Genomic DNA, 72,089 nt, shown 5'->3' with positions numbered 1-72,089 from the left:
TTATCACACACTACCATCCCTGGACGGAGGTCCAATGGCTCAAGCCACTCATCTGTCTGCTCAGTTATTGCTTTCAAAAGCTCAGGTGCCGTTTGAGATTTGTCACCGATACAGATGAGCTTCAGTAGAACGTGTTGCCGCTTAGCCGAGGCAGTGCTGCAGAGATCCCTGCTGGGGAATGATGTTGACGGTTGGACACCGGCAGATGTTGAGGAGGATGCACAGGAGTCAGATGAAGAGTAGGAGAAGGAGAGAATTGTTGCTGTGTAGCAGGCTACTGAAACTGTGATTGAAATGGGGCCTACTATTCTGGGTGTGGGAACTATATTGGATGTTGCCGGCTCAGACTCTGTACCAACCACCACCAGGTTCACCCAGTGTGCCATCAGTGAGATGATGTAGCGACCCTGTCCACTTCCGCTTGTCCACGTGTCTGTGGCTAAGTGGACCTTCCCTGTTATGGCGTTGGTGAGAGCCCGTTTGATGTTTACAGACACGTGATTGTGGATTGTGGGGACGGCACAACGAGAAAAAAGTGGCGGTTAGGCACAGAGTACCGATGTTCTAACATCGCCAAAAGGTCACGGAAAGCCTCTGTTCCCACAAGCCGATTTGGCAACATCTCAAGGGCTATCAATCGTGCAATGTGTGCAGTTATGGTTTCTGCCCTTGTGTGCGTAACGGGGTATTTTCGCTTCTTTTCAAAAGTCTGTGATATGGACAACTGAATGGAATGCTGGGACACCAAAGCGTCACTGATGATTGAGTTTGGCCAACATCAGGCTAGGAGAAGGAGGCATCAGCGCCCCCTTTTTGCACACCAGTTTGGGAAGCAGGCAGCCCAGGGGAAGTGGCAGAGTTTTGAGTCTAGAAATCGTGTTTTTCACCTAGAGCTGTCAACCATCTAGTGGTGTGCTTGGCTAACATATGGTTTCTCATGCTGGAGGTGCCCAAGATGGAAGTATTTCTGCCTCTGCTAAGCTTGGTCTGACAGATTTGACAAATGGCAACCTTTTGGTCCGAAGTCTTGGAAAAAAAACTCCCACAAAATCGCACCACGGACCCTTGGACTCTGAGATGGCTGAGGTGGTGCACGGACCCTTGGACTCTGAGATGGCACAGGTGGTGCACAGACCCTTGGACTCTGAGATGCCACAGGTGTTGGTGTCATGTGCACAGTTGATTGACTTCTGGCAGTGATCGAAACCCTATGTCTTACAGCCTATTTGAGGACTATGGGCACATGCTCCTCTGCACTGCTGCTCTCGCAATCCATGCCACCCGTCCATGTTGGATCAGTCACCTCATCATTGACCATGTCGCCTTCAAATTCCTGAAGGTCAACATCTTCGGGAATGGAGGTTTCAGGCAGACCTGAGGGCAACTGTGTCTCATCATCCTCCAACACTTCCACCTGATTGCCCAGCATGTGATGACCAACAACATGGCTTTCTTCTGGCCTTGGGTGCTCAAAGATCTGTGCATGACTGCACACCATGCCCTCACCTGCGTTGGTCTGTTGTGCGGTGAGAGGCAAGAAAGGTCAAAGGGTTCCGTAAACAGTTCCTCAAAGTAACCTGCTTTGGTGTCATATGTTTCCTTAGAATACTGATGTTGTGAGAAAGGTGGACCAGGCTGAGGATTTGATGGGCCAGCCTCTGGGCTACTCAAGTCTGTCTGTGTGGACCCTTGGGATTTGCTACTCGACAACTAACTGGAGGCATTTTCTGCTAGCCAACTCGTTACCTGTTCACACTGTTTAGGGCGCAAGAGTGCTTTCCCACGTGGACAAGAAAATTGGGATAGGAAGGCAGAGGTAGATAAAGCAGGAACCTTTTTCGTTGGCTCGATCACACTGCTTAGGCGACCACCACTGTCACTACCACCTCGTCCACGGCCCTTACCCCCTATTTTTCACCTTTTTTTTGGTTTGATTATTTGAAGGTGAATACTGTAACATGACCTTTTCTACAGGCAGTGGAACAACACTTATGCCGGGTTGTTAAACTTGTGTTAATAGTTTCTCACGATAGCTGTTTCTGTAAGTCTAAAAAACAAAAGGTACTTTTATTAGACAAACTACAACTTGGAGGAGTCGACAAAGATGTTGTGAATGTCTTTCAGCCCCAGAAGAAAACAGGGTTTGACAACATTTTTATTTTAGTGTTGGATTTTGGCACTCAGACTGTGTTTTAGTAAGAGCAAGCCACTATGTAGGTTCTGTAAGATATGAAGTTCCCAAAATTACACTAGGTTGCTGATAGGAAGGTACTAGCCTTGAGGCACAAGTAGTGCCACTGACACCAAGTATTAATAAAAATTGGGTAACACTTAAGCGGGCTTTACATGCTACGATATTGCTAGCAATTGCTTGCGATATCGTACGCAAAAGCACCCGCCCCCGTCGTGCATGCAATTTCGTGTGATCGCTGCCGCAGCGAACATTATCGCTATGGCAGCGTCACACGCACTTACCTGGTCGGCGGCGTCGCTGTGACTGCCGAACAATCCCTCCCTCAAGGGGGAGGGACGTTCGGCATCACAGCAATGTCACCGCGACGTCACTAAGCGGCCGGCCAATCAAAGCGGAGGGGCGGAGATGAGCGGGCTGTAACATCCCGCCCACCTCCTTCCTTCCGCATCGGCCGGCGGTAGGTAAGGAGACGTTCCTCGCTCTTGCGGTGTCACACATAGCAATGTGTGCTGCCGCAGGAGCAACAAACCACATCGATAATCAACCATTACTGATTTTTGGTTTTGGGACGACCTCTCCATGGTGAACGATTTTCACCATTTTTGAGGTCGCTTAAGGTCGCTGGTAAGTATCACACGCTGCAATATCGTTAATGACGCCGGATGTGCGTCACTAACAATGTGACCCCGACGATAAAACATTAACGATATCGTAGCGTGTAAAGCCCCCTTTAGACTGTGTTTTAGTATGAGCAAGCCACTATCTAAGTTATGTAAGATATGAAGCCCCCAAAATTATGCTAGTTTACTGATAGGAAGGTACTGGCCTTGAGGCACAAGTAGTGCCACTGACACCAAGTATTAATAAAAATTGGGTAACACTTAGACTGTGTTGTAGTATGAGCAAGCCACTATGTAGGTTCTGTAAGATAGGAAGATGCCACCAACAGGATGCTAGTTTGGTGCTATGAAGGTATTTTGCTTTAGGCACAAGTTGTGCCACTGACGCCTAATATTAATAAAAAATTTGGTAACACTCAGACTGTGAATTGAGATGGTGGCTGACAGGCACTACACTACACCTGAACCCGTTGTTTTTACAATTTTGGGACCTTTTTTTTTGCAAGTTGTAATACCTATTGCTAGTATAACAGACACAAGGGATGTAGCAGTGCTGAGATTGTTGATTATTAGTAGCAGATGTCAGGACAGCTTTAAATCTGTCCCTGCCTGTGAATAAGCTCTCCCTATATCACACACTGCAGTAACAAACCTTATGCACCACTAATAAGAGGATTTTTTTTTTGCCCGGTTTAAAACAGGAACGGCTGTCACCTAACTAAGCAATGCACTAACACTGTTCCTATACCTTGTTCTATGATTTACACAACGGCTAGCACATAATGGACACTGTGTTCAGCCCTTGCAAGGACTATTTTGGATTGTGCAGCAAGAACACTATCTCATAGAAACCACTGCACTGTCCCTATACCTGTTTCTATGATTTACACAGCTGCTAGCAGCTAATGCTAAATATCTTCAGCCCTTAGAAGGACTAGTATTAGTTGGCTGGAGAAACGCTATCCCACACACAGTACAGTCTAGCTAAACCGGCAGCTCCAGAATTAATGCGTGTTCACAAAATGGTGGCAGCCTTATATAGCCGCTATCCGTGTGAAAAAGACCTTGCCTCACCTCACGTAGGTGCTCTGGAGAAAACAGTCAATAATAAAGTGGGGTAACTCCGGCACACTACTATTTCCCATAAAGATCATGGAGACATAGAAAATTGAAGAAAAATCTTTTTTCTTTATTTTTGCTCGTGAAAAAGGTGAAAAGGTGAAACAGTGCTATACAAAGGTCCGCCGCTGGACAAAGAAACTGCAAAACCGTGAGTCTGCCCGTTTATTGTGCTCGTGTCCTGCACTCCCCCCATAAACTAACACACTGCCCCGGGGAAAAGGCTCTACCCGTGGGGAGCAGTCCCATCTCAAGCTGCCTTCCATCGCCCCCGGAGGTTCTGCAGCAGCGGTGGTCATCTCTGATCACATTCCACGGGTGGCGTCACGAACATAACCCCCCTTTTTATTGTGGAACCAGGGAGCACAGACCGGGTCACGACACCGTGATCCCCTTTCCAGAAGCGACCCCTTGGCCCGGTTCTGGGTATCCCCTTAACCCCTGGCGACACAACTTTGGCGTCACGAACAGGATGCAGACTGGACCCGGCTGCAACCCGGGTGACGTGTGCCTGTAAACACTTATTGCATCGCATAAAAGACTTGCACTGTGAATTATTGCAACAAAGAACGTACTTTAAACTTTGCAAAGATACCTGGAAAAAAAATCCCAAAACATCATTGGTAAAATTTTCCAGGCGCCATCTTTAATCGCGCCATTAGCTGCTACACGCGGGAAAACATCATACCTAAACTAAGACTCCGCCCACCGCTTGCAGAAGAGGTGCGCTCGGTGCTGTGACCCGAACGAAAACGCAGAAAAGTGTCCCAGACTTGCTGTCAAGAAGGCTGGTAAAATTAACTAAGGGGGCGCAAAGATGTCGCAGCAGGGAGACGCTGTTGTACCCAGCGGTGCAGCGGCACCTATCATGCCGTTCCTGATGCCGTACACCCCGGGTGCAGTGTGGCTGCCGCAGTACTCAGGTGAGCCCAACACACTTAATGACTTTATCGGAAAGCTAAAAATCTACTACAGCATGTACCCCTTGACAGAAGCCCAGCGTGTTGGTATGCTTATGGGACAGTTACCTGGCAATGCCCAGCGGGAGGCTACATCCTGGCCGGACGATGCAAAGGACACTGTAGAGCATATAATAGCTGGACTAAAAGCAGCTTTTGAATCCACTGCTGGCAGCCGGGCTAAAATGAGGTTCTTTGGATGCAAGCAAAAACCTAGAGAGAGCGCAAGAGACTTTGCCTTAAACTTGCAGGAGGCGCTCAGAGCACTTAAATTAGCAGAACCTGCCTTAGCCCCGGGAGCAGATAAGCTGCTGATAGACCAATTCCTGGAAGGACTCTCATCCCCTTCCCACCGGGGACAACTGAGCATGATGGTGATCCAGGATCCAGGACTAACATTTGCCCAGCTAAAGGATAGAGCCATCCGCCTCCAGCAGGTGGAGGAGCCGCAGGATATAGACTCTGTTCAACACCTTACAGTGGCACCCCAGCAGCCAGTAGTGCCGGTGACATCGGCCATGTCAGCGGCTGCTGCTAACCACCTGGAGCCGATCACTAATGAGGCTCTCCATCAAAGGCTTGATGCCCTGACAGACACTGTTGCTTCCATGGCTAGAATCGTCCAGGAACTGCGTGGATCCAAGTCTGCACCCAAGATTGAGCTGGCGACCAGCAAGGAGGATGTCCCGTGGATGAGGCCTAGGATATACCCAGCGACGAGAGGACGACCCAGCGACTGCTACCAGCCGGATGGACAGCCCATTTGCCGTCGTTGCAAGGAGCCAGGTCACTTTGCCCGTGAATGTGCTTTAAAGGGGGATCCCCTGGGGAGGCGGGCCGCTCCTCAGGAATGAACTCTCAAGGTCCTTCACCCTGGCACGACAAGTATGTGGGGGGACGTCCTGTCATCCCCATCATGCTGGATGGCATTCCGCTCAACGCCTTGCTGGACACTGGTTCCCAAATAACATCAATTCCGCATGTCCTTTATAAGAGGTACAGGGCTGATTCAGACATTAGCAGTGGTCCATCTAATGTTGCATTGAATATATGGGCTAGCAATGGTGAATTAGTACCACAGATTGGTTTCAGAGAGATGACCATTAAGATTGGGAGAGTAGAATTGCAGAATCAGGGTATTATCATTGTTGATGTAGACCGGCGAGAACGTGAACCAACTATGCTGCTAGGAATGAATGTAATTGAAAATTGTTTTGCAGAGGTAATTACTGTCTTGCAGCAGATCGCCGAGACTGCCAAACCTGGGCAACAGAGACTCCTGCAGAAGGAAATTAAAGCCTTGATGCTGAAGCAGCAGGTAGAAATGTCAGGAGGTGAAATTGGCAGTGCAAGGGTAAGTGACCCAATACCTATTGTAATTCCTCCCAAAACAGAAATACTGGTCTGGTGTAGAGCCGCAATAGGCATCAGAGGGCGAGACTATCAGGCCCTGGTAGAACCCGTGTACTCAGACAGTAGGCCCACTGTACTGACGGCCAGAGGAATAGTTGAGGTACATCGGGGAAGAGTGCCAATACGCCTTCTGAATTGTGGGGAAGATAAGGTTACCCTACCAAAGTATGCTACCATGGCTAAGCTATATACGGTTGATAACAACGCCATCACCACCGTGGAGCCCTTGAAGCCGTCAAGTCAGGCGGAGGACAATGGCTCAGAGGGAAAGCTGGAGGATTGGTGCCAAAAGCTACATGTAGGTACCGATTCTACACCCTCCCATCAAAAGCATGGAGTATACCGAGTAGTGAAAGAATATGAACAAATATTCAGCAAACACCCATTAGACTTTGGGCAGATCAAAGGGGTAGAGCACACTATACCCACAGGTAACCATCCACCCATAAAGGAGAGGTATAGACCAGTACCACCGGCTCACTACCAATGCGCCAAAGACATGCTCAAAGAAATGAAAGAAGCAGGGGTAATAAGAGACAGTTGTAGCCCCTGGGCAGCCCCACTAGTGCTAGTTAAGAAAAAAGATGGGACCATGAGGATGTGCGTAGACTACAGACGGATCAACCGCATTACACACAAGGATGCATACCCATTACCTAGGATAGAAGAGTCATTGGCTGCATTAAAATCCGCTACTTACTTTTCCACCCTAGATCTGACTAGTGGGTATTGGCAAGTTCCTGTGGCAGAGGCTGACAAGGAGAAGACAGCATTCACCACGCCGATGGGCCTCTGTGAGTTCAATTGTATGCCGTTTGGACTCTGCAACGCGCCTGGTACCTTCCAGCGACTGATGGAGTGCTGCCTAGGACATAAGAACTTTGAAACTGTCCTCCAGTACCTGGATGACATCATAGTCTACTCCAAGACCTATGAACAGCATCTACAAGACCTGGCAGAAGTGTTTGAAGCCTTATCCGGCTATGGCATGAAAATCAAGCCATCCAAGTGTCACCTTCTAAAGCCAAGGGTACAGTACCTGGGACATGTCGTGAGCTCAGAAGGGGTAGCACCAGATCCTGAAAAAGTTACCGTGATAAGAGATTGGCCGAGACCCACCAGCGTGAAAGAGGTGAGGCAATTCCTGGGACTGGTGGGCTACTATAGAAGATTTATAAAAGGGTTCACGAAGCTAGCAGCTCCCCTACAAGACATCCTGGTAGGACAGTCAAAGAAGTCTGCAGCCCGAAATCCTCCTTTCCAGTGGAGTGATGAGAGAGAAGAGTCCTTTAAGAAGTTGAAGTGGGCACTGACAGGAGAAGAGATCCTGGCATATCCAGATTACCATCAACTCTTCATTTTGTACACGGATGCCAGCAACGTAGGACTTGGAGCAGTATTGTCTCAAAAGCAGGAAGGCAAGGAGAAAGTTATTGCCTTTGCAAGCAGGAAGCTCCGGCCTACAGAAAGAAACCCAGAGAATTACAGCTCCTTCAAGTTAGAACTACTGGCAGTAGTTTGGGCTGTAACAGAGCGTTTCAAACACTACCTGGCAGCTGCAGAATTTACTATCTTTACTGACAACAATCCGTTGACCCACCTGGACTCTGCAAAATTAGGTGCGCTGGAACAGCGATGGATAGCCCGACTGTCAAACTACAACTTTGTCATCAAGTACAGGGCAGGCCACAAGAACGGGAATGCAGATGCCTTATCCCGGATGCCACACTCGGGGAACGTGGAAGAGGAACCGGAGGGAGTGGAAGAAATTGAGCTGCCGGCCTTTCACCGTCCTAAGGTGGGACAGTATCAACCGAGTGTCTACCAAAAACAACAGCAGGCAACTCTCAACCCATTAGCACACCACGGATGGGCTGACACACAAGACAGCGATCCAGCTGTGAAGCTAGTGAAAGAACTGCTTACACAACAAGGTGCATACCCTAATCAGAATGCCCCAGCTGAGACACAACATCTCTGGATAGAGAGAGGTAAATTGTTCCTGTACCAAGGGAAGCTCTGTAGAAGGCACACCAATCCAAAAACACATGAGTTGGTCTGGCAGATCATCGTGCCCAAGAGAGACGTCAAGATGGTTCTGGAAGCTTACCACGACGGTGCAGGTCATTTTGGTTGGAAAAAGTTGGAAGTGCTCCTAAGAGAAAGATTCTACTGGGTTGGCATGAGAAAATCAATTGAAGATTGGTGTAGAAAATGCGGCCCGTGCAACCTCAGAAGAAAGGATCAACAGAACCAGAGAGCTCCACTCCAGTCCATAGTAACCAAGCAACCACTCGAGTTAGTCGCATTAGACCACGTCAAGTTGTCACCAAGCCGGTCCGGCTATGTCTATGCCTTAACCATTGTGGACCATTACTCACGCTTCTTAGTGGTGGTACCCGTGAAAGACCTTACAGCTAAAACAGCAGCTAAAGCATTCCAGACGTACTTTTGAAGACCTCATGGTTACCCAGACCAAGTACTTGCAGATCAAGGTCCAGCTTTTGAATCACAGATTTTCCAAGAATTCTGCAACATGTATGGCTGTAAAAAGATCCGCACAACAGCATACCATCCCCAAACAAATGGCTTATGTGAGAAGATGAACCATATTGTAATTGACCTGTTGAAGACCTTACCAGAGTCAGAAAGAAATCAATGGCCAGAGAAATTGCCAGACTTGGTGGACTTGTACAATCATGTCCCGGTGAGTTCTACAAACTGCACCCCCGCTTACCTTATGCGTGCAAAGCCCGGTAAACTGACAATTGATTTAGATATGGGAATTCTGAAGCCAGATGCAGAAATTCAAGAATCCAATTGGGATACCCTACGTCAGCAGCAGTATTGCCAAGTACAAGAGTGCGTAGAGAAAAGTCTCCAACAAGCTAGGGGAAGATAGGAGAGAAACTTCAACCAGCATGCTCTAGCAACCCCATTGCAACCTGGTGACCAAGTTCTCAAGAGGAAGCGACGCACAAACAAATTGGATAATCAGTGGGAAAGCACCCCATATACAGTCTTACCATCCAGTATGGATAATCCCAAAGTGTGTCTCATCAGTAAGGATGAAGGAAGGACATCAGCTGTCGTGTCAAGAGATCAACTCAAACCGTGTCCTGAAACCCTGAAGACACCAGAAGTCACCTTACCCGTACAGGTACAACCTGTCAAGAAGGAAGAAGATGTATTCCATACAGTCTTAGGAGATTTCCCAAAAATATGGCCAAATTACTATGGAGCAGTAGTAGTGCCAATGATCGCCTTTCCTCAAGTGGTGGAACCAACATCAGAATCCATACCACAAGAAGTCCCAAGACATGAAGAACTGGAAGTTGAACCCGTAGAGGAAGAACAGATTCCTGGTCCCAGTGAGCTTGCCAGTCCTACAGTCAGCCCCCCATCCTCACAAGTACCAGAAACACCAATTAGGTACACTTCCACCCACACCATTATGCTAAGTACGCCCAGTACACCAGCAGTACGCAGATCACAGCGTAGTACTCAGGGTCAGATACCAGCAAGATATAAAGACTAATGTGAAATTGCATATAAAATGTACATATGTTATAATGTTTATATGAAAAACCGTAACAGTTTAGTGTACAGAAAAGGTGAGAGAAGAGTGGTGTAAGGTGGCAGCACGGAGAGTTGCAACTTAATCACATGTTGGTGGCCCGAGGGCCGTGAGGCCTACTGCACTTACGACCAGAGTAGAGACACCTTTAAGAAGCGTTTGGTTATTGAAATGTTTTATATAATTGCAACGTTAAGACCAATAAGCCCAGTACCTACAGAGACTATCCTGTATGAACACTTACATATTTCTGAACATTTTGGACTCTTTTTGAGCTTTAAGGTTTTTGTATTTTTTCCTTTTGAGACTCTGTATATATATAATTGTTGTGATAACTTGTTTGTTTGTTTCACAGTCCCGGAGTACTGTTCTTCACTAAGGGGGAATGTGGCACCCCAGGGTTGCCACAGTAACAACACAAAGGGTTAACTCCCCACACACAACACCAAGACCTCCTGGCCAGAAGGGGGAGACCAAGCTGCTTCCCTGTATATTCTGGTGGGAAGTGGAAATGGTCAGTAGTTTCAGTTTGTTTGTTGTGCAGAGAGTGCAGTTCAGTGGAGCTGCAGCTCTGTTCAGTGCAGAGCACTGAGGAGAAAGGATCTGTAGGTTGGAAGCTGGCTCAAGCTCACCTCAGGATCCACTGACCAATTCCAGGCCTAAGCCGAGGGTCTGAGGAAAGGAGACAGAGTACAAAGAGGAACATTCCTGAGAGACAGAGCATTGCAGAGCTCACCCCAGTGGAGCACACAGAACGGATGCTGGATCCGAGACTGCAGGTTACATACTGTACAGTTACCACCAGAGAAGTGAAGATTCCAGATCTTTCACCTGTACCACAGACACAGCAACAAACGCAGAGTTCAGGAACATATTAGGAAGGACTCGAGTTGCCTGTCAGGTCGGTACCTAGGAGCAGAGCAGAGCCGGCTGCATAGTTCACACAGCAGCAGGGCCACAGACACACAGTGCAGGCAAGGAAACCAACACGGCCCGGCTGGGTGGGAGAAACCCTGAACCCCTCACAGACTCCGTGGACAGTACTCTGCTGAATACCATCATCAGTAAAGGACAAAGAAACTGCAAAACCGTGAGTCTGCCCGTTTATTGTCCTCGTGTCCTGCACTCCCCCCATAAACTAACACACTGCCCCGGGGAAAAGGCTCTACCCGTGGGAAGCCGTCCCATCTCAAGCTGCCTTCCATCGCCCCCGGAGGTTCTGCAGCAGCGGTGGTCATCTCTGATCACATTCCACGGGTGGCGTCACGAACATAACCCCCCTTTTTATTGTGGAACCAGGGAGCACAGACCGGGTCACGACACCGTGATCCCCTTTCCAGAAGCGACCCCTTGGCCCGGTTCTGGGTATCCCCTTAACCCCTGGCGACACAGTAACACCACAACAAAGATGGCTGCGGCGTTACTGTGAGGGCAAGCAACGTCAGATGTGTTCATTGGCTGGAAAAAGGCACCAGGAAGTCCAGAAATGAAAATTAAAGTATCGGAGCGAATACCATATTAGCCGCCGGATACCGAATACCTCGAATACCCCATTATCCCCCGGATACCGAATAGTGGCGAATATATCCGCTCATCCCTATTCTTTAACAGTCACATGGAGTCTGGCTCCAAACTCGCTGAGTGTCAGGACTACTTCTGATCCTGTTCATACTGCAGAGTCAGATACTCCACAAAATACTGCCTTTGAGTTGCACAGTCAGTGTCAGGTGTCGATCATCTGAACTCTTGTTAGTAATTGGTCTTGCAGGAGTTAATTTGTTTTAGCCTATGGATTACTGCTTGAGCCACATGTGCACAGGATCTATCACAGTCGCCTCTGCCCTTTCTAAGATGGTGGAGCCTGGTCTCCTTGTGCTTTGATATTTGTTGCTGGTGAACTTTTGTGCGCTGTTTGGTGTGTTGTGGAAATACTCTTGTTGTCTAATTATTTCCTCCCTTCCATTAGTTTCCTCCTGATCAGGTGTGGCACCCCTGAGGCTCCAGTCGCCACAGAGTATGGCATCTTACTTAAGGTGTGATATTCGCCTCAAGTAAGGAGGGGGTTAATCACCGGTGTTCCACATTCACACTTTACATATAGCTTAGGAGCCTTCTCACAGGGGGGGTTGGCTCAGGGTAGGTAGGGGTGTGGCCATCATGAGGCACGGGACTTTCCTGGTCACTGAAGCCACCCACCTGGGGGGCGGGTTCCACTTGGGGAAGAAGTAGGAGCAAACTCACACAATCTTCAGTCAGTCTACCCGGATTCTAGTTTTGGGACACGATACCTCCTCTTTCTTCTCTTCTCTTCACGGGGCCTGCGGCTTGGAGCGGAGCACTCAGCCAAGTTCCCCATGGCTCGAAGGGCAACTCTGACAAAGGACTTTATTCTTCCAAACACCGGTGACTGCTTCTAACTTATTCGAGGTTGACAGGGCACATCACAGTGAGTGACCAGTACTACCCAGGCGAGCGGCACAAAGAGTGAGTAAAGACACCTGGAACTGCAGCATCTGACTCAGACTCTTATTACAGGTGCTGCTGACCCGCGCCTTGGCGCTAAAGGCCATCGTCATCACTACTCCCCTCATCATCCTCTACAGGGCCTTTTCCACCTGTGGGGAGCAACACCATCTCTGCAGCTACTACCATCCACCCCGGAGGATAGCGACAGCAGCGATGGCTAATCTCTGACCGCGTACCACAGGTGGCGTCACGACAACTTATCCTACTACTACCCCCATCATCTTCCCTCCTTATTGGTGTACACCTCGGGGCATCAAGCCGGGGAGGCCACCTCGACATGTCAGATCATCACACCAGCCCGGTGACGAGTAACTCAGGTACGAGGTCCCATGCCTGATTCCCCCTGCTCCTGGGCGTCTATACCTCTGTGAGTGATTGCTGTGAGTTTGAGTTTTGGATTTTCCCCATCTGTTTATTTGTGTGGGATTTATCACTCCTGTTCCTGCCCTCTGCTGGATGGAGGGAGGGGGGCCACTAGACCAGGGTTCTTCAGGAGCTAGGGTAAGGAAGGCAGCCCAAACATTGATTCCTTGAGGTGTCTCTTTGGGATCAGGTTCAGCCAGGGTTCCCCTAGCTTGAGGGCCAATTTAGGCTCCACTGTCTCTAGAGAGTCTATCACACCCAGTGTCATTAACAATGGTAAGGTTGTTACCAGAAAACATAAGATTTATCTCTCCATACTGCTCCCACTTCTCCATACAGTTGCCCTACTTCTACATACTGTCTCCTATGCTCCCACTTCTCCATATAGTTCCCCTACTTCTACATACTGTTCCCCTATGTTCCCACTTATCCATACTGCCCCCTCTGCTCCCACTTATCCATATTATCCTCTTCTGCTCCCACTTATCCATACTGTCCCCCTCCGCTCCCACTTATTCATAATGTTCCTCCTCTGCTTCTGTAGCGCCCCACGGTGTAGGTGGTTAACCTACTCATTGCCGGGCTGTTGTGGGTCAGGTCAGGCGATGTCATGGGTTGCCTTGCCCAGTTCCGTTGCCCCGAGGCATAGAGAAAAAGGAGGGAAAGCAGGGTAATTGGGAGAGTTTGTCATGACGCTACCTGTGGTATGCAGCCAGAGAGTAGCCACCGCTGCAGAATAAATCGCCAGGGCAGGTGTTATGGCAGCCTGGATGGTGTCACTCCCCACAGGCCCCGGGTGAGTAACGGGAGGTTGGCAGTCCCTTGGGAGCGCCGGAGCCCATGGTGACAGGCGTCGCTAATCAGAGTCTGATTAAGAACTGCAGTTCCAGGTTCCTTTTACAAATGGATTTCAAGCTGCACCCAGGTGCTGGTCTCTGCTATCGTGGGCTCCGGTCAATCCCAGGCAAGTAAGGGGGCCACCACCGGTGTTAGAAGAGAGAAGGAGAGAGAGAGTGTCCTATTCCTAGGATGTCCCCCTCAGCAGTTAGGTACCCTGGCTGAGCTCCCCCTCCAAACCACGGGCCTAGTAAAGTCCAAGAGTTCCTGAGGTGTCTTGTCAGAACTATGGTCCTGACGGATCTGTTATTGATGTGAGTGTGTTGCGCCTATTTCTACCCCCAGTGTAACCCCGCCCCCCAGGTGGCTGGCTTCAGTGACCGGGGAAGTCCCATGATGGTGATGGCCACCCCCTTGCCTACCCTGAGCCATCCCACCCTGTGTGAAGGCTCCTAAGCTGTATGTAGAGTGTGAATGTGGAACACCGGTGATTAACCCCCTTTACCTGAGATTGATACTGCACATTAATTGAGGTGCAGTACCCTGTGGCAACCAGAGCCTCAGGGGCACCACACTTCCACTTATCCTTACTGTCCCCCTCCACGCCCACTTATTCATACTGGCCCCCCTCCACTCCCTCGTATCCATACTTTCCCCCCTACTCTCCCATTTGTCCATACTTTCCCCCTATGGTAATGTGACGCCCTGGCGCTGCTAGGTGGTCAGTGAACACTACACCCCACACAACACCATCCCACACCAGGTTCCATCAGCCACAAAATCCTAGCCACCCCCCTCAGGGTAGGAAGGACACACCAGTGGGCAGGACCAGGTGGATTGGGAGATCCAACCTAGGGGTCTTGAGGATCCGGGGGAGGGAACCAAGTAGTTCAAGTTGGAGCTGAAGTGAGAGTAGTCAGTGACAGTGACAGACTGTGGCAGAGAGTTTGAGTCTGTGCCTCTTGCAGGTAGCCAGGGTAGTGGCCCTGGTCTACTGGCTAGGTGGCAAGCAGTGCACCGTGTCCAAAGGCAACAGGAGTCCGATCACGGGAAATCCAGAGTGGACCGCGATGGGGTTGGAGCTCGCCGGTACCGACAGCGGAGATCCGGTACGGAAACCGTGCACAGTCGGGGTACCTGGACCCTAGTTAGAAGACGGTTGCAAGCCCCTTCTCTAATTAACCAGGCTGGAAGCAAGGTTTCAGACGTTGTTCCAAAGTGTTACCCCAGATAGAGCGAAACGGCAGCCCACCACGGGAGATAGGGTATCCGCAAACACCTACTGAGATCCCAAGGGTCAATTTTCACGGGCACGTCTCCCAATCAAAACCAAACCGGAAGTGGACTTCCCTCTTCCATACGAGGTCGTCTCAAATAGAAGGAAAATACAAAGTGCCGGAGGAAGGGACATTGATACACCAGCCGAGTGTGGGAACCGTATACACCCTGAAGCGGCAGCCGGCCACTGATACCTTGGTTTACCAGCAGACTCGTGTGCATTTATTCAACCGTGAGTACACCAACCCCCTCCGGTTCGGCCCGGTGCATCACCACCAACAGCCATCACCTCCCGTGTTTTGGACAATGAGCCCCGGGGCATCCACCCCTACCCACGTAGTGGTTAACATCCAGTTGCCATTCCATTGCCCCCAGGTGCTCCCCAATAGCAGCGGTGGTACTCCACCTTACCACACACCGTGGGTGACATCACGATGTATCTACAACAAATCCCCTGCACACATTACGCCCCTTTTCCCCGGGTCCGGAGACCCCTCGAGCCACTGCGGATCCGGATCCGAACAGCTTGGCTGCTGGCACGGGGGCGGCACACTATACTGTCCCCCTATACTCTCACTTATCATTACTCTCTCCCTATGCTCCCATTTATCCATACTGTACCCATACAATCCCATTTATCCGTACTGTCCCCCCTATGCTCCCACTTATTCATACTGTCCTCCGTATGCTCCCACTTATCCATAATGTTCCCAGTATGCTCCCAGTTATCCATACTGTCGCCCCAATTTCATAACTCTCTATACTGTTCCCCCACTTCTTCATACTGTGCCTTCACTTATAAATACTGTGCCCACCATTTTCCATATGGTAAAACCACCCCACGCTGCTCTCTCTCACACTGCCCCATAATGTGCACTCATAGTAATTTTATTCAGTGACTCCGACTGACTCCAGCATATAATAGTCTCCCGCTGTGTCATTGCTGCCTCTCACAGCATGAAGCATGACGGCTTACATGCAGCCTCTAATAGGCCAGCGGCCATTAGACATCACTGCTACTCACTGCATGCTGACGACAGCGCGCAGTGCTTAACAGTAATGTTCGATGGACCAAACTAATATTCTAACAATAGCATGACGCATCTATAAGGGATAAGCAGGTTATCCTGTAAAACACACCCCCCGTACCATATCTACCTAAATGAAGACGAGAACCACGACTTTATTGCAGGAATGGCCACAGTTTTATTTTACCGTATATATGTATACCAAACTTGTGGCCCAACATGCCACTCAATTGTTAAACTTAACCTTATACATATATATACCCGTATAACCAGAAACACCGATAGATCCGTCCGAGAGGCAAACCATCATTCCTAACCCCCCGGCCGTAACCTCCAAACCGGCCCAGAGGACCACCTCGGCCGTGACCACCCGGCCCGAGGTGAGGGGTAACAACGTTCCATCGTTAATTACCCCTACCCAGAACCTGCGGGACCTCCGCCCACAAGTTCCCATCCACTCCGAAGCCACTCCCCTTGAGCGACTTCGTACCAACAAGCCGACTGTCGGTACTCCCAACCTCTCAGACGGACCTATCACCCCGCCACAGGCCGGCCAAGTGACACCCTTACTTGGCCCGGGCCCCCCACACCCCCAGTGCTTGCTCTAGGCCATCCCTCAAACCCAACATCCATAAATCCAGACCCACATCAGTCAGGTGAACCCCATCTCTCCTTAGATACTGCTCCGTGGACTCCTCCAATTCTCTATGCCGCACCACCAACCCACCATTTCTCGCCACAAACCTGCCAATAGCCCGGTTCAGCTTGCTCCGAGCCCTATTAATACGGTCCACCGACCTCCCAAAACGCCACTGCGTCCGAGCTATAATGTCCGACCAAACGATAACTATGCCCGGGAACGCCCTCCACAAATGTAACAGGTCCAGCTTTATATCCCTTTTCAATTCCCTCGCCGACCTTACTCCCAAATCGTTCCCTCCCACATGCAAAATTAACACATCAGGGACACGATCCATACGGCTATAATAAGCCACCTCAGGGCGCACCCTACCCCAGGTCATGCCCCGAATTCCGAGCCACTTTACTCGAGCTTCCGACACCGACACTCCGAGCTGCCGACCGTCACGCCGCACATCCGCCCGCAACGCTCCCCAATACACATAGGAGTGCCCGAGGATCCACACAAGGCATGGACCTATAAAATACAAAGACCACGAATAAAAACAGCAACAGCACAAGAAATTGCCCACAAACCGGCATCTAACACCAACCTTGAATCCCCCACCCCTGACCATCACCTGACCAAGTGAGGCCTAATGTACAAACGGAACCTGGAAGACTCCCACCTCCCAATCCGCCGGATACAATCCTCACTCAAGCCCCACCTGGCGGCCTCCGTTGCCGCCCCAATCCGGAAGGAGTGAGACCCGTACTCACGTGGCTCCTCCCCCACCCTTGCTAGAGCCATCTTCAGCACCGCATTGAATTGATACCGCGACAAAGCCAATCCGTCCGTATGTCTAAGAAAAACACCAGGGTAACCGCCGCGCACCTTTAAAAACTCTGACACATGTAACACTGGGCACAACTGGTGCCCCGGTAAAGCGTACAACACTACTAAGCGCCCCCGGCCCCTCTGATCCGTCTTAGAAAAACGAAGCCGACATTCCACTCTATCCTCCCCCAGCATCACATCACCCAACAGCAAACCACCCATCGCTTGCTTAGTCGGGCTGACCAATTCGCCAATACGAAAGGCCCCAAAAAACGCCAGTACAAAAGCTACCGAGAACAACACCCGCTCATAAGGAGACGAACACAACTCCCCTAAACACCCCACCAAACGCACCAACAATGGCAATGACCCCGGCCGCCTACAGTCACGCGACTGAGCCCCTTTTCGAAAACCCTTCATCGCCTGTCGCACCAGAAAATCCTTAGTCGCGTCCCGAACCCCTTGCATCTGGAACAAAAAGGCCAACGCCGCCAACTTGCAACCAATCACCGAAACAGACCTGCCTTCCGAAAAATCCCCACTTATTAACATCAGTACCCCCAACACTCGACCCTGGTAACCCGACTCCATGAACTCCCTACTTTCCAACTTTGCCCATTCCTGCCACACCGCCTGATATCGGCACCAAGTAGCCTCAGACACCGATCTCCGAATTCCCTCAAAAGCTACACCGATGCCAGGTCCCACAGCCAGTTCGGGCAAGGTTCCCCCTCCGCGTCCGCTTCCGGCACCAGCTTCCTGAACCTGCAAAACTGAAACCGTGATAGCGCATCAGCCACCTCGTTGCGAATCCCAGGCACATGCCGAGCCACCACGCAAATGTTTAACTCCAAACAACGCAACACTAGATGCCTTAAATACCCCACAACCGGCGGGGATTTTGCCGACAGTGCGTTGATGGAATGCACCACCGCCATGTTGTCACAATGCATGCAAACCCTTCTTCCAGCAAAAACAGGGCCCCACAACTCCACCGCCACAATAATGGGAAACAATTCCAACAGCGCCAAATTCCTCACCAAACCTGCTTCCACCCACCGCCGCGGCCACTTTCCCACGCACCAGCGCGTTTGAAAAATTGCTCCAAAACCTGTCGCCCCAGCCGCATCCGTGTACAATTCCAGCTGGCTATTGGACACCGCCTCGCTCATCCAAAGGGTCCGACCGTTGTACCGGTCCAAGAACTCCTCCCACACCAACAAATCCCCTTTCATCATTTTTGTCACTCTGACAAAGTGATTTGGAGCTTTTACCCCTGCGGTTGCGCTCGCCAGTCTCCTATTAAATATCCGCCCCATCGGCATAATGCGACAAGCGAAATTCAATTTTCCGAGCACTGACTGCAACTCGCGCAACCGCACCTTCTTGGCCTGAGACAAAAACCGCACCGACGCCTTCAAATCCAACAGCTTTCCCTCCGGCAACCGGCATTCCATTGCCAGTGTATCAATTTCGATACCTAAGAAACATAATACCGTCACCGGCCCTTCTGTTTTGTCTTTTGCCAACGGAATACCCAGGCTCCGCGCGATCCGCTCTAACGTAAACAACAACAAGGAGCAAACCGAAGAGCCCGCCGGACCCACGCAAAAGAAGTCATCCAAATAGTGAATCACCGAATGGACTCCTGCCACCTCCTTGACTACCCATTCCACAAACGTACTAAATGCCTCAAAATAAGCACACGAAATGGAACAGCCCATCGGCAGGCAACGATCCACATAGTATTCACCATCCCACATACACCCTAAGAGATGAAAGCTCTCTGGATGCACCGGGAGTAAACGAAAAGCTGCTTCCACATCCGCCTTTGCCATCAGGGCCCCCCGCCCCGCTACCCTTACCAGCTCCAAGGCCCTATCGAACGATACATAACATACCGCCGACAATTCCGGTGATATCCCATCATTCACCGACAATCCCGCCGGATAAGATAAATGATGAATGAGCCGAAATTTGTTCGGCTCCTTCTTAGGTACCACCCCAAGGGGGGAAATCCGTAAATTAGAGAATGGCGGGTCCTGGAATGGGCCCGCCATCCTCCCCAACTCCACCTCCTTCTGCAGCTTTTCCTTCACCACCGCCGGATGTTCTTTTGCGGACCGCAAGTTTCCCGGGCGAAACACCGGCGCCTCAGATTCAAACGGAATCCGAAAGCCCTCTGTAAAACCACGTTCCAACAACTCCGCCGCCCGCACATCCGGGTATCTACTTAAATAGGGAAGCATCGCCTCTACCCTCACTGGCGTCCTCCCTTTTTCCAGACCCCTCCCCCGCCTTTCCTTTGCCTTTCTTGAAGCACCTGGCCAGAGGGTGGGACCCTCCACATCCGGAACACTCGTGTCTGAACCGACAAGAGGCCCCGAACTAACACTGTCCCTCGTTATACTGCCAACAAGCTCCCTTTTTCTGTCCAGCCGAGGACCCGCCACTCGCACCCGGGTTCCCGGCACCCCCTCGAAAGGGCTGAGCCGGCGCCGTCATTAACCGCATCCACAAAGAAATATCCTTGTGGCCCCACTGGACTCCCGGCCGCAGAGCCTTCCGCTGCCGGAACTGCTCATCATATCTCAACCACCCCAAACCGCCGTATACTCTATACGCTTCCCCTATCGCGTCCATATATCCAAATAGGGCGGAACAATGCTCCGGCTCCTTTTCCCCGATCACACTGGCTAAGATAGCAAAGGCCTGCAACCAATTGGTAAACGTCCTCGGGATCAACCTATATCGCCGTTTTTCCTCATCCTCCTTCTCCTTTTTTGTATCACTAGGTTTCACCTTATCCAAATTAAACTTTTCCAAGGGAAGCAGGGAAAAAATTTCCACATACTCCCCCTTCCAAATCTTTTCCCTCACCTCCTTTTTCAAATGAACCCCTAACTGCCCTTCAAAGCACACATAAATTTCACTCCGTGCCCTATCATCCAAACGCACTACCTCATCCTCCTTTTCTTTTTCCTTTTCCGCCTCCTTACTCGCACCCACGGAAGCCGCCCCACCAGCCTCCTGTCCCGTACCTGCCGCCGAGGTCGTGTCCCCCGCAGCAACATCGCGCACTGGCGCTTCTGTCCGCACCACCTCCGTGGGGCCCACCCACGCCCCCACCGGAGCCCCAGGCCCAGTCCGACTAACCCGTTCCGCAGACAACCCCTGCAACACCCCCAAAAGCTGCCCCCAAAACTCCGGACCCGGTAAACCAGACTGCCCGACCGCACTCGCCCCCAGCGCAACGCGTCCCGCGACGGAACCCCCGCCCTCGCCCGCGCTACCCACAGCATGTAACATTTCTGTTGTCTGCTCACCAGGCTGCCGTTGAGCCGACGCCGGAACAGCCGTGCCCCGATCTTCCAGCTGCCGCTCCGTCCGACCTGCCGCTGCTCCTTCTTCCTCGCTGGAGTCTGATGCGCTGCCGAAATCCTCAGGGGGGACCAGCGAGGGGACAGCCCGCACCTGGCGGCCGTCGACCCCCACGGTCACCGCACCCCGCTCGTCCGGGCGACTCCTGCTTGACCTCTTCCTTTTCTCCCGCCGTGGCGCCCTGCCGCCGTCTCTTCCCGCTGTAATCGTGATATCCTGCTGCGCCGCCCCTTCTCCTGTCGTCCTCAGTGGGCTCCCTCCCTGCCGACTGCCGGAAGGCCGTGCCGAGCTTGCTCCTCGCCGGGACCCACCCCCAGCACGCTCCTCGCCGGGGGGGACCGTGACTACCGATCTCCTCTGTGCCTGCGGGCCACCGTACCCCTCCTCCGATCTCCTGACCTCGCCGCTCACATCCGCTCCCATCCCCCGTCCTGTTGCTCTCCCCTGCGGCCTGCAGGGAGTCTCCTCCGGCAATCCGGCACGCCGAGCGCCACCCCCAGCCGGCCCATCACTGGGGGCTGCCGTCATCCATGCTCCGGTCTGGTGCTGCGCAGGCCGCGGACCGGAAGTGGGCCTCGCAGAGGCTCCGCCCACCCCCGACCCACGGGATCTCCGTCGCGGATTCCTCCCGGTGGCCGGCTGCTCCCCTAGGTTAGTTGGAGGGCTCCGCCGCTGCTCCGGAGGGTCCCCGCAGGGGCTCCTTGATCTGATTCTCCCCCTCCAGCTGGGGGAGTAGCGCTCCGGCGGTCGCGCCCGCCGAGCACGTAGCCACGGCCCGGGCGCTGGAACAGCAGGCGGCGCCGCTCCAGCCCCACAGACCGCTGCCAGCTGCTGCCTCAGGGCATCCACTCCCATGACCATCTCCAGGAGTTCAGCAAGGGCAGCCATGGCAGGAAGCAGCAGCAGCACTACGTCCTGGGACACAAAGATCAATCGATGAAAGGGGAGGTAAACAGCACACCCCCCTCTCTTATACCTCTCCCAACACCCCACCCCTTCCTTGCTCCCCCCCAATCCCCTTACAGCTCCCTACTACCAATCCTGTACTCCCACACATCCCCCATCCCATGCAAACCTATTAACCCTTTCCTAACCTTGCACCCTCCCGATCGTCATGGGGTCCATTCACCCCTATGGGGCTCACTGCCCTTCTGATACCGCTCTACATCCAGCCCACCGAGAACCTAGGGCCCACCGGGGGATCCCCTGCTATCCTCTCTGGCCAGTCTGACCCTGCTTATAAATGTGTCCCTGCTATGTACTGTGTAATTAGTGTGTCTGACTGTGCAGAAACATGGTCTGATCATACCACATCTACTGGACAGAGGAGGAAATTAAAAAGTATAAAGACATTACAATATGGGATTGCAAATAATTTTTTCTTTGAGGTAAAACATATTTTAAAAACAGGCAGGGAAATGCTTTACTTCACAAAAAGAATCAGCTGTGATCCCGTACTGTCTGTCTATCTGTATACTCTCTTTTGCATGCTCCCCACATCCAGCAGATGTGGATATAATCAGACCATGTTCCTGTACAGTCAGACACAGCCATTACACAGTACATAGCAGGAACACATATATAAGATTATCTCAGCACAGGAACATTTTTTAAAGCACATCCAATTGTGGAAATTATTATTTTTTACAAGGTCTATTGATTAAAATCAACTTTAAAATGAAGTTAGTTCGTGGGAAAACGCCTTAAAGTATATGTAAAATGAGTTTGTTCTTTACAAAATGTTATACTTTTGTACTTTGTAATTAATGTTTAGGGGATGCTGTTTTATGAAGTTATAGATGGCTGCCACTTTGGGTGGAATCTAAAGACAGGTTAGGAGGGAAATTCAACTCCTCCAGCATATGTTGCATTTGCTGTATTATAAGTGTGTATATTCTGATAAGTAGACATGGGTGTGTTTTAATTGGGCATCTTCCAAGTGACCTGCTTCTAATATATAGAAAATGGAGGGAAATTACACTAAACACCACTAATAGAAGTCAGTATTGGAGGCCACGTGAGTGATTGACCTAGACAGAAACTTGTGCTGGAGACATACAGTACAGACCAAAAGTTTGGACACACCTTCTCATTTCTAGAACAATTATTAAGAGGAGACTTTGTGCAGCAGGCCTACATGGTAAAATAGCTGCTAGGAAAACACTGCTAAGGACAGGCAACAAGCAGAAGAGACTTGTTTGGGCTAAAGAACACAAGGAATGGACATTAGACTAGTGGAAATCTGTGCTTTGGTCTGATGAGTCCAAATTTGAGATCTTTGGATCCAACCACCGTGTCTTTGCAGAAAAGGTGAACGGATGGACTGTATATGCCTGGTTCCCACCGTGAAGCATGGAGGAGGAGGTGTGATGGTGTGGGGGTGCTTTGCTGGTGACACTGGTGGGGATTTATTTAAAACTTAAGGCATACTAAATCAGAATGGCTACCACAGCATCTTGCAGCGGCATGCCATTCCATCCAGTTTGCGTTTAGTTGGACCATCATTTATTTTTCAAGAGGACAATGACCCCAAACACTCCTCCAGGCTGTGTAAGGGCTATTTGACTAAGAAGGAGAGTGTGTTGGGGTGCTACACCAGATGACCTGGCCTTCACAGTCACAAGACCTGAACCCAATTGAGATGGTTTGGGGTGAGCTGGACCGCAGAGTGAAGGCAAAAGGGTCAACAAGTGCTAAGAATTTCTGGGAACTCCTTCAAGACTGTTGGAAAACCATTTCCGGTGACTACCTCTTGAAGCTCATCAAGAGAATGCCAAAAGTGTGCAAAGCAGTAATCAAAGCAAAAGGTGGCTACTTTGAAGAACCTAAAATATAAGACACTTTTTTTTTTTAAGTATTTCATTCCACATGTTTTCATTCATAGTTTTGATGTCTTCAATATGAATCTACAATTTTTAGAGTCATGAAAATAAAGAAAACTCTTTGAGTGAAAAGGTGTGTCCAAACCTTTGATCTGTACTGTAAGTTCAGGAGGGCTTGCTTTCCAGTGAATAAAATCATTAATGACCTGGAAGTACAGCTAAGCTTAGGTAAATAGGCCAAATCCTAAATTAACACAATATTGATAAAACTGTTCCTGAATGTTAAATGGATTGTTTGGGACTTTAACATTGATGGACTATCCTTAGTATAGGTCATGAATGTCTGATTGGATGGGTGCAACACCCAATACAATGGTGGCTGCAGCCAGGTACTGCACATCCACCCCCAACTGATTCAAATTAGGGGGCGGATATGCAATATCCACATGCGGCCAGTATAGAGTTGATGGAGCTGTGCAGTTCTGGAACTGAACAGATTTGGCCACAGTGGCACCCAGAACAGCTGATCGTGGGGGTGTCAAGTGTCACATCCCCACCGATCAGATATTGACCACCTACTGTAAGGATAGGACATTAATTTTAAGTCCCAGACAACCTCTTTAAAAGTTAAGAGTATGTCCCCTATTGATATGTGTAAGAAAAGGAAGATTATTGAACAAAGTTTAAGGAAAACAATGTACAAATAATCTGAATAAAAAAGAGTTCCAGCACTTTGTTGCTTATAATATATATATTTATTTGAGTAGCAATTATTTAGTATATGAATAGTTATGCAGATTATTGTCATGTCACTGCACAGTTACTCTTTTGCTTCTATAAAGCAAAATTTTAATTTGTATTATTTTGTTAGTATTTTGTAAATCTCCTTTGGCTTTCAACATTGCCAGAATCCTTCTGGGCAATCTCTTGATTAGACTGAAGCACATCTCAACCGAAATCTGATCCCAGGTCTCTTCTACACAGGCCCAATGTTGGTGCATATGGGTTGACACGCTTGGGTATGTGTTAGGGCCAGGTGGACGGGCAGACCCCGGAGGTGGATCCACTGGGCCGAACACCTTAATGAAGGCAAGGGGTCCGGTAGCCGGAGCACTACGGGTAGCAGGACAGTCCGTGCAAAAGAGTGGAATGGAGAAGTCCCTGGGACCACGGAGTCACTGATGGTAGTCCGGGTGACGGAGCTCAGGTTCGGAGGCCGAGATGTTGTCAGGCAGAGTCCGGAACTGATGGAGCGAGAGGACGGGTTACCACAGGGATCAGAGATGGTACGGACTGACGGGATGGCAGATAGTCAGCGTTCGGGGTTCGGGAATCGGCAGGACCGGATGGCGAGGCAGGAGCGGCTCTAGAAGAGAGATATGTAAGTATATCACAGAGACACAAGGAGACCTGACTCCTAGCTTAGGAAACACGAAGAACAGGCCCCGCCCACTTGGACATTAAACCCCTTTATACCCTGTACCTGTGTGTTCAATTTCCTGTCAGTGGACGCTGGCCCTTTAAGAGAGGGTCAATGACCGCGCGCGCGCCCTAATGCGCATGCGCGAGGCCCAGGTGCCAGAAGCCAGGGCAGGGAGCGGTGTATAGGAAGCAGGGGAGCCGGCCTGGAGCAGGGCTGCCGACGGGCGCCGGGAGCGGGGACCGGGCCGCCTGGGGACCGCAGGTGATGGAGGCTGGAGACCGTGGAGCGGGGGACGCCTGACAGAGGAGCTGGGGAGCGAAGCAGGGAAGCCGGGGAGCGTGGCAGGTGAGCCGGGGAGCAGAGCAGGGGACCCGGAGAGCATGACAGTACCCCCCCCCACGCCCCCCTCCCCGCAACCGGGACAGGAAGGCACGTATCAGGGGAATACCCACATTCTCCCGGGGTTCCCAGGACCTATCCTCAGGATCATACCCTGCCCAGTCCACCAGGAAGAACTGTCGGCCCCGTACAGTTTTCATGGCCACAATATCCCTTACCGCATAGATGTCATCATCAGCGATAGGAGGAGGAGCCGAACTGGCAGCAGCGGAGAAGGGACCAAGGACAACCGGCTTGAGCAGGGAGACGTGGAAGGAGTTGGGTATCCTCATCGTGACCGGGAGCTGCAGCTTGTAGGAGACCTCATTTATTCTGCAGAGGACTTTAAACGGCCCGATGTAGTGAGGACCCAGCTTGTATGATGGTAGCTTCAATCGGACGTACTTGGAAGCAAGCCAGACGAGATCTCCTGGAGAGAAACACGGAGGATCCAAACGCCTCTTGTCTGCGTGTTTCTTCATCCGCAGGGAAGCACGTCCAAGGGACGCCTTGACAGAGTCCCAAATTGTTGCAAAGTCACGGGCTACGGCATCAGCAGCAGGAACATCCGAGGAAGAGGATACAGGTAATGGGACGGAAGGCTGAAGACCGTAAACGACATGGAAGGGAGAGCTGGAGGAGGACTCACTGACGTGGTGGTTATGGGAGAATTCAGCCCAAGGAAGAAGCGTGGACCAGTCGTCGTGATGGGCGTTAACGTAGTGACGTAAGAAGGAGGTCAAGATCTGATTGACTCGTTCCACTTGGCCATTCGACTGAGGATGGTAGGCTGAAGAAAAGTCCAGAGTCACTCCCAGATGTTTGCAGAGAGCCCTCCAGAAGCGGGAGGTGAACTGAGTTCCTCTGTCGGACACAATGTGTGATGGAAAGCCATGCAACCGGAAGATGTGCTGTATGTAGGCGTCAGCGAGTTCCTGGGCAGAGGGCAGTCCAGCCATAGGGACGAAATGAGCCATTTTGGAGAACCGATCCACCACGACCCATATGACTGTGTGTCCGGAGGACAGGGGCAAGTCCGTAATGAAGTCCATTGCAATGTGTTGCCACGGAACTGAGGGTATAGGCAGAGGCAGAAGACGGCCATAAGGCAGATGTTTGGGCGTCTTGTTCCTGGCACAAGAGGAGCAGGCTGAGACAAAAGAAGTGACGTCCGTACGAAGGGATGGCCACCAGTAATGACGTAAAATCGTACTCCATGTTCTCTTCTGACCAGCATGGCCGGCTGTTTTCGAGGCATGGCCCCAGTGCAACACTTTTTGCCTGTCAGTCTCAGAGACATAGGTCTTCCCGGGCGGTATCTGGGCAAGGGTGACAGGAGCCACCGGAATGATTTTACTAGGGCAGATGATGGGCTGGGATGTCTCCTCCTCCTGCTCCATGGGCATGAATCTCAGAAACATATATAAAGCTCCGGCACTCCTTAGAAGAAATAGCAAAAAAGTCTCGGGTGGTGCTGAATACGTTTTTTATTAAATCAAGAATGAAGTCTGTCCCATATAACGTTTCGGTCTACATCAGACCTTTATCAAGGGATCTATCAGACTGACAAGGTAAACATGAAACAAAAGGCACTCTACAACACGTGATCACCTGCTCACCACTGATAGAAAGTTATAAAGGACACCTCTTCCCAGTTGTCACTGGTGTATAGCACGTCTGCATGATTGTCATTTGCTTCTTTGTTTAAGTGCTGATGCTCACTAGCGCTGTAATACCACCTGCCACCTATGCTCTTGTTTTCCCATGCGCCCCTCCTAATCAGGAAGTGGTGTCACCTGACTCCACTCTCCTGATTCACGGTCTCTATAACAGGCCCGGCCCCTCCAGAGTTTCACTGAGTATCCGGTTTACCCACATCCACCAGGACACAGGTCTGTAACAACTCCCCCCACCTCAGCTCTGCACTATAGCACTTTGTGAACCTTTACTTTACTTTTATAACCATAGGCACGGTCCAATGCCGGCTACATGTCCACTATCCCTCACCGGACGGTATGTGTTACCATTCCATTCTTTGGGTATAACTACTGATCTGTCTTATTATTTTCCATCTGTCTCTTTATGAGTAATATAACAGATTATGCTCTCACCATCCCTTATACAGAATCTCCACGGTTTTTTAACCTGTTTAAGCCTGCAGCTGGCACGGTTGCCTAGTACCTAGAACATATGGTAATCCACTACAATGATATCCTATCTCCTTCCCCCTCTCCCCTTCCCCTCCCCCTCTCTCTCCCCCTTTTTCCCCCCCCTCCTTCCACAGCTCCTGCTCTTTTTATTGATACACACATGTAATCTTCATTCCCTCTATTAGATTCTTCATCTGATATTATTGAAGACTTGCCACTGTGCCTTTCCACAGTATAATAAGTTCATACATTCGATATGACAGGTACATTATTTATAGCCTTTGTTTAAGCATGTGTACGGCGGACATATTTAGAGGATACACAAACACACCAATATTTCCCTGGTACGTGTTAGTTCCTTCTCTAGTCAGATTAACCCCTTGTGGGGTCATTACCTCATTATAATTTGTTTTCCCCTTTTTTTGCGTGCCTTGCCATTAGCCATATAATATCCCTTATTGCTCGATTGGGAACATATGGGATTTACCCCTGACCAAGAACGACTGTGATTGTGACTTCAACCCTGATTATTCAGGTACCTTAGCTCTTTATCTCACTTTTAACGTATAGTTCTCCATATGACTGAGTAGGGAGATAAACACTAGTACATCTCACCACCTCTCTCCTTCCCAACAGGCTACTTCTTTGGGCTTAATACCCTACATATAGAATTGGGTTTCCCCCTCCTCCTTTCTTTGCCCGCCAGCACATGCGCAGGTATGATCCTAGATAATCCTCATATGACTCCTGGTAGGGCTTTGTACCTTTCCTTCTTGACTCTTCCTTTTTTTACTTAGAGTACAAACAGTATCTTGCCCCCAAGGTGTAAGACACGAGTCTCTTCCTATTGCTCATGAATTAACGTGATAAAACTACCTGGGTTACACAATCACAGGTACTTATCATAATTCAATGTTTACACTGTTTACCATGGACATTTTCAAGTACCTTAGAGTTTTTCCATTCACTCTTTCATATAGTATCCTATCCTACTGTCAGACGCAACTGATGATTACGCTTTTTGTCCGTTGGTGCATATTCATTTCTACAGTACTCTAGGTATGTTCAGATATTAGCTGCTTATTACCTACTAGTTACGACATCCATACATTGTATTACATGTTCATACATTGTCTGTATTTTTATGTAATTCTGATTCTTTTTGTCTAGGGTATAACGTGCCGTTACATACATGTATATCATAATATGCTTGCTACCACAATGCTGCATTTCTATATGCTGTGTTCCCCCCTTTTTTGTACCATATTCTTTATGATGAAATATTCCCTGAATGTATATTGATTGTTTTTCTTTCTTTTTTTGTTTCATGTTTACCTTGTCAGTCTGATAGATCCCTTGATAAAGGTCTGATGTAGACCGAAACGTTATATGGGACAGACTTCATTCTTGATTTAATAAAAAACGTATTCAGCACCACCCGAGACTTTTTTGCTATTTCTTCTAAGGAGTGCCGGAGCTTTATATATGTTTCTGAGATTTATTTTTCTCCAGAGCACCCGACTAGATAGTGAGCCAGGCTTATTTTTTCTATTGGACACTCTTTTTGTCCTGTGCTCCTATCGATTTACACTTTCTCCAGTACCAATGTCGTTCAACACTTTATCATATGGACAAGACGAAGTAACTAGTATCCTTTCTCGTGTGACCACACCTCGTTCATTCCTCTCTATTCCATCAGAAGAGATCCGCACCCGAGATTATGACAAAGAATTGAGAAGACATACCGCGTTGGATTTGCACTGTGCTACCTTAGCAGAATATCACCGTGTACAGAGAATTCCAAGGGGCCTCCGGGTATCCCTGCGCCCTACATTGTTCGCAGATAACCCGGAGTACTGCACCAAATACGAAGGAATCCTTAATAAGTGCTCTATGGACATAATCATACTGACAATTGAGTACCTTCAGAAAGAGATCAGTGAACTAGAACCGAAGATCAAAACTATAGAGGACCAGTTCTGCAATACCTTACCTAGTCCAGAGTGGGAAAAGCTAAAACAAAGATCGAAGGATTCCATTGAAAGTTTCCAGAAAACACTGCAGGAGCGCAAACGACTTAAATTCATTAGAGACCAGGAGGACTACGCCAAAGACCGCGTATATCGGTGGCGCTCCCTGGATTCTAACCAACAGCGCCGTCCAAATTATTACAGTTTTTCTGCTTCCTCAGGTTCAGATAGCGATTCCCATTCCACTCACTCCAACCGTTTTTTAGAGCCACGAATACCCGCAGGAGAAAGACGAGGAGGAGTCAGAGGAAGACCAGGCCCATCGACTCGAGCACAGACTCGTTCACAGGTAGGACGGACATAGTAGACAACCTGGTATATAACATCTCATCGTACAGTCTGACCCCTCTTGAGTGGCAAGTGTTACAAAAAGGCCTTTCATTTTGTCCCACCCCTAAGTTTGATTCCTTTTTGGTAGACCAAGAGATGAGACGTTTTTTCAGAAATTTACGGCTTAAGGCCCATTTTTCCTCCACTAATAGTGACATCCGTCCTGATCACGTCACCCAAGACATGGGCACATTCTCCTTACGGAATCTTAACCTAAGGGTTACTAGTACTTTCAATCCCCCCAGATCATATCACCCAATTGAGACATATATCTCTCTGGTCTCTAGAGATATAGATTCCACACTCAAGGAGATTGACGATGGCATCTTTAGGGTCAAAAATAACATTACCCCTGATGAGAATAGGGCTATCAAGGGACTTAAGGGGAATAAGGACATAATCATAAAGCCAGCTGACAAAGGTGGCGCGGTGGTAGTTTTGGACAGGGCCTATTACCTCTCAGAGATTGATCGACAACTCAGTGACTTGACCACTTATCTTCCTGTCCCTAAGGACCCTTCTCCACTTATACGTGGATATATAAAGGATAAGGTAGATTACCACTTACAGCAGGGCACAATTGATAAGACCCTAGCAGAATTCCTCATCAAATCTAATCCGGTAACCCCTGTGTTTTATGTTCTGCCCAAAATACACAAAAATCTACAACAACCACCAGGGCGCCCCATCGTGGCCTCAACGGAGTCGATTTTGTCACGTCTGGCCATCACTCTAGAAAAAATACTTACCCCACTGATCCCGTTGATACCTTCATATGTGAAAGACACTTCGAATTTTCTTTCCCATATCAGGGCTCTTCCACCTCTACCCCCTGACTGTCTCCTTGCCACCCTAGACGTCGACAGCTTATACACCAGTATACAACATAGTGATGGCATCCAGGCCGTCAACTGGTTTCTCGACTTACACGGCACTATCTCCTCCTCTCAGCACACTTTTTGTATTGACTTGCTCCAGTTGGTTCTGGGTCATAATTTCTTTCTGTTCGGTGACCAATTTTACATACAGCAGCGGGGGACCGCGATGGGATCCAACGTAGCGCCTCCATATGCTAATATTTTCATGGCGTTTTTCGAGGAAACCTTTGTATATAAACATCCCCTTTGGGTCAGACATGCCAGGGTTTGGAAACGTTACATTGATGATATATTCGTCATCTGGCAAGGTGACGTCAATTCTCTGAACACTTTTCATAACGATATATTCTCTGCCCTACCCGGCCTCACTCTCACCATGCATTGTGATTCCCACCAAATAAATTTCTTGGACACCCTGATCATCTTATCTCCCGACGGTAGTATCTCCACTGACCTCTTTGTAAAACCTACCGACAAGAATAGTCTTTTACTATACTCCAGTTGTCATCCTCCTCACATGAAAAAATCCTTACCAATCTCACAGCACAAGCGGGTTGAGCGGATCGTTTCTGATCCCCAACAACAACAACTGCGATACAATGAGATGGGCACTAAATTTATTTCACGCGGCTACCCCTCCTCAGTAGCAATGAATCGTACATCTCGCCCTCAGAGACATGATACTATTACACCACGCATCTATTGCGTACAAACTTATCATCCCTTCTCCTCCATCTTCAAGGGAATAATCTCTAAACACTGGCCACTCTTACATCAAGCCTATCCCTCGATTATGGAGTTCACGACACCCCCGGTTTTCTGTCATAAGAGACCAAGGAACCTTAGAGACGACTTGATCAGAGCTGACATAGGATCACTTACCCCCCTTCGACAAACATTTCTGGGTCCACCCAAAATGGGTAATTTTCCCTGTTTACATTGTCTCCAATGCAACAACCTTACCAAGGGAAATACATTCACGCATCCTTACACAGGCAGAGTCTTCACAATCATGGATTACTTTACCTGTGAATCTTCATTTGTTGTGTATCTCATTAAATGCCCGTGCGGTCTCGGATATGTTGGAGAGACCACCCAGCATATCCGGGACCGCATCAGCAAACATAAATCCACGATACGATGTGGACAACTCCTGCTACCCATTCCTCACCATTTCAATACAGCACACCATACAGTAGCTCAGCTACGATTTCAAGTTATTGAACATGTTCCATCTATGCGGAGGGGAGGGGATAGGGCTCGCAGACTGAAAGATAGAGAATCCTATTGGATACACACATTGGGCACACTGGAACCTAGGGGGTTAAACCGGGAGTATGACGTACATATATAATTATACATAGGTTTTGGGCCTCCAGTTTCATTGAAAGCAACCTCTATACACCTCTAATGCATATATCCCTGTAGTTTCCACTGTTTGTAGTTGCCCCTCTAATACTGTTCAAACACATCACCCTTATCTCTGTACATCCATTGGTAGATGGGTCCGTGCTGTTGTGCTTCATTACATTATATACTTGCTTCATTATGATGTACTAACTTTATCTCTTTTCTCTCTAGGCACTCTACAACACGTGATCACCTGCTCACCACTGATAGAAAGTTAGAAAGGACACCTCTTCCCAGTTGTCACTGGTGTATAGCACGTCTGCATGATTGTCATTTGCTTCTTTGTTTAAGTGCTGATGCTCACTAGCGCTGTAATGCCACCTGCCACCTATGCTCTTGTTTTCCCATGCGCCCCTCCTAATCAGGAAGTGGTGTCACCTGACTCCACTCTCCTGATTCACGGTCTCTATAACAGGCCCGGCCCCTCCAGAGTTTCACTGAGTATCCGGTTTACCCACATCCACCAGGACACAGGTCTGTAACAACTCCCCCCACCTCAGCTCTGCACTATAGCACTTTGTGAACCTTTACTTTACTTTTATAACCATAGGCACGGTCCAATGCCGGCTACATGTCCACTATCCCTCACCGGACGGTATGTGTTACCATTCCATTCTTTGGGTATAACTACTGATCTGTCTTATTATTTTCCATCTGTCTCTTTATGAGTAATATAACAGATTATGCTCTCACCATCCCTTATACAGAATCTCCACGGTTTTTTAACCTGTTTAAGCCTGCAGCTGGCACGGTTGCCTAGTACCTAGAACGTATGGTAATCCACTACAATGATATCCTATCTCCTTCCCCCTCTCCCCTTCCCCTCCCCCTCTCTCTCCCCCTTTTTTCCCCCCCTCCTTCCACAGCTCCTGCTCTTTTTATTGATACACACATGTAATCTCCATTCCCTCTATTAGATTCTTCATCTGATATTATTGAAGACTTACCACTGTGCCTTTCCACAATATAATAAGTTCATACATTCGATATGACAGGTACATTATTTATAGCCTTTGTTTAAGCATGTGTACGGCGGACATATTTAGAGGATACACAAACACACCAATATTTCCCTGGTACGTGTTAGTTCCTTCTCTAGTCAGATTAACCCCTTGTGGGGTCATTACCTCATTATAATTTTTTTTCCCCTTTTTTTGCGTGACTTGCCATTAGCCATATAATATCCCTTATTGCTCGATTGGGAACATATGGGATTTACCCCTGACCAAGAACGACTGTGATTGTGACTTCAACCCTGATTATTCAGGTACCTTAGCTCTTTATCTCACTTTTAACGTATAGTTCTCCATATGACTGAGTAGGGAGATAAACACTAGTACATCTCACCACCTCTCTCCTTCCCAACAGGCTACTTCTTTGGGCTTAATACCCTACATATAGAATTGGGTTTCCCCCTCCTCCTTTCTTTGCCCGCCAGCACATGCGCAGGTATGATCCTAGATAATCCTCATATGACTCCTGGTAGGGCTTTGTACCTTTCCTTCTTGACTCTTCCTTTTTTTACTTAGAGTACAAACAGTATCTTGCCCCCAAGGTGTAAGACACGAGTCTCTTCCTATTGCTCATGAATTAACGTGATAAAACTACCTGGGTTACACAATCACAGGTACTTATCATAATTCAATGTTTACACTGTTTACCATGGACATTTTCAAGTACCTAAAGCTGGTGTCACACTAAGCGACAGCGACAACGACGTCGCTGTTACGTCACCATTTTCGGTGACGTAACAGCGACCTTGTAAGTTGCTGTTATGATCGCTGCTTAGCTGTCAAACACAGCAGAAGCAGCGATCATAACGTCGCTGTGCTACATGTGCAGAGAGCAGGGAGCCGCGCTTAGCGCTGGCTCCTTGCTCTCCTAGGTACAGTACACATCGGGTTAATTAACCCGATGTGTGCTGCAGCTACATGTCACAGTGCAGAGAGCAAGGAGCCGCGCACACTGCTTAGCGCTGGCTCCTTGCTCTCCTTGCTACAGTATACATCGGGTTAATTACCCGATGCATACTGCAGCCACATGTCACAGTGCAGGAGCCGGCGCTGGCAGCAAGAGCGGAGGCTGGTAACCAGCGTAAACATCGGGTAACCAGGGAAAGGTCTTCCCTTGGTTACCCGATGTTTATGCTGGTTACAGCTTACCGCAGCTGCCAGTGCCGGCTCCTGATCGCTTCATTTCGTCGCTCTCTCGCTGTCACACACAGCGATGTGTGTGTCACAGCGGGAGAGTGACGACCAAAAAATGAAGCTGGACATTCAGCAACGACCGGCGACCTCACAGCAGGGGCCAGGTCGTTGCTGGATGTCACACACAGCGACAGCGACGGGACGTCGCTGCAACGTCACAGAAAATGGTGACGTAGCAGCGACGTCGTTGTCGTCGTCGTTATGTGTGACACCAGCTTTAGAGTTTTTCCATTCACTCTTTCATATAGTATCCTATCCTACTGTCAGACGCAACTGATGATTACGCTTTTTGTCCGTTGGTGCATATTCATTTCTACAGTACTCTAGGTATGTTCAGATATTAGCTGCTTATTACCTACTAGTTACGACATCCATACATTGTATTACATGTTCATACATTGTCTGTATTTTTATGTAATTCTGATTCTTTTTGTCCAGGGTATAATGTGCCGTTACATACATGTATATCATAATATGCTTGCTACCACAATGCTGCATTTCTATATGCTGTGTTCCCCCCTTTTTTGTACCATATTCTTTATGATGAAATATTCCCTGAATGTATATTGATTGTTTTTCTTTCTTTTTTTGTTTCATGTTTACCTTGTCAGTCTGATAGATCCCTTGATAAAGGTCTGATGTAGACCGAAACGTTATATGGGACAGACTTCATTCTTGATTTAATAAAAAACGTATTCAGCACCACCCGAGACTTTTTTGCTATTTCTTCTAAGGAGTGCCGGAGCTTTATATATGTTTCTGAGATTTATTTTTCTCCAGAGCACCCGACTAGATAGTGAGCCAGGCTTATTTTTTTCTATTCCATGGGCATGAATGACCTGGACAAGGCATCTGCACGTACATTCTTGTCCGCAGGTCGGAAATGGAGCTGGAAATCGAACCTGGCAAAGAACAAGGACCACCTGGCTTGCCGTGGGTTCAGTCGCTGAGCGGACCGCAGGTATTCCAGGTTCTTGTGGTCCGTGTAAATGATCACGGGGTACACTGCTCCCTCCAGAAGGTAGCGCCATTCCTCCAGGGCCAGATTGACTGCCAATAGCTCTCGGTCACCAATGGTGTAGTTGCGTTCAGGCGCTGAGAAGCTCTTGGAGTAGAAACCGCGAGTCACCATCTTCCCGGAGGAGGACTTCTGCATGAGCACTGCTCCGGCTCCCGAGGAGGAGGCATCCACCTCCAAGGTGAACTGTCGGTTTAACTCAGGACGGTGGAGCACAGGGGAGGAAGCAAATGCCCGCTTCAGAGAGCCAAACGCGGCGTCGGCCGCAGGTGTCCAGTCCTTTGGATTAGCCCCCTTCCTGGTCAAGGCGGAGAGAGGTGCAGTCAGAGCCGAGAAGTGAGGGATGAACTGACGGTAATAGTTTGCGAATCCCAGAAAGCGTTGGATTGCCTTCAGTCCAGAAGGAGGGGGCAAGTTGAGAATGGAAGAGACCTTCTCCGGATCCATCTGCAGTCCGGTATTGGAGATTACGTAACCCAGGAAGGGAAGAGAAGACTGCTCGAAGACACACTTCTCGTACTTGGCGTACAGACGATTTTCTCTCAGTCTTTGTAGTACCAGCTGCATGTTCTCTCTGTGGGTCTGGAGGTCCGGAGAAAAGACCAGGATGTCATCAAGATACACCACCACACAGATGTAGAGAAGGTCCCGGAACACGTCGTTCACCAATTCCTGAAAGACTGCTGGTGCGTTACACAGGCCGAAGGGCATCACACAGTATTCATAGTGCCCATCGCGAGTATTGAACGCGGTCTTCCATTCGTCCCCAGAGCGGATGCGGACCAGGTTGTAGGCACCCCGAAGATCTAACTTGGTAAACACACGAGCTCCTCTAAGCCGATCAAATAATTCGGGGATGAGCGGCAGGGGGTATTTGTTTTTCACGGTGATTTGGTTCAATCCCCGGTAGTCAATGCATGGGCGTAGGTCGCCCTCTTTCTTCTTAACAAAGAAGAAGCCTGCTCCAGCAGGAGAGGAGGATCTCCGAATGAATCCCCTTGCCAGGTTCTCTGTGATGTAGGTAGACATGGCCCTTGTTTCGGCAGGAGACAGCGGATATATCCGTCCTCTAGGTGGTGTAGTTCCCAGGAGCAGGTCGATGGCACAATCGTAAGGACGATGTGGCGGCAGTACCTCTGACTCCTTTTTATCAAAGACGTCCGCGAAAGACCAATAGGCCGAGGGCAGTCCCGGTAGGGACTCTGGAACCGGAGGTCGTCGGATGGGTTGAATATTCTTCAGACAGTTCTCGTGGCAAGAGGAGCCCCATCGGGTGATTTCACCAGTACCCCAGCTGACTGAGGGTTCGTGTGTCCGTAACCAGGGGAGTCCCAGCAAGATTTGATGAGACATGTGTGGGAGGACATAGAGAGCGATGTTCTCGGTGTGCAGGGCACCGATACGCAGTTCCAGCGGCTTGGTGATCCACGAGATGGTGTCAGAGAGGGGTCTCCCATCCACAGAGGCAATCACTAGGGGTTTGTCGAGTGGAGTAACAGGCACCTGGTACTTGTCCACCGTGGCCTGCTGGATGAAATTGCCTGCTGCCCCGGAATCGAGGTACGCCTCGGCCGTGAACCGCGTCTCTCCCGTTGTCACTTGAACAGTCCACGTAACCGGGTCTGAGAGAATCCCAGCACCTAGGGTGGCTTCTCCTACCAATCCTAGGCTTTGGAGTTTCCCGGCCTCTCTGGACAGGAGCGTAGAAGGTGTGTGCCCTCTCCGCAGTAGAAGCAGAGGCCCTTGGCGAGCCGTTCTGCTCGGCGTTGTTCAGACTGCCGCAAACGGTCGATCTGCATGGGCTCGTGGACGGAGACACCAGATGACGTTGACTGAAGTACGGCAGGCTTCTGCGGAGGAGAGGAATGCCGTATCGGACGTCTCTCACGGGACACCTCTTTGGATCGTTCCTGAAAACGAAGATCCACTCGAGTCGCTAGGGCAATCAGGGCATCCAGGGTGGACGGCACGTCACGACCAGCCAGCTCATCTTTGATACGACCCGAGAGGCCTTCCCAGAAGGCGGCGGTTAGAGCCTCATTGTTCCACCCGAGTTCCGAAGCCAAGGTGCGAAAACGGATGGCATATTGACCCACCGTCAGAGTCCCCGACGTAGCCGGAGGAGAGATGAGGCAGACGCGGAGGCGCGTCCGGGCTCGTCAAAGGTGCCAGGAAATGCCTGCAGGAACTCCTGGATGTTGGTGGTCACCGGATCCTCCTTCTCCCACAAGGGGTTCATCCAGGCCAGCGCCTCACCCTCTAGATGGGACATCATGAACGCGACCTTGGCTTGGTCGGAGGCAAACAAGTGCGGCAGCTGCTTGAAATGGAGAGAGCATTGATTGATGAAACCCCTGCAGGTCTTGGGATCTCCAGCGTACCGGGGTGGTGAGGCCAAACGAAGTCTGGAAGCATCCGAGGAGGCTGCCACGGGAGCTGTGGCCGTGGATTGTACAGTGGAAGCTCGAGATGCCGAAGATGTGACCGACGCTTGCAGCGTGTTCAGGCGGGCGTCCACAGAAGACATGAAGTTCAGCATGCGGGTCTGGGTCTCACGCTGGCGTGTGAGTTCCTCCTGCAAGGCCGCTAGTGCTTGGGCGGGATCCATGGCCTGTTCTTACTGTTAGGGCCAGGTGGACGGACAGACCCAGGAGGTGGATCCACTGGGCCGAACACCTTAATGAAGGCAAGGGGTCCGGTAGCCAGAGCACTACGGGTAGCAGGACAGTCCGTGCAAAAGAGTGGAATGGAGAAGTCCCTGGGACCACGGAGTCACTGATGGTAGTCCGGGTGACGGAGCTCAGGTTCGGAGGCCGAGATGCTGTCAGGCAGAGTCCGGAACCGATGGAGCGAGAGGACGGGTCACCACAGGGATCAGAGATGGTACGGACTGACGGGATGGCAGATAGTCAGCGTTCGGGGTTCGGGAATCGGCAGGACCGGATGGCGAGGCAGGAGCGGCTCTAGAAGAGAGATATGTAAGTATATCACAGAGACACAAGGAGACCTGACTCCTAGCTTAGGAAACACGAAGAACAGGCCCCGCCCACTTGGACATTAAACCCCTTTATACCCTGTACCTGTGTGTTCAATTTCCTGTCAGTGGACGCTGGCCCTTTAAGAGAGGGTCAATGACCGCGCGCGCGCGCCCTAATGCGCATGCGCGAGACTCGGGTGCCAGAAGCCAGGGCAGGGAGCGGTGTATAGGAAGCAGGGGAGCCGGCCTGGAGCAGGGCTGCCGACGGGCGCCGGGAGCGGGGACCGGGCCGCCTGGGGACCGCAGGTGATGGAGGCTGGAGACCGTGGAGCGGGGGACGCCTGACAGAGGAGCCGGGGAGCGAAGCAGGGAAGCCGGGGAGCGTGGCAGGTGAGCTGGGGAGCAGAGCAGGGGACCCGGAGAGCGTGACAGTATGTACATGTAACATCCACGGGGCAGAGGTTAAATCATTGTCACCGGGCCAGTGATGTCGGGTCTGGGATGTCACGGGTGGCCCTACCCAGCTTCGTGGCCCCAAGGTGCACAATAAAGGGAGGAGGATGGAAGATGGAATGATTATGGGATGATGGAGATGGAGGAGGTTGGGAGTTGCAGTTGTCTCGTGATGCCACCTGCGGTATGTGGCCAGGGATTAGCCACCACTGCAGTCCTCTGGGGCGGATGGTGTCGCAGCTAGGGTAGTTCAGCTTCCCGCAGGTGAAGCTAGGCCCCAAGGAGGATGATGGTGGTAGTAGTGGTCGTTGGCGCCGAAGCACAGGGCGATGGCACTGGCAATGAAGGACGGACACAGCAGTTGTGGTTCCAGGTCTTTACTCACTGTCCTTTGGTTGCCTGGGAGTACTGTTCTCTGCCGTGATGGGCAGCCACTCGGATCCGTGCTCGTCGGTTGGTGTCTCGAGCTCCTCACGGACCTAGGGATCACGTCACTCTGAAAGGGAGTTGCTGGCGCTACGTTAGAGGTGGTGTTCGGTGGAGAGGTCCACGGCCGGGGCCGCGGTTTTTGGGGATTTAAGTTCGTGACGCCACCCACAGGTTGTGGTGAATGGATGGACACCACCGCTGCCGTTGACTAGGCTCCCGGGGACGGTGTTGCGCAGCTTGGTGTTCACCCCTCCGTGGGTAGGGGGATGATGGTCCCGGGGGCCCGAGGGAGGTGCTGAGGCGGGGGAATGGAGATGTGCTGGCGTGTGGTGCGGTGCGGTGCGCGGCCCGAAGGCACTGTTGTACTCACTATTACAAACACGCTGGAGTCTCTGGTAAACCAAACAAGATGGTGGACGGTGCCCGCAGCCGGCGGCGCTTTTCCCCTTTTCAGGTTGGTGGTTTCCGCCTTTTTCCTGCACCTCACTTTTGTAGAAATGATGACTCCTATGCCTGAGCAATGGTAGTCCGCTCCCCAGCCTGATGTGGACCGCTAGAGCCCGTGTGCCCGCAGACGCTGGCCCGTGGGGTCTCAATGCCTGGGCGGTGGCTTTCTACCCCTATCGTTGGGCTGTTGTCTACAGTCGGGTCTTAGGTGGGAAAGGGCCTTAAGCCCAGTCCTAAATCAGTTGATTCAACTCTGTCTAGTTGTTTCTGGGCCTCGTACTGGGTCTGAGTACTTCTCCTGGTGCTCCGGTTTCCAATCGGTTCCCCGGTTTGGTACCGGTGGGCCACCACCCGGTGCCAGTCCCTTACGGTCCCACCGGCTGTAATCCCAGCTCGTGCAGGCGGCCACCACCGTCTTCCTCCTTGCCACGGTACCAGGGCTACGACCCTGGCACCGGTCAGTGTTAAAGCTGCAAGCCTGACACCTCAGGCCTGCTGCACTTGAACTTGACTCTCCACTTCACTGTCCAAAACTACTGTGTTTACACTCTGCTCCCCACGGGGAACTACACTGTTTTTCCTGCCTCAGGGCCTGTGCATTCCTCGGTGGGTGGGGCCAACCACCTGGATCCGCCCCCTGATGTGTACATCAAACCCTGAGGGAGGTGACAAGGGTTTGGTAGTTTGGCTGCTGTCACCTTATTAAGGGGTGAGGTGTTTGTGTAAGGGCCTACCTGTGACTATCTGGCTAGTCCAGGGCGTCACACATCCACTGGAAAAATGACCTGCTTGGTTACAACAACAACAAACTAGTCTTAGGATGTCCACGGTGTCAGGAGCAGGTATACCCTCTGGGGCTGCTCCTGTGCAAGATTCCAGTAGAACTCTCTGCAAAGGCTTTGAGTCCAGCATCTCTGGTGTCACAGGTGCAGTGTCTGGGGTAAGCTGGTATTCCTCCTTAATGGACAAGTCCTTGCAGGCATGGGGTTTCCTGCTGGTTTCTGGCAGTGGGGCTCTCTTTTGTGCCCTTTCTTGGCTCCACCCACGCTTTTGCGCTCTTTTTGGGTTCCGCCTATGATGGCACGACTCCTCTTTTCCAGTGCTGCACAAGTAATGGCGACTGTCCTTTTTTAGGCAATACAGTTTAACACAGTTCTGTAAGGTGCGCAGTACCCGTTTGTATGGGTGCGCAATCCTTTTCGTGATGCCAAGTTGTAGCACCCATGAGGCAGGGGTTAAATGCTCATCGCTGGGCTGGTGATGTCGGGTCCGGGATGTCATGGGTGGCCCTGCACAGCTTCGTGGCCCCGAGGTGTACAATAAAAGGGAGGATGATGGAGGATGGGATGATGGTGGGATGATGGAGGTGGAGGAGGTTGAGAGTTGTAGTAGTCTTGTCATGCCACCAGCGGTATGCGGCCAGGGATTAGCCGCTGCTGCGGTCGCAGTCCTCTGGGGCAGATGGTATCGCAGCTAGGGTAGTTCAGCTTCCCGCAGGTGAAGCTAGGCCCCAGGGAGGATGATGATGGTAGTAGTGATCGTTGGCACTGAAACACGTGGTGCCAGCTTCGGCAATGAAGGATGGACATGGCAGTTGTGGTTCCAGGTGTTTACTCACCTTTGGTTGCCCGGGGGTACTGGTCTCTGCCATGATAGGCTCCAGCCAATCCCGGATAAGTTAGAGGTAGCCACCTGTATTTGAAAGTGTCCTTTCCCAAGGGATGCCCTTCCAGAAGTCATGAACCCGGGCTGAGTTTCACGTGTCAAGCCTCAGGCTCCGTGAAGAAAAAGAAGGAAGAAAGTGTTGTTGTGTTGCCAGAACTGAAGCCCCGACTTAACTGCCGGTTGTGTAAAGGTTGCTCCTAACCCAAGTCATGCCCGCCCCCCAGGTGGTTGTCCTAGTGACCAGGAAAGTCCCATGCCTCATGATCGCTTTCACCCAGCCTACCCTAGTCCAGTCCCCAGTGAGAAGGTACCTAAGCTGTGTGTGAGTTGAAATGTGGAAACACCTGTGATTAACCCCCTCCTTAACCGAGATGAATGCTGCACATTAAATGAGGTGCAGTCCCATGTGTTGACTGAAACTTCAGGGGCGCCACATACACAGATTTGTCTTCAACTTTGCCCACAGTTCATTGATTGGGTTGAAGTCTAGGGAATGTGTACACCAATCCAGAACATCTACTTTATTGTCATTGAACCATTTATTTTCCAATCTTGAAGTATGTTTCGGGTGGTTTTACTAATGTTGTCCTTTTCATACATAGTACCCGAGCATACGAAGTAACTTCTCTTGTAGGATACTCACAAATAGCTCATCATTGAGACCACCATTGATCCTGGTCAATTATCAAAACGTCTTTGGCTTTGAAACAACCCCATATCATCAGTCTTCCTGAACATCACAGTTCCTTAAATTTCTCGATCCGTTAGCCCAATTTTCCCTTACTTTTTCCAGACCCATTTGCACCCATCATAGCCTAATCTATTAACCTTAGTCTCATCAGTCCAAATCATTAGTTTCTAATCTTCTACTGTCCACTTTTCATACTTGTTTGCAAACTCAAGCCAACAGTTCCTATGACGATATTGAAGTATTGAAGTTGGTCCTTATAGGTTAAAGAGTTGTCCCAAGCACTGGAGGTCAAAGACAGCAAAGTGCCCCTGTGTAATGAAAGTATAGGGGCCCTTTGTAGTCCAATAACTCATTATAATGCATAATTAAACCTGCTTTTGAGGTCAAAATGGGCCATTTTACCTCTTGGACCCCTGTGCAGCTGCACAGGTTGCACCCATGATATGTCCACCACTGATTCAAAGTTCTCACCTATCCACAGAATAAGTATAACTTCCTAATCGCTCGGGGTCTGACCACCACCGATTCTGAGAACGAGCCTCTAAAATGCATGCAACCACTACATTCATTGTCCATGTACAGAAACTGTAGAAACTGTAAGTGCTATATATGGAATAACTGATCAATTGAATTGCTAATAATTTTTTTTTCTTTTCTATTCACAGGAGAATTACATACTGTTATAAGCAAAAGAATATAAAATTACATGAGGATGTAATGTTAAAAGATGCCGATAAGCAACTGTAAATTTTGATATTCCTTGGCAGATCATTTCTTTTATTTTCTATAGGATTCTTATCAGCCTGGACATGGCAGGGTTTCACATTTAGTCATAAAATAAAATACCTTCGTTAGTGTATGTTCATATGTCGCATTTTAGCAGCGTTTTTGCCTTGAAAAATGCAGCAAATTACAATCCCAGCAACGTGAATACGATTTCTGAAATCTAATGTTCATGTTTCTTCTAGATTTTAAGCAATTTCAAGTCTGCAGCATGTCAATTATTTCAGTGTTTTGCAGCATGTTTCAGCCATTCTAATGAATGGAAAAAAATGCATAAAAATGTAATTAAAAATATGTTAAACTGCTAATTTTTCTACAGCATTTTTAATGCCAAGAGACACGTTTTTGCAACCGATATTTAACATGTACAGTTACCCATAGTTTAAAAAAAAACGGCAAAGAAACGTAACAGGATCCAATTGTGTGAATTCAGCCCAATACAGGAAAGTAGGCAGTGAGGTAACCAAATTACCCAACTCATGTACAGTGGGTACGGAAAGTATTCAGACCCCTTTAAATTTTTCATTCTTTGTATCATTGCAGCTATTTGGTAAATTCAAAAAAGTTTTTTTTTCTCATTAATGTACACTCTGCACCCCATCTTGACAGGAAAAAAACAGAAATATAGACATTTTTGCAAATTTACTAAACAAGAAAAACTGAAATATCACAGACCCTTTGCTCAACCACTCATATTTAAGTCACATGCTGTCCATTTCCTTGTGGTCCTCCTTGAGATGGTTCTACTCTTTCATTGGAGTCCAGCTGTATTTAATTAAACTGATAGGATTCGATTTGGAAAGGCACATACCTGTCTATATAAGACATCACATCTCACAGTGCACGCCACACCAAATGAGAATCATGAGGTCAAAGGAACTGCCCAAGGAGCTCAGAGACAGAATTGTGGCAAGGCACAGATCTGGCCAAGGTTACAAAAGAATTTCTGAAGTACTCAAGGTTCATAAGAGCACAGTGGCTTCCATAATCCTTAAATGGAAGACGTTTGGGACCACCAGAGCTCTTCCTAGACCTGGCCATCCAGCCAAATGGAGAAATTGTGGGAGAAGAGCCTTGGTGAGAGAGGTAAAGAAGAACCCCAAGGGGCTTGGCCTAGACATGGTGGTGTGAGGAAGCTTCCCTGCAGAGATCCTGCACCCACTGCCCAAAAGAATCTATAATTCAACCTCTCTGCCGACTAATGCCACCCAAAAAGAAGCCCCAGGGGGTACTCACCGTGGGGCCCGGACCAGCGACCCAGAAAACAGGAGGGAGGATGGAGCGGTGCCTCAGCGGGCCCTCTCCTGTTGTGAAGCGAGTGGCGGGCAGCAGAGGCAAGATGGCGCAGACCCCCACACTGTGTCCTCCAGGAGGGGAATCCCCAGGAGCAGCGTGTCTGCAGAAGCCGGCGGCTGCTGGAGCGAGACCGCAGGAGGAAGCGGGGCCACGGGCTGAAGCTGTGAGGAGGATCTCGCCGACGGGAAGAGGCAGCGGTATGGAGCAGGTCCACGGCGGTGCACATGAGACGGCAATAGGGGAGGTGCAGCTCCACGTGGAGGAAGGTGAGGGGATCCGGAGGAGCAGGGGGGTCCCCGAATGGAGGGACACCATCGGGGCCACTGTCCCTGTTACACCAGAGCCCAGAGAAGGAGTGCAGCCCCCTGCCCTCGCCCGAGGGGTCTCCTGACAGGGACATCCCAGCCATCTTCCACCCTGTGGAGGGGCCCCCCTGGGCAGCCCAGCCATCTCCTCATTGCAAACGAGCCACTCACATGCTGCATCTGACCTTCAGGCACTGAGGAAGCTTATACTGGCCCTTCCAAGCAACTGGCCCTTCCACCAACAGGCCATTTCCTCAGTGAGGGAGGAGGTAGGTGCCCTAGAAAATAGAGTCACCACCACTGAACAAGACCAGGAGTCCTTGGAATGCAGAGTATCACAGCTGGAAAAGGACTGTGAGGCTTATAACACCCGGTTCAAGGACATGGTACTATTGCTGGATGATCAAGAGAACAGAGGTTGTTGCAACAATATAAGGTTAAAGGGTATCCCAGAGGACTGGCCCGCAGAGTCACTCCGTTTTAAAGTGCAAGAAATATTTAATAAAGTCACTGCCAGACCATTGGATGCCACATACCTATGCGACAGAGTACATAGAGTTGCCAGAGCCAATCAAGGGGCCAATTCCTCCATTGCAAGAGATGTTCTTTGCTGCTTACATTATTTTACGGACAAGGAACAGGTCCTGAGGAAGGCCTGGGAGTTCGGTCCGGTGAAGATGGATGGTGCAGTTATCAAGCTTTTTCCAGATGTTTCCAGTCTCACACTCTACATGAGGTGCCAGCTTCACCCGCTATTGGTCAAAATCAAAGAAGTGAACGCCTCGTATCGCTGGGGGCACCCGTTTCACCTCATTGTCTGGAAGGGGTCATCAACATTTGTGCTGAGACATCCTGCAGAGCTACCGGGATTGTGCAAATTTCTGGAACTGCCTGACATTACCCTTCCTGAATGGCTATCATGGGAGTCCATGGATCCCCCGATGCAGAGGAGAGGAAAGGATCCAGCTTCGGCATCATCTGGTGGATGGGGCTGAAAAGCCGGCTCGGCATTGATTCCAGATACAGGGGAGGTTAAAATGTGCCCATTTGCTCTGGAGAGGGCCCCCGGTCTAACATTTGGGGAAGGGGCTTGTGTGATTGTATCCCTTTTTGCCTCGCGTGTGGGGGGGGATGGGATGGTTCATGGTTTGGGAGGGTGTCGGGGGAGAGGCCGTTAGAGTTTAAAATAAGTATCGCCTCTGGTATGTGCGCAGGGGCGGTAGTCAGTTAATCTAAGGGTGGGTGGGTGGGGGGGCTCCATATGAGTGTTTATACCTGACCTCGTCGATAGTGTCCTAGTAGGCCTAGGGCTGGTCCATAGGTCTGCGAGCTCCTCGTGAGCTGTCTATATTCTCCTATATTTCCTCTTTTCTTTTCATTTCTAATTTTCCCGCTGTAATATTGTTTCTTAAATTTTCTTAGCTGCATCCCATCTAGGGAGGGGGGCTTTTCCACCCCTTCTCCCACTCTTTGATCTCGACTGCCCTTTTTTCTCTTCTCTCTATTCTCCCTTTCTTTCACAACTCTTTAAGTTTTCCTCCTTCCTTCCCCCTCTTCCTACTTTCCTCAGAGTTTCCCCTCGTGGTGTGTTTGTCTGTTTTGTCCTTGACATTTACCCGTAGGTCCTCGCCATCGTCATGAAGCAGGTATCCAAACCTGACCTAAGAGTGGGGTCCCTGAATGTCAATGGCCTTCCCAGCCCAGAGAAATGCTCGATCCTCTTGACTCTGTTGTGGAGAAGGTGAAGTCAGGTAATCTTTTTACAGGAAACCCATTATTGTTTAGACAAACCTTACAAGCTTTCTGATCGGAGATACTCGACGGTCTACCATTCCCCATCTCCTGATCCACGGTCCAGAGCGACTAGCATCCTAATTGCGAGCTCTTTGCCATGGGAGCTGATAGAGGCCCGCACGGACAAGGACTGGAGACTGATTATGATAAAGGGTCGGGTTCAGTCCCAGGTCTTCACTTTCACGGCCCTCTACTTGCCCAACACGGGACAGTGTACTGCCCTGCTGCGATTTCTGAACATCCTGGATGAGTTTTCAGAGGGCATATTGATAATGGAAGGGCACTTTAATTTTGTAATGGATCCAGAGGTAGATACTTCGAGGAGGGTCTCTAACATGCCCAGGGCTGCCCATAGCCGGATCAAACGTGGTCAACATGAACACCAGCTAGTAGATACGTGGAGGTTGCAGCATCCGGCAGACAGGGACTACTCCTTCTATTCCGCAGTCCATGATTCATACTCAAGGCTGGACCACTTCTTTATCAAACACAGAGACCTCCACTGTCTGCTGGATAAGGAAATAGATGAGATTGTATTTTCCGACCACGCCTTGATAATCCTTAATGTTTCCCTGATGTGCCCGATTGTCAAACAAGGCCAGTGGATATTGAATACCTCGCTACTGGGTGATCAGGGGACTATGCAGGAGGTACAGGTGGCGGTAAAAGAATATTTCGACCTCTGCGCGGGGGGAGACACCACGCCCGCTGTAATGTGGGAAGCCCATAAATGTGTAGTGAGAGGCCTGTTTATTAAACATGGAGCTCGTCTGCCGCAGGAGAGAAATGCGGAGATGGAATCTCTATTAGCTGACATACATGCCCTGGAGAGGATTCACAAAGGCCAGTTAGATGACGGTGCCAAAACCCTTCTCATTCAAAAAAGAGAGAAGCTGAAATCGCTGCTCTTTAATAAAGCTAAGACCTCGCTAGCAAGATGCCGGAGGCATTTCTACGAATTCGGAAACAAAAATAGTAGGACCTTGGCCAGGGCATTGCGGACTAAGAGGTTAAAGGGATACATACCCTACATACAGAAGCAACTGGGGGAGAGGGCCTCACTTCCGAGCGACATAGCTTCAGCATTTAGGGACTTTTACTCTGCCCTATACTCGATTGACGACAACCTGACGGAGGACGATAGGAAGACTGCTAGCGAATGCATTCAGGACTACATAAGATCCTCAGGCCTCCTGAGGCTCAAACCGGAAGAAATAGAGACATTGGAGGCGCCGATATACAAAATGGAAAGAGCCTCCGTTCTAAAGAACTCCCCCACGGCTAAGGCACCGGGTCGGGATGGACTTCCGCTGTCCTATTACAAGAAGTTGGGTCCTATATTATTCCCTCACTTCCTGGCAACATTCAATAATATCCCAGCATGTACATCCTCTCCACTACCCAGGGACTCACTAACGGCTAACATTGTGGTCATTCCCAAGGAGGGGAGGGATCCCACCTGCTGTGCCAATTATCGTCCAATCTTCCTGCTCAATGTGGACTTAAAATTGTTTGCTAAGATTCTAGCTGATCGGCTACCCCCTATGTTAGGGGGCATAGTTCATTCTGATCAGGCTGGTTTCATGTTGGGCAGGGAGGCTAGGGATAACACCACGAGGGCCATTAACCTGATTCATAGGGCTAGGACAGATGGTGGATCTCTTATGTTGTTGTCAACGGATGCCGAAAAGGCGTTCTACCGAGTCGGTTGGATGTTTCTGGACGGCGTCCTTTCCTCTCTGGGGCTGAGGGGAAACATGCTCAGATGGATAGGATCTCTCTCTAGCTCACCGTCGGCATGCATACGGATTAATGGGGTGTTGTCGGAGAGATTCCCTATCGCCAATGGCACGCGGCAGGGCTGTCCTCTTTCCCCACTGAATTTTATACTTACACTAGAGCCTCTTCTGTGACACATTCGGAAGAACTCGAGCATTAGGCTATGTGCCCACGGGGACATTGTCCTGCGGATATATCCGCAAGACATTCCGCAGGTGCTCCCAGAAATCCGCAACAGAACTTTCTCTGTTTCAATGCTGCGGATATACAGCGGAATGTCGTGCGGATATGGTGTGGGCATTCTGCATTGAGGATACAGTACCATGGCTTCGGCACTGCATCCTCAATGCAGAACAAGTGCTGCAGTGATCGGGGTGCTCATACTTACCTCCATCATGCAGCACCTCGCTTTCCGGCGGCCGGGTCACTGTCAGGCAGCGTCTGGTTCACTGTGCTGGAGGTGGGCGGGCCTGAACTAGCTCCGGCTGTCACATGACCGGAGCTCGTCCAGGCCCCGCCCACCTCTTCCTTCCTGTACCTGGCTGGATCCACCGCGCTGCTGCCGCTGCCGCTACACCGGGCGGAGAAAGTGACTCGGGTCTCTATCAAGGCAGGTAAGTATATGGGACCCTGCGGAGAGATCCGCAACAATAATTGACATGCTGCAGATTTTTCCGCACGAAAATCCGCACGATTTCCACTGCGGAAAAATTCGCAGCGTGGGCACAGCAATTCCCAAATGCCATAGAAATGGCTGGGGAGTAGCTGTGCTGTAGATTTCTGGAAAATCCGCGGCTTTTCCGCGAGAAATCCGCGCATTTTCCGCAGCGTGGGCACATAGCCTTAGAGGAACGGAGATAGGTAGCGCGACCCACAAGATAGCGGTCTTTGCGGACGATCTATTATTTTTTATTACAGATCCAATTACTTCGCTCCCAGCGCTAATGCAGGAATTTAAACATTATTCCTTACTCTCTAATTTTAAGATCAACTTGTCTAAGTCGGAGGCACTAAGCGTTAACCTCCCCTCAGGGGTAGTCTCGCAGCTGCGGGGAGCCTTTGATCTCCAATGGGCCCCGCAGTACCTGCGATATCTGAAACTCAAATTGTCGGTCGATGTGAGCTCCTTATTCAAGTTGAACTTTACTCCTCTTCTCCAAAAAAATTAAAGAAGATTATAAAACCTGGTCAAAAGGCACGTTTACGTGGTTTGGACGGTCCGCGATCCTTAAGATGAATATCTTCCCAAGATTGTTGTACCTCCTCCAGACCTTGCCCATCGGGATCCCCAAGCCCTTCTCTAGAGAAGTTTCTTCCATGCAAACTAGGTTCCTGTGGGCAAACAAGCCGGTGAGATTGGTCGGTCGCTGTTGTGTAGACCTAGAACACGGGCTCGGCTGGGTCTCCCGGATCTTAAGACATACTACGTAGCCACTCACGTAGCCAGAGTGGTGGACTGGTGCAGGCACTCTAACGCCAAACCATGGGTGCCGGTGAAGCAGAGCTTCCCTGATATTCCACTGGCGGCACTCCCATGGGGGATTTCCCCAATAGGCACAGAACTCAGGACCCATTCCACGATTGGCGCCACGCTATCTTGTTGTTCTCAAGAGGTGGTCCGGAGATCCTTAATTCCTTTACCCTCTCCCCTTTCCTCGATCGTTGGCGCCCCAGATTTCCCCCCGGGTCTGTCTGACCCGGTGTTTCATCTGTGGATTTCTCAAAATAGATTTCAAGCCCACCAAATTGGAGTTGGGGAGCATTGGCCAACGACGGAGGAACTTCGGAATTACCGAGTCCCCGGACCTCTGGGCTTGTGGCGTTCTATGCAGCTTCGACATTTTCTCTGTTCTTTTCGAAACTATAGTCTGTTTGACAGACCCCCTGACCGAATTTGAGAAGTTATGCATGGAGGGGGGATCCTTAGACACTCATTGGCCCTCTCACATACCATGCTAAACAACTCCATGGATCTGCCTCCTCCTAGGTTCATCTTGCAGTGGGAGTCGGACCTGGGTCTCACTCTTTCGGCCACGTAGGGAAACAAGGTGCTGTCATTCGCTCACAAAGCATCTATTAGTTCAAAACTTCAAGAAGCCAACTACAAATGCATCTCTCGGTGGTATAGGGTCCCAACAAAACTCCACAGGATATTCCCAGCAGTAGACTCTGGTTGTTGGAGATGTGGTGCAGGGGAGGGAAACTTATTACATATATTTTGGGAGTGCCCAGTGTTACAGCAGTTTTGGGAGGGGTTATGGAGAGTGATCAGGCATGTGACTGAATACTCGCAGACCCTGGGCCCGGAACTCTTCCTGCTCCAATTATCTGAGTCCTCTGTTCGTACATACAAAGGGTCTCTGTTAAGCCTTCTGGTGATGGCCGCCAGGACGTGCATCCTTCTGAGGTGGACATCCTCTTCCCCGCCGACGTTATCAATGTGGGCAAACAGGGTGAACGAATTGTACATGGAGGACCTGACGGCGTCTCTCCACGACAGACATGAGGCCTTTCACAAGATATGGTTCTGGATTGAGTTTAAATACTCTAATGACTACGGTACATGGATACCCCCTGATTGAGGGGGGGCCTACTGATGCCGTGGAACGAAGGTGTTCTGAGAAGGTGGATCCCTGCTTTGTGTCCGTTTGTGTCCCAGTGTTTCCCTCTTCCCTCCCCCTTTTTCCTTTTGTGTAGCCCCCCGCCCACTCGTCACTTGTCAAATCTTTCTTGTCTTACTCGTTTCTTTCTTTTCTTATTCTCAATTTACCCTGGTATTCCCATATTACAAAAATTTTCGGGTAAACATGGAGGGGTCAAAGTGTTGAAATTTGTATGTATCACAGTTAGTCTGTTATAAGATGTCATACAATGGATGTGAAATGTATTGCAATTGATTCAGTTTGGAATGATTCCATGTTTATGGTTAAATAAAGAATTAAAAAAAAAGAAGAACCCCAAGATTACTGTGGCTGAGCTCCAGAGATGCAGTACGAAGATGGGAGAAAGTCAATGATCACTGCAGCCCTCCACCAGTCGGGCCTTTATGGCAGAGTGGCCTGATGGAAGCCGCTCCTCAGTGCATAACATATGAAATCCCGCATAGAGTTTGCAAAAAAACACATGAAGGACTCCCAGATTATGAGAGATAAGATTCTCTGGTCTGATGAGACAAAGATAGAATTTTTTGGTAATAATTCCAACCGGTATGTGTGGAGAAAACCAGGCACTGTTCACCACCTGCCCAATACAATCCCAACAGTGAAACATGGTGGTTGCAGCATCATGCTATGGGGGTGTTTTTCAGCTACAGGGACAGAACGACTGGCTGCAACTGAAGGAAAGATGAATGCGGCCAAATATAGAGATATCCTGGAAGAAAACCTCTTCCAGAGTGCTCTGGACCTAAGACTTGGCCGAAGGTTCACCTTCCGACAAAATAATGACCCTAAGCACACAGCTAAAATAACAAAGGAGTGGCTACAGAACAACTCTTTGACTATTCTTGACTGGCCCAGCCAGAGCCCTGACCTAAACCCAATTGAGCATCTGTGGAGAGACCTGAAAATGGCTGTCCACCAACGTTGACCGTCTAACCTGACGGAACTGGAGAGGATCTGCAAGGAAGAATGAAAGAGGATCCGCAAATCCAGGTGTGAAAAACTTGTTGCATCTTTCCCAAGAAGACTCATGGCTGTACTAGCTCAAAAGGGTGCTTCTACTCAATACTGAGCAAAGGCTCTGAATACCAATGACCATGTGATATTTCAGTTTTTCTTGATTAATAAATTTGCAAACATTTCTACATTTCTGTTTTTTTCTGTCAAGATGGGGTGCAGAGTGTACATTAATGATAAAAAATGAACTTTTTTGAATTTACAAAATGGCTGCAATGAAACAAAGAGTGAACAATTCAAAGGGGTCTTAATATTTTCCATACCCACTGTATATCAATGTTTTCAGAAGAATCCATCTAGCAGCCCTCATTCATTGTCAAAATACCAGTAACTGATCTCCGTTAGCATCCAAATCACTTCCATATGTAAAGGCAGAAATGAAGATGACACAAATATATTAGAGAAATTTTCTATTCTTCACATTCAAGTGAACCTAATTTAAGATCTGAGGCATAAAATAAAAATAGGCCCCAGAGACTGAGAGGCAACATGCTTTCGAAGTCATATTAAGCGCATCACGTCATGAGATGAATGAGTAAAATTAATTTTTTTTCTTCACGATACTTCTATTTTAAGCCATAAAGTCCCTTATATTTTTCCTGCAGTTTTAAGAGTTTGTATGGATATGGGTGGATGTGTTAGGAGGATGTAAAGAATGTGTTTCAATCCATAAAGCCAAAAAAAAATACAAGACATATGTATCTGAAAAGAGTTTTAAGTTTTCTGTTCTAACTTAGGAAAACAATAATGAAACACAGGAATTAAATGGATTTGTCCCTTAAAGGACACAAACATTGTCAAATTTACCCAATTGACCATCATGGAGTCCTTTTGATTTCCATTCCACTCCATCATTGTAAAAAGAAAAAATAGCAAACCATGCTGCACATTAACTTCTGGTGAAGATTATAATGGAACATTACAATTGGAACAGTATGTCCATCTAGAACTGTCCTCCCACCTCTCCACCAACTCTCTTTTTGACCAGCTACAATCTGGCTTCGGACCGCACCATTCCACTGAAACTACCCTAATGAGAGTCACCAATCACCTACTAATCACCAAAGCAAAGCGACACTACTCTGTCCTCCTCCTCCTGGACCTGTACTCTGCCTTCAACACAATGGACCATTCCCTTCTACTACAGATTCTGTCATTTCTGGGCATCCTAGAGTTGGCACTATTCTGGATCACTTCATATCTAACAGACTGTACTTTCAGTGTTTCCCTCTCTTACACCACATCCTCATTTCGTCCTCTATGTGTCAGTGACCTCCAAGGTTCTGTTCTTGGACCCCTGCTGTTCTCCATCTACACCTTCAGCCTGGGACAGCTCATACAGTTTCACAGCTTTCAGTTTCATCTCTATGCTGAGGATACAAAGATCTACCTCTCTGGACCTGACATCCCCTCCTTACTAACCAGAATCCCACAAATGTTTGTCTGCTATTTCATCTTTTTTCTCTGCTTGATTTCTGAAACTTAACATGGACAAAACAAAATTCATTATCTTTTATCCTCCTCATTCAACCCCCGAACAGACCTATCCATCAAAGTCGATGGCTGCTCACTCTCTGGAATCCAGCGTACTTGCTGCCTGGAAGTATCCTTCGATTCTGCTCTCTCTCTTCAAGCCACATATACAAGCCCTCTTCACTTCCTACCGACTCCAGCTCAAAAATATTTCTACATTCCTTAACCAAGAAGCAGCAAAAACACTAGTGCATGCCTTCATTATCTCCCGCCTGGACTTCTGCAACTCCCTACTCTGTGGCCTCCTTTCTAACACCATTCTTCTAACCCCTCTTCCACCCATACAATTTATTCTAAACTATGCTGCCCGACTAATCCACCTGTCCTCCCACTACTCCCTGACCTCTCCTCTCTGCCAATCCATTCACTGGCTTCCCATTGCCCAACAACTCCAGTTCAAAACACTAACCATGACATACAAAGCCATCTGCAACCTGTGTCCTCCGTACATCTGTGACCTACTCTCCCGTTACTTACCTGAATGTAACCTCCGATAATAACAAGATCTCCTTCTCTACTCCCCTCTTATCCATTCCTCCCACAATCTCTCCTCTTATATCTGTCTGTGCCATGTATTGTTCTTGATTATTGTACTTATCCCTCTTATGTATACCGCTTTTTACATGTACAGCGCCATGGAATAAATTGTGCTATATAATAAATCATAATAATAATTACAAAACGTGTGATGTAAGTTGGACCTATCCAAGATCCTGCTCAATGCTGATGACATGACAAGGTCTTGCAGCCCAGAAAAGGCCTTTCTACAGGTATTGTATGGTGTATTTGCTACTTTCTACAGTACTAAAATCATATCCTAAGACTTCGGAATGCCACATTTATTTACAAGGTGTCCTTCTTAGACTACACTCACACAACTGTATATTCGATTCTAATGTTGTCCATGGTAAAAAGTTGACAGCACTTACACTAATGCTATTCAATTGTGCTGCTGAAATTAACTTTTTTTACACAGATTTAATATCCATGTTAAAAAAAAATGCAGCATTAACTAGTCTCTTCTGTATTTCAAATCTATGGGTGCACAAAATATCGGATCCAATGCAGATCATCAATATAGCACACAATATTTACGGATACATTGCTATTATTCATACATATGGGTCAGCATACTGCAAATAATGAATTCATGTGCTCCACTATTGCTGTTAAAGTTAAAATCGTAAGGTACTTAGTTAGCTTTTGCACTCTTTGATCAAAAATGTTATCAAACCACTTCATGGTGTATGTAAATATGGATGGCCCTGTCTCGGGCGGGAAGGGGACGCTGCGCTCTCCCACTGCTCGGGTCTGGCTGCTGCTGCTGCTCACTCGGTCGGTGGCTCGAGTGGTGGGCCGGATCCCGGGGACTCGAGCGGCGCTCCTCGCCCATGAGTGAAAGGGGTGGTTTTGGTGTAGGAATATTGTCCGTGACGCCACCCACGGTTTGTGGTGAGGTTGGGACACCACCGCTGCTCTGTACGGGGATCCCGGGAGCGTTGACAGGGAGCAGCTTAGATGTTTTCTCCCCTCCGTGGGTAGGGGGGTTTTTGGTGGTCCCGGGGCCCGGTGGTGGAGGTCGGAAGGTGGGTTGCGGGGCCTGGCCGGGTGCAGGGTCGCGGGGCAGCGCAGTGCCAGACGGCGCGGTGATACTTACTCAGCCAGTAACGCACACGGAGTCTCTGGTAAAACAAACAGCTGGATGGACGAGTCCCACAGACGGCTGCGGCGGTCACTCCCGGTAGGTTGGCGGTAACTGTCATTCCCTGCACCGGTGTTCTGTTGTTGGCCCCAATGGCTTCCCACTGATAGCCCGCTCCCCAGCGGTATGTTGGCTAAGGGAGCCCTTCCTTTGCCCGCAGGCTCTGGCCCTGGGAGCTCTAGCTCTGGTGGTAGCTTTATCTCCCTCACGGTTTGGACAGTTGCCTTCAGTTGGGTCTTTACTGCTGGGAAACCCTGGAGGTTCCCGTCACTGACGGATTTGACTGGTTTTACGGTGACTCCTAGCCTGGTTGGGGTCCGTAGGCCCTGCCGGATGGTGCTGGCTTCTCTTCGCTCCCCGGTTCGGTACCGGCGGGCCACCGCCCATCCCCGGTCCTCACGGTTGTGCGTCAATCGGCCTCTCCTGCAGACGGTCACCACCGTCTGCCAACCTTGCTGTTAGGTGCCCGGGCCACGTACCCGGACACGGTCAGTCAGTTCCTCCACTCCTACTTCCTCACTCTCCAACTCCTAAACTCAACTGTTCTCCTTTTCCCGCCTCCAGGACTGTGAACTCCTCTGTGGGTGGAGCCAACCGCCTGGCTCCACCCCACCTGGTGTGGACATCAGCCCCTGGAGGGAGGCAACAAGGGTTTGTGTCTGACTTCGATGTTCCTAACCGGGGTGTAGGGTGTGTTGTTGCAGTACCTCTGACGTCCTGGCTTGTCCAGGGCGCCACATTCCCCCTTGGTTAAACGCAGACCGTCCGCGGGCTGCTCGTCCATCACCGGTTTTATTTTTGTTAACTGTAGAAAAATAGAAAACGGTAAAACATATATACATTCAACATAAGCATACTTTATCAACTTCCCTTTACGGGAGGCACTTTCTTTTTAACGTTACTAAACGGTTGTCTTTTATTAAACGGTAATGGCTTCCGCTCTCCCCCCGCCCAAACAACCTGGCCCTGATGCTGTCCCTAAGAAAATGGGCAGCACCTCTTGCCCCAGTCCAGAACCAAGTTGCCTGAGCGGGTACGGTCTCTTTCAGGGGACCCACATCCATGGGGGACCCCTGAACCTCCGGAGGATCGCCACCGGTTACGGTAGTGGCGGGCCTGGGCCATCCCTTTCCTCCAGGCCCATCCTCCCAAATCAGCCTCTCCGGAGGCGGTTACGGTATCAAGCCAACAAACATATTTACACTCCACTAAGTTTGTGGTTGCCCTGCAAGTTCTCGGGCTTGTCCGTAAGAAGTTCCTTACGCAACGGTTGCAGAAAGTCCCTACGGGGACTAGTTGCCGGCAACGGCCGGTTCAATCACGGTGTCAATCTGGTAACAGTCCGGTTGATTCATCTTTCTTATCATTCAAACATTCAACAACTGTACTGGTGGTCCCAACGGGGACAACTTGCGGCGGGGGACCGCTGCCATCACAGCTCACTTTCATCCTCCTCAGCCGGCCCCGTGTGGAAAAACACGGGTACCAGCCCCTCCAGTGCATAGCAGGCACGACGAGGTAGGGCCGCCCGATATCCATTATTTCCGTTCCTTGGGATGTAAGTGGCCTCCATGTCACACAAGGCGATGACTCCCTCGTCCTCCGAGACAGGTTCAGTATCGGGCCCAGAGTCACTGTCATCCGTTTCTGCACCAGGCGGGTTGCCGCCAGCTGCCGCAGTCTCCGGGCCCACCACTCCTTCTGCTGCCACTACAAGGGGGTCAAGCCAGACGGCCCGGCAGCGGCGGGGCACGTGGGCAGGGAAGACGAAGGTAGTACGGGGGCCAGGGGCAGACCGGGTCCCTCAGCCGCAGTGGCCGGTCCCTCAGGGACACAGGGGCGTGGGTCACTCTCCAGCTCCCCCCTCATAGCCTCCATCCCGTACACCCGGGCGACCGCCGCCACCTCCTCCACCTCCGCGGTCTACCGCTCCATCAGCAGACATATCTGGCTCCGGTAGCGCTGACAGATTGCCGCTGTTTGGGCCCTGAGCCATGCCACTGTTCCAGGCACCGGCAATTTCTGCGTGGCTAGACGGAGCGGACATGTCGGTAGCGGTGTCCTCCAGGAACCGAAGTATCGCTGCAGAGTCCTGGCGTCCCTGATCTTATAGCCACGGTCTACATGCGGCCAGACGCCATCCGTGCCCCCCTTCGTTTTCTTCCGGCACCTTCTCTTCAGGGGCGGAGCTTCGGCTTTCGCGCCTCCACTGCTCGGGAAGACGCTCGAGCGGAGAACTTTTCGCGCCCAAGATGGCGGCTTCTGAAAATTTTCGGCCGGACACCTCCGGCGGGACACAAGGCGCACTTCTACCAGGCGGTAGAACGGTAAGATCCTGTTCGTGACGCCACGTTGTCACGGGCGGGGAGGGGATGCTGCGCTCTCCCACTGCTCGGGTCCGGCTGCAACTGCTGCTCGCTCGGTCGGTGGCTCGAGCGGTGGGCCGGATCCCGGGGACTCGAACGGCGCTCCTCGCCCATGAGTGAAAGGGGTGGTTTTGGTGTAGGGATATTGTCCGTGACGCCACCCATGGTTTGTGGTGAGGTTGGGACACCACCGCTGCTCTGTACGGGGATCCCGGGAGCGTTGACAGGGAGCAGCTTAGATGTTTTCTCCCCTCCGTGGGTAGGGGGGTTTTTGGTGGTCCCGGGGCCCAGTGGTAGAGGTCGGAAGGTGGGTTGCGGGGCCTGGCCGGGTGCAGGGTCGCGGGGCAGCGCAGTGCCAGACGGCACGGTGGTACTTACTCAGCCAGTAACGCACACAGAGTCTCTGGTAAAACAAACGGCTGGATGGACGAGTCCCATAGACGGCTGCGGCGGTCACTCCCGGTAGGTTGGCGGTAACTGTCTCTCCCTGCACCGGTGTTCTGTTCTTGGCCCCAATGGCTTCCCACTGATAGCCTGCTCCCCAGCGGTATGTTGGCTAAGGGAGCCCTTCCTTTGCCCGCAGGCTCTGGCGCTGGGAGCTCTAGCTCTGGCGGTAGCTTTATCTCCCTCTCGGTTTGGACGGTTGCCTTCAGTCGGGTCTTTACTGCTGGGAAACCCCAGAGGTTCCCGTCGCTGACGGATTTGACCGGTTTTGCGGTGACTCCTAGCCTGGTTGGGGTCCGTAGGCCCTGCCGGATGGTGCTGGCTTCTCTTCGCTCCCCGGTTCGGTACCGGCAGGCCACCGCCCATCCCCCGGTCCTCGCGGTTGTGCGTCAATCGGCCTCTCCTGCAGACGGTCACCACCGTCTGCCAACCTTGCTGTTAGGTGCCCGTGCCATGTACCCGGACACGGTCAGTCAGTTCCTCCACTCCTACCTCCTCACTCTCCAACTCCTAAACTCAACTGTTCTCCTTTTCCCGCCTCCAGGACTGTGAACTCCTCTGTGGGTGGAGCCAACCGCCTGGCTTCGCCCCACCTGGTGTGGACATCAGCCCCTGGAGGGAGGCAACAAGGTTTTGTGTCTGACTTCGATGTTCCTAATCGGGGTGTAGGGTGTGTTGTTGCAGTACCTGTGACGTCCTGTTTTGTCCAGGGCGCCACAGCCCCATCACTAATCTCTTTGTGCTAAAGGCCCTGTCCCACACAAAGATCTGCAGATCTGTGGTTGCAGTGAAATTGTGGACAATCAGTGCCAGGTTTGTGGCTGTGTACAAATGGAACAATATGTCCATGATTTCACTGCAACCACAGATCTGCCAAAGATTTATCTCTGTGTGTGACGGGGACTTTAGCCAGGCCTTATCTGAATGGGAAAAAGAAACAAATCCAAGCATAGCTCGCACTTGGATGGATGTAGATAAAGGTGCTGAACCCCGCCTCCATTTTTTTATACATGGCCAGTAAACGTATAACACTGAATTTTGTCTTGTAAATGTTATTCACTGCTGATGTATAAAACTTTATTTCATACGGATGACAATGCACATGAAAAATTATCCATTTTTGCTGGACGATACATTACACACTTGTGTGTAGAGAAGAGCGAATTCGAAGTTTGGTGTTTGGTGTTTGGTGTTTGTACTGAATACAGTCTTTACAAAAAGCATAGGTGGGGTTTGGAGTTAGGGTGCTTACCTATGCTGACCATTTGAGCAAGCATCTCTGTGCTCCAGTACGCTCGGTGCTCAGCCCTCTGCGAGCCACTTGCAGTATTTGATTGGCTCACACTGGGGGTAACAACAGAGTTATCAGATCTATTGTGCACCTCCAAAATAATGGAAAAACCCCATCCAACTGCCCCAGGAAGTGATCCCTTTATGGATGGCTGAAGGTGGGCGGAGACCCGAACTGCCCAATTAGTGACTTCCATTGAGGATGTGGTCAAGTCCACTTCCCAAACCGAATTTAGTCTAAAGTCTGGCTGAATCAACCGAACCAAACTCCCACGGGTCCCCTCATCTCTAATTATGTGAACTTAACCTGGAGGAGAACGGAACTGTTACCAGTATTTTTATAGCATGTATAAGGGATTGAAATTTCTGAAATGACTCAGATGTGTGCACAATTGTGTCCCTTATGGCTTTATATGCATTGAAAAAAAAAATTAGATCTATTTATAAGGAAAATGGAGTGCCATTTCTTTCTCCTATTGGATTTACTGCTTTCACTCCTGGCACCAAACAAAAGAGGATGACTCACTAGCAAGTATGTTAACTTGTTATCCTTTTATACAGTATATTCATCAACTATGGCTTGTTGGTTTATTTCTATTCTGAATGATAGTCTTAATTACAAAAATCAAATTTCAAGTTTCCAGTCTTAACAGTATAAAGGTTCATGCTCTCAGGTAGGCACTCCGTTAACTCAGACAGGGCTGATTTAGTCCCAGATTGGTCCCCTAAAACGGTTATTGTCCATACCAACCAGTAATGCTTGCAGTGTGCTACACACAACTTGTGAATTCTCCTCTCAGAGACATGCTGGCTTGTCTCTGTCCAGCTCCAACACAACTCACACTGCTCAGCTTCCCCACAGTTGACAGACAAGTGGGCACATGGCCTTGTCAAGACAAGTAGTGCTAATGTAACACCCTGGGATCGAGAGGGTTTTACCCGACTTGTCACCGGACCAGGGATGCAGATCCTCTGCGTCATCATTGTGACGCCCTGGACCCCAGGGGTCACAGGTAATTACACCAGCCACATACACACACCCCCATCCCCTGTGAGGCCACACACATGTCACCCGAAGGGGAGACCTGATGCCTCCCTCAGGGCCAGTAGAGCACACCAGGTGGGCGGAGTCAGGCGGAAAGGCACGCCCACCGAGGAGACTACTGTCCTGGGGCAGGAAGTTCAAGAAGAAGAGTTTTTGAGTAGACAGTGAGTGGTAGTGGAGCAGCTGTCAGGGACCCGGGTAGCAGCCTGGGCCCCCCTTGTAAACGTCAGGGAGGCAGACGGTGGTGGCCATCTGCAGGAGTACTGGTACAGCAACTGGCAGAACCGTACGGACCGGGCCTGGGTTGGAGCCCACCGGTCCCGAACTGGGGAGTCAACCGTGTACCGGAGCACCAGAAACCGGGTACTCAGACCCCGTCCTAGCTTAGAAGCCAATGAGTATAGACAAATTGACTGATTGCTGGCTGGACCTCACGGGTTCATCCATACCCAAAGTCCCGAGAGAAGGCAAAAGCCCAGCGAGACCGGGTGAGCTCCATGGCTAAGGGCCAAACACCCGATGGGCCAGCGCCTGCGGGCAACCGAGGGCTCCTCCGGCAGCTCAACGCCGGGGAGCGGGCTACCACTGCTCAGGCAGGGGAGCCAAAACACAACATCCAGAGGTGCACGGGAAAAGGGGCCACCATCAACCCCACAGGGGACCTCAGCAGCCGGCCGCGGGAACCGACCACATCCGAACTTTGGTTTACCAGTGACTCTGAGTGTGAATCAATCGTGAGTACACAAGTGCCATCCGGGCACGACACTACACCGCGGCACGGCACCCCTGCACCCCGACAATAACATCAGCGATTCGGCCCCTACCGAACCGCGGCCCCGGGACACGCCACCCCTACCCACGGAGGGGCTAATATCTAGGCTGTGGCCGCAACACCGATCCCGGACGAGCCCACCTTCACTCCAGCCGCAGCGGTGGTGCATCCCGTCACCACGATCCGTGGGTGGCGTCACGACCCGTTAGACGACCGCGCGGCCCTCTCCGGGCTGCGCGCCTCGTCCCACACCACCACCACAGCCCCGCTACCTCTCCCCCTTTAACAGAGCGACGTGGCCCTCGGTCCGGAGGCGCTTGTGCCACCGACAACCTGAGCCCGGACCTCGAGCGGCTCGGCCCGAGCAAGCGGAGGAAGCAGCTGGACCCCTCTCAGGGCGGTACATCATGGGCTGGCCTGGCCCGGTTTCGTGACCCCGAGGCATACAGGAGGGAGGGAGGCGGTGGATGGGAGCAAGGATGGAGGATGGGGGTAGTGACGGTGAGGAAAGTCTTTTTAGACCGTGACGCCACCTGTGGTCCGCGGCCAGAGATGGGCTTCCGTTGCGAGTGCTGCTCTCCGGGGTTGATGGTGAAGGTCGCAGACAGGATGGTGCTGCTCCCCACAGGCGGAGCTGGGTTACCCCGGGGAGTATGGTGGTAGTCCCTGTTGGCGCCGCAGCGCTGGGCGACAGCGCCAGTAAAGAAGAGGCAGAGGCAAGACATGGGTTGCAGTTCCAGGTCTTTTACTCACTGGTAGTCCAGGCGCTGCCCCAGAGTACTGGTCTCCGCCATGATGGGCTCCAGCCGATCCCGAATCCGTGGAAGGTCAGATCTGATGTGTCAAACTATGGGCCCTTCCTCCTTTGATGCGCTAAGTATCGGATCCCTGTGGCGTGAAGCACTTGGAGATCACGGTGTCAGTAAAGTGTCCTGTCCTGTAAGCTGATAGCGTGATTCCACCGTGGGGCTGATCGAAGACCTCAGCCCTGGATGCTATATGCTATTTGGCTCCAGGAATAGTGGGGCAGGTCCAGTGACTTTTCTAGCCTTTTCCTGCGACCCTTGCATAGTTGGTAGACAACTTGAAGTATGCCTGCCCTAGGGTTCTGTATCACGACAGTGCCAGTCCTGTGGAAGCAGCCTCCTGCTTCTCCCCAGCGACCATGTTGAAACGCCTTGGCCCACAGAGCTGCTTTGCGGCACGTTCGCTCTGCTCGGAGTCTATAGCTGTTCTCCCTTTCTAAGTTGTGTTGTGTGTTTGAAGCTGTTGCCCTCAGCCGCTGGCACCGGCTGTTTCACTACTCTCACTAGGTCAACCTGCTTATCCCACTGGGTGCTCCTAACTCCCCCTGGTGGTTTCTTCTCCCTGACCCTGAGTCCTGGTTCCAGTGGATCAGGAACCCATAAGTGTGGAGGCATCCTATAAACCCAATTACTGTGGTGAGTCCCTTCTTTGACCCGACCCTGGCCTGGTTCTCATTGGGGAGGGCAACCCACTGTAACTGTATGTATGTGTTGGTGAGACCGGTGCCGACATTCCTTGGACCCGGGATAAGTTCTACACCCTAAAAGAGGTGTAGTACCCTGTGGCGCCTGAAGCCTCAGGGGCACCACATTCCCCGGTGGCAAATGGCAGCTGTTATGATTCAGGGACCGAGGAGGATCAAAAAAATGTGGAAACCCAAAAAGTAACCAGAGTGGCTGGAACCTTAACGGACTGCAGACCTAATCCTGACACACAACTAGAAGTAGCCATGGGACGAGCCTATGATGACCTAGTCGTCTCGACACAGCCGGAGAACTAAATATCCTTACAGATAGAAATATAAGAAAAGCTAATCTGCCTCGAAGAAAGCTCCAAAGATATAGATAGCCCCCCTCATGAAAAGACTACGGTGATATAAGAAAACACAATACATAGCCAGAATACAAATTAGCAAAGATGAGGCCCAAACTATCTTTATAGGGAAGGATAGGAAGGAGTACTGTCTGTAGTCGTAAAAACCCTTCAAAATACCAGCACGTCTGATATAAAAGAACCCTAAGACCAAACAGCCTTTCCTCCACTAATCAGCACTTTGATGTTACTGGGATCCAAAACACTAATATAGATGAGGGACTGAATTAATACCAAGCATGACAAAACACATTACATTGCAGAATCATGGAGCTAAGTATACAGGCACTCCCAGTAGGGAATGATCCCATTCCACCAGGAACTCCACACAGGCAAAATAGGAATCAAGCATTAGTATCAAAGCAGAAAAAACAACAAGAAAGTGGAAATAAAAAGCAGAGGTACAAGACCAACTTATCTGAGAGGAGTTCTAATAGAGAGCAGGGCTTGATTCAGAATGTCCTCCTTAACACACAGGAGATACATTGAGCACCGGCAAGTAACAGGAAAAAACTACTCAGCTATACCCCAATCTGAAAAACCTGATTGCCAGTCATTGACAGGTGTGTGGCTTTCATTCCACATATCAACAGCACCACCAACACTGACCACAAAAGGGAGCCCCGAACTGGAAAATTTATTCACAACAGGCAGCACTCTGAGGCTGCAAAAATTTACAGGGATCACCGCATTTTGTTATGCGATTAACCAAACACATTTCTTCCCTTTATGGGAGGCACAGCACATTAAACGTTTCAAACAGTTAACTCTGTACGGTTCATAGCTAGCATTATCACTTCTCACACACAGAGTATATGCATTCGGTACATGATATCAACGTTATTAACAGTTTACAGCAGAACATAATTACACGTTATGTACATTCTGTACACAGAATCAATATTATTTACATTTTTCAGCAAAGCATGATCGCACCTGTTTTAAGAAAATTTCGATCATCAACTTAAGACTTTAGAGTAAAGTGTGCCACCAGTCGGTGTACCACTTTAGCAGAAGGACCAAAAAGGTTGCAATAATTATAGAAGGGTGCACAAAAGGTGCAACTACTTACAGGTTCAGTTCCAACCACACAATGTCTAGTGGTCCGGTAGTCCATCATATCAAAAAAGGAACATTATTCAAAACAAACACAAATTACTGGGTGTATGGGAATTCCTGGCCGGCCGGTCTCAGGTAATTCTCCCTTGGTGTTTGGGTAGACTTGTCACAGCTCTGCTTTCTGTAGAGCTCTTGGGGAACAACGGAAATTAGCTCTGGCTTTGCAACTGGGGTGGATGCTGATGCTGCAGCTGCCGCCTCTGGGCATTCCAGCCCCACACTCCTTTTTGCCGGGTATAGATGACTCCATAACTGGGGTACAAGTCTCTACCAGGATGACCTCTGGGGTCTACCAGGGTGACCTCTGGGCTTCTACATCCCGTCGGGACACAAATATCTCCCTACTCAGTCTCGGTTCGGCGATGAACACCCAACCCTTGCTTAGGTCAAACTTGGTCACAGTACCTTTATGGAGCTCCCCCCGGGTCGATGGACGGGCCTCTCGGAGGCGCTCCCTGTCTGCCAGATTCCTACTTTCCACCTTCACCAGCCGAGCCCATCGCTGACTTTCCTCAGCGGCTAGCTGAACGAGGGTGGCTTGATGGTCCTCTTCCACGTCGATGTCCACAGTCATGGGACACCCCGCTGCATTATCAAAAGAGTTTGAATCGGGCTTTTCTTACACCAGTCCCAGGTGGGTGCCCTCCGGTTGTCCGGTTGAGCCTCAACTCTTGGTTCTCCATTATCTCCCCATTCGGAGGCAACAGATTCCCTTGCTACTGGAACAAGGAAAATGTTGCAGGCGGCCTGGTTAAAAGCAGCCTGTTCTGTGGCTACCTGGTAAGCGGCAGCTGGATCCTGGTCGGGGTTGGCGGTCTGGTCTTCCCCACTCTGGTCATCACTGGCCTAGGCGTTGACTGCAGGGTTGGAAGCAGCAGGATCTTCGACTACCGTGATATCGGCCATCGGGTCCTCAGCTACCTGGTCAGCACTGGCCTGATCGTTGACTGCCAGGTTGGAAGTAGCGGGGTCTTTGGCTACCAGGGTGTTGGTGGCCGAGTCCTCAGCTGCCTGATCGTCAGCGGCCGGTTCCAGGTTAGGTCACAGATCTTCCCATCAAGGGCTGGAGCAGGCAGACAGGTCGGTGGCTTCTGGACGGTGTTGCGTTCGGCAGGGGCAACCGGGTCATTTGTCACCTCTCAGCATTGCTCTTCCTCCAGATGTTGCTGTCTTAGTCAGGCATAGGCTCGCCACCACCACCAAGCCCATCATGGAAGCCTCCCATTCCTTGATGGCATCCAGCTGCTGCTGTCTCTTCTGCTGGGTCAGTCGCAGCACCTCTACCTGCAGATCCTTCGGTGTCCACATACATAGTTGCAACGGTGTGCCCCCTTGGCGGCCTGGGTCTGCCATCCTGAATACTCTTCAGCACATGAGGTTAAGGTATGACCACTCCCTTCGAGCTCCAGGGCAGACTCCCTTTCTTGGTCCTCTCTCTGGCTCTCTCTAGGTGAAGTCTCTCCTCTCCTCTCTCCAGTTTTTTTTTTCCAGTCTCTCAACATCCGGGGCAGGGCTTGACTTTCATGCTACTGCAGCCCGCCAACCTGCAAAGCGCAAGAATTCTCCCACCAACTGTCATTCCGAAATGGCAGCTAGATCCAGATTCCAAATAAACAATCTCACTTTCAAAGGCACACAGTACAAAATTGCTGTGGGCACGAAGATCCTGTTCATGACGCCAAATGTAACACCCTGGGGTCAAGGGGGGTTTTCCTGACTTGTCGCCGGTCCAGTGATGCAGATCCTCTGCATCGTCACTTGCTGGCCAGGCCAAGTTTTGTGACTCTGAGGCATACAGGAGGGAGGGAAGGCGGTGGACGGGAGTAAGGATGGAGGATGGGGGTAGTGACGGTGAGGAACGTTTTTTTAAATAGTGACGCCACCTGTAGTCCGCGGCGAGAGATGGTTATGCTGCTCTCTGGGGCTGATTGTGAAGGTCGCAGCCGAGATGGTTTCGCTCCCCACAGAGCGGAGCAGGGTTACCCCGGGGAGGATGACAGAGGACGGACGGGGGTGGTGGTAGTCCCCGTTGGAGCCGCAGTGCTGGGAGCCGGCGCCGGTAAAGGAGAGGCAGAGACATGGGCTGCCATTCCAGGTCTTTTACTCACTGGTAGTTCAGGCGCTGCCCCAGAGTACTGGCCTCCGCCATGATGGGCTCCTGCTGATCCCGAATCCGTGGAAAGTCAGGTCCGGTGTGTCAGACTATGGGCCCTCCTTTGATGCGCTATCTATCGGATCCCCATGGCGTGAATCCCTTGGGGATCACAGTGTCAGTAAAGTGTCCCATCCTGTATGCTGATAGCGTGGTTCTGCCATGGGGATGGTCGAAGACCTCAGCCCTGGATGCTATATGCTATTTGGCTCCAGGAATAGTGGGATAGGTCCGGTGACTTTTCTAGCCTGTTCCCGCGACCCCTGCAGAGTTAGTAGACAATTTGAAGTATGCCTGCCCTAGGGTAGTGTCGGTCCTGTGGAAGCAGCCTCCTGCTTCTCCCCAGCGACTGTGTTGAAACGCCTTGGCCCACAGAGCTTCATCGCAGCACGTTCGCACTGCTCGGTGTCTGTAGCTGTTCTCCCTTTCTAAGTTGTGTTGTGTGTTGGAAGCTGTTGCCCCCAGCCGCTGCCACCGACTGTTTCACTACTACGGTTCCAGTGGATCGGGAGCCCATAAGTGCGGAGGCATCCTGTAAACCCAACCGCTGTGGTGACCCTCTTCTGTGACCTGACCCTGGCCTGGTCTTCATTGGGGAGAGCAACCCACTGTAACTGTATGTATGTGTTGGTGAAACTGGTGCTGATCTTCCTTGGACCTGGGATAAGTACTACACCCTAAAGGAGGGGCAGTACCCTGTGGCGCCTGAAGCCTCAGAAGCGCCACACTGATTTAACCCTATCCTACCAGGCTTTCCTACATACCCCCCTCTGTCCAAAGCCAGGGTCTGGGCACAGTCTGCCAACCTACAGTGACTACAGGAGGCCAGTTTAAGCTCCTGAGTTTTTTATGTGAGGGGGTGTGGACAATTCTGTATTGCCCCCTCAGGAATCCAGCAGGGCTTTAAATTGACTCAAATGGGTGGCTCATGCTTGATGACACCAGGGTGACTTTCTATCTGTAAGAACCTGCCCCCATTTTAGTTACCAATGTTTTGACATGCAGATTTTGGGGAGGCAACAAAAATTCTGCCACTTTGACTCCATTTGGCTTTGGGCCAAGCTTTAGTAGCTTTCCATAATATATGTAGTGATGGGATAGCACCAAAAAATGGTCACGTGCTCGTCTCAAGTAAGAAGCAAAATGGAAGTCAAAGGGAAACTTGAGCATTTTTCTGGCAGACCACCCCAAGAAGTCTAAGTGGGCCCTTGAATCGCTGAAATGGATGCAAACACTGCTGAAATTAAATGGGAACAGCATGGAGCAGATACCTTGACACATCTTTGACTCCCAGGTTGCTGCTCAAAACAATGTTGTCAGAGTATTACTTCCTTTTAATGAACTGACAATAAAACAAACAAAACCGACGATAAAATTGATTTTAATGGACAAAATGTTAGGAAACATTATTTCCTGTATATTGACATGTTTCTAAGGCAAATTTAACTAGAAAGAAAAACTGCTTCTGTGGCGCCCTGGACAAGCCAGGACGTCACAAGCACAACACCTACACACCCCACACTCCCGGTCAGGCACACCAAAGTCAGACAAAAACCCTTGTTGCCTTCCTCCAGGGGCTGATGTCCACACCAGGGGGGTGGGCCAGGCGGTTGGTCCCGCCCACCGAGGAGTTCACAGTCCTGGAGGCGGGAAAAGTAGGGCAGATTAGTGTTGGAAGTTAAAGTGGAAGGAGGGAAGTGGCAGAAGAGAAGCCTGAAGTTGGTCCGGGTGTGTGGCCCGGATGGATCAGCAAGGTTGGCAGACGGTGGTGACCGTCTGCAGGAGTGGCCTATTGGAGCTAACCGTAAGGACCGTGGACGGGCGGTGGCCCGGCGATACCGGACCGGTACGCAAAGAGAAGCCAGCACCATCCGGCAGGGGCTTACGGACCCCGGCAAGGCTAGGAGTCGCCGTGAATTTGCCAAATCCGTTAGCGAAGGGAACCTCCTGGGTTTCCCAGCAGCCAAGTCCCGTCAGAAGGCAACAGTTCAACCGAGAGAGGGAAACACAGTCACCGCCAAGGCTAAAGTTCCCAGGGCCAGAGCCTGCGGGCAAAAGGGGCTCCTTCAGCACCCATCCAAGCTGGGGAGCGGGTTACCGGTGGGAACCCATCGGAACCGTACACGTTACACAGGTGCAGGGAAAGGCAGTCACCATCAACCTTCCGGGAGGAGAAACACCGCAGCCGTCTGTGGGACCCGTCCATCCAGCCGTGTGTTTTACCGAGAACTGTGTCCTCATCATTGGCTGAGTGAGTACCCCCATGCCGTGCGGCACAGCGCTGCCCCCGCGACCCTGCACCTCGCCAGGCCCCGTAACCCGCCTGCCATCCATCCCTACCCCATCACCGGGCCCCGGGACAACCAACCCCCTACCCACGGAGGGGAGAACTAACATCCAGGCTGCTCCCAGTCATCGCTCCCGGGATCCCCGTCCAGAGCAGCGGTGGTGTCACCAATATCACCACAACCGTGGGTGGCGTCACGGACAATAACCAAATCCCCACAATCCAATCCCCACCCTTTTCACTCACGGGCGAGGAGCGCCGCTCGAGTCCCCGGGATCCGGCCCACCACTCGAGCCACCACCGAGCAGCAGCAGTCGCAGCAGCAGCGGCCAGACCCGAGCAGTGGGAGAGCGCAGCGTCCCCTCCTCCGCCCGCGACACTTTCTCTACCCCTTTCATTACGTTCACTTTGCTTTCTTTCAAAAACTCGGCAGTTTCCCATTTCAGTCAGAAAAAATAAACATTCATTAAAGGGTAGTTCACCCATATTTTTTATTTTCTAGATCGATATTATGTTGAGAAACAATGTTTCTCTCAAATATCTCATGTTGGCAATAATGCCTGTGAGAGGCGCTATTGCAGACCACTGTTCCCCATCACCTGACCCCCGGGGATGTCCCCATCACCTGACCCCCGGGGCTCCATGACCTCGAGAATCCGGTAATGTCACGTCAAGTTCCTGTTAACTTGACATCACCGCAGCCGGCCGCAGTGTCCGTGAGTGATGGATGTGGGCGGAGTTTCACCGCTCATCACAGCCCAGCATGTCAGCCCATCAGCTCCCTCCTCCTTCACAGCACAGCGCTGCAAGAGGTCCGCAATAGTGCCTTTCACAGGCACTATTGCCAATGTACCGCCCCTGCAGCAGTCGGACTGCTCGGATCTGGTGTTGCTGAGGCTCGAGGGTCTCCGGACCCTGGGGCTAGCGGCCACTCGAAAATGAAAGGGGGTTATTTAAAGGAGATTAGTGTTCGTGACGCCACCCGTGGTTCATGGTAAGAGGAGTACCACCGCTGCCGATAGGAGTACCCAGGGGAGATGGAGCGGGGCAGCCAGATGACGTTCCCTCCACGTGTAGGGGAGGCCCCGGGAGCCTGGAAGGTGGAGGTGTAGGGGAGCATGGTGCAGGCCAGGCGGGCATACTCAGGGGAAAGCAGCGTACTCACTCAGGCCGTGTGGATGTAGGTGCGACCAGCAAGCAAACTCTGACACAGGAATAAACCAAGTCTCTGGGTGCTGCTGCCACTCGGGGGAGCTTGTCCGAGAATCCATCCTCGTTGGAATTGTTGATGGTTCTGGACCTGCCTCCATGCACTGTGTTTAGACGTTTCCGAGTGAACCCTTCGCCTGAAGCTGTCGGGGTCCCGCTCCCTATAATTAAATAGAGGAGCTGTGCTCTCAATGGCTGACACTTGGGATTTCAGTTGGCCACATAAGCTGGAAAGCCCTATCCCCCTCGTTGTGTTGGTGCCTTCGATCTCTGAGCTCTTGGGGAAAGTTCATAAAGAGACTATCCTCCACAGGTTAATTCTAGGGTCCAATACCCCGCTGTGCTCAGTACCAGTCCGGTTACTAGATTTTTCGGTGCCGACCGTTCTCCAAAACTAACTCTGGGCATCCTTCTCATCCTTCTCCAATACTCTGCGACCAGGTCTCCGACTCCTCCGGTCCCAGACCACCGTCTGCGACCTAGCTAAAGTTTCCCAGGGAGCTACAACTCCCTCAGCTCCTCACTCTCTGAGGTCTACTCTGAACTAACTAAGTCCCTCCCACCCGTTTGCCTGACTTCTAGAAGTGTGGCCCTTTTCCAGCTAGACCACCCACTGGTGTGCCTGACAGGGTGTGGTGTGAGGTGTGGCTAGGATTTGAATGCTGATGGAAGCAATACCAAAGGTTAGGATCCCAGAACCATAGAGGGTGAGTTCTGCACCAGAAGAGAAAGGAGTGTAGTTCCCTGTGACACCCTGATTAGATCAAGGGCATCACACCAACATGAGGTATTTGAGAGAAATATTGTTTCTCAACATAATATCGATCTAGAAAATGAAAAATATAGGTGAACCACCCCTTTAGCTTTATGAAATCTCATCACTTTTGCTGGGACTGTAAAAGCAGATTTAAATTTGCATCTAACCCATTGAAAATGCTGCCAAAAAGCTCAGCAACAATGCAGTATGTAAACATAGCCTTAGTAGCTGGGCCATCTCTCACCGGATTTCACCGTCGTGTATGACTTCAGTAGATGACATACTATAGGGCAGGGATGTCAAACTCAAATACACAGAGATCCAAAATTAAAAAGTTGAGCAAAGTCACTGGTCAGCCTAGTCGCAAGCCCCACATAGTCCTCCCTACAGAATAATGGGCCCCACATAGTCCTCCATAAAGATTAATGGAGTGTAATTCCAAATCACTGTATAGGGGTTAAAGGGTTGTAGAGTTCTCATGGTCCTGCTTTGTGAGCGGCTTTCATCTAGCCTCCCTTTACAGCCAGCCTAGTCTGTGGCTCCAGGCAGGCGTTACATCTTAAATATGTAGCTGCCTCTTTTTCAAGGCATGAAAGGTAATTGGAAAATTATCTTAAAAGCGGTCTAATGGGCTGCATGAGCTATTTTCTTGTTAAACCATTATTAATTAAGCAGGCAAAAGGTCTGGAGCTGATTCCAGATGTGGCATTTGCATTTGGAAGCTGTTGCTGTTTATCCTCAACATGTGATCAAAAGAGCTCTCAATGGAAGAGAAACAGCTCATAATAAGGCTGACAAAAAAATTACACCATCAGTTAGCAAAAATGTTAGAAGAGGCCAAATCAACATTTTGGTACAGTACATTTTGCAGAAAAAAGAGTGTATTGTGAGCTTTTGAACACAAAATGGCCTGAACAACAACAGTAGTGGATGATTGCAAACTGCTTTCCATGGTGAAGAAATACCCCTTCTCAACATCCACCCAAGTGATGAACACTCTCCAAGAAGTAGTTGTTTCAGTATCTAAGTCTAACTTAACACTAGAACTACTGAGGTAGTCATTTTGACTACTTTGCACCATGTATTTCTATATAGGTGTCACGAGTCCAGTAGTTCTAGTGTTAAAGAGAGAACTTCACAAAAGCAAATACAGAGAGTTCACCACAAGGTACAAACCATTAATGAGCCTTCAAATTATAGTGACCAGATTAGACTTTGCCCCACAAAAAGCTAAAGAAGCCAGCCCAGTTCTGGAAAGCATCCTTTGGACAAGTAAAATTAAGATCAAACTGTACCAAAATGATAATCAGAAAATATGTAGAAGGCTTGGAGCTGCTTTTGATCCAAATCACACCCCATCTTCTGTAAATCATGGTGGAGGCAGTGTGATGGCATAGGCATGCATGGCTTCCAATGCCACTGGGTCACTAGTGTTTATTGATATGACTAAATGAAAAATCGGGTTCAGCAAGTAAACTTGACTCCAAACTTGATTGCAAACAAAGGAAAAAAAATCCAGCAATCTTGAGACCTCCCATTAAAATACACACACCCTCTTTCACCCTTTTATTAACCCCCAAAACTCCCTTACACATCCGATGTAATCTCTACGACGTCCCACGACAATCTCGGCTTTGCTACATACTGAAATCACTGTGCGCAGGCTCATTAGAGAGCATGACTGCCTGCTGTAGCTTCAGGCAGACACTGACTGAGTCACAGCTGTGAGTGGTAATGTCATTGACTTTATCTGCGGTCACCACTAGAGGGTCCCAGAGTACACCACCTGTAACTGCAGGTAAACTCACCTCAGGTGAACTC

At 50.3% G+C, this 72,089-nt stretch overlaps 2 long non-coding RNA genes across 3 annotated transcripts; both read left to right on the top strand.

The window, feature by feature from the left end:
• Positions 1–27,771: 27,771 nt before the first annotated feature.
• LOC142289787 (uncharacterized) lies at positions 27,772–28,403 on the top strand. The gene is made up of 3 exons (XR_012750163.1): positions 27,772–28,059; positions 28,161–28,241; positions 28,322–28,403. It is a non-coding gene; the product is annotated as an uncharacterized LOC142289787 (long non-coding RNA).
• A 4,191-nt stretch (positions 28,404–32,594) lies between these two features.
• LOC142289786 (uncharacterized) lies at positions 32,595–43,085 on the top strand. Of its 2 annotated transcripts, XR_012750161.1 has the most exons (6): positions 32,879–32,947; positions 33,090–33,167; positions 33,346–33,439; positions 33,541–33,621; positions 33,702–33,799; positions 42,725–43,085. It is a non-coding gene; the product is annotated as an uncharacterized LOC142289786 (long non-coding RNA). The 2 variants fall into 2 exon arrangements; XR_012750162.1 differs by lacking the exons at positions 32,879–32,947; positions 33,090–33,167; positions 33,346–33,439; positions 33,541–33,621; positions 33,702–33,799 and adding exons at positions 32,595–32,646; positions 32,723–32,767.
• Positions 43,086–72,089: the final 29,004 nt, after the last annotated feature.

Source organism: Anomaloglossus baeobatrachus, chromosome 2 (assembly GCF_048569485.1).
Source record: "Anomaloglossus baeobatrachus isolate aAnoBae1 chromosome 2, aAnoBae1.hap1, whole genome shotgun sequence".
NCBI lineage: Eukaryota > Metazoa > Chordata > Amphibia > Anura > Aromobatidae > Anomaloglossus > Anomaloglossus baeobatrachus.
Note: the sequence above shows the minus strand (reverse complement) of the source record. Positions and strands in the feature narration are given on the sequence as shown.